The 69,433-nt window shown below is 36.3% G+C and overlaps 6 protein-coding genes across 7 annotated transcripts; 3 read left to right on the forward strand and 3 right to left on the reverse strand.

The window, feature by feature from the left end:
• The first annotated feature begins 8,978 nt into the window (after nt 1–8,978).
• Nucleotides 8,979–10,091, forward strand: LOC122586154. The gene has a single exon (XM_043758263.1). The coding sequence runs from the start codon at nt 8,979–8,981 to the stop codon at nt 10,089–10,091; it is 1,113 nt and encodes a 370-aa protein (XP_043614198.1).
• Nucleotides 10,092–10,194: 103 nt separating this feature from the next.
• Nucleotides 10,195–10,611, forward strand: LOC122586162. Its single transcript, XM_043758273.1, has one exon. It carries the CDS (start codon nt 10,195–10,197, stop codon nt 10,609–10,611), a length of 417 nt encoding a protein of 138 aa, XP_043614208.1.
• A 22,057-nt stretch (nt 10,612–32,668) lies between these two features.
• On the reverse strand, nt 32,669–33,888 carry LOC122584971. Its single transcript, XM_043757064.1, has one exon. It carries the CDS (start codon nt 33,858–33,860, stop codon nt 32,850–32,852), a length of 1,011 nt encoding a protein of 336 aa, XP_043612999.1. The 5' UTR covers nt 33,861–33,888; the 3' UTR covers nt 32,669–32,849.
• A 1,736-nt stretch (nt 33,889–35,624) lies between these two features.
• Nucleotides 35,625–36,798, reverse strand: LOC122603785 (peptidyl-prolyl cis-trans isomerase FKBP17-2, chloroplastic). The gene is made up of 3 exons (XM_043776596.1): nt 36,384–36,798; nt 36,235–36,279; nt 35,625–36,092 (listed from the first exon to the last, which is right to left on the reverse strand). The coding sequence occupies exons 1-3, from the start codon at nt 36,740–36,742 to the stop codon at nt 35,741–35,743; spliced, it is 756 nt and encodes a 251-aa protein (XP_043632531.1). The 5' UTR covers nt 36,743–36,798; the 3' UTR covers nt 35,625–35,740.
• A 117-nt stretch (nt 36,799–36,915) lies between these two features.
• LOC122603773 (probable serine/threonine-protein kinase SIS8) lies at nt 36,916–47,791 on the reverse strand. 2 transcript variants are annotated; one of them, XM_043776575.1, is made up of 13 exons: nt 47,137–47,749; nt 45,476–45,913; nt 44,572–44,675; nt 43,420–44,486; nt 43,302–43,342; nt 42,710–42,778; nt 42,158–42,258; nt 41,145–41,223; nt 40,941–41,039; nt 40,790–40,858; nt 37,603–37,652; nt 37,313–37,489; nt 36,916–37,206 (listed from the first exon to the last, which is right to left on the reverse strand). In XM_043776575.1, the coding sequence occupies exons 1-13, from the start codon at nt 47,545–47,547 to the stop codon at nt 37,113–37,115; spliced, it is 2,799 nt and encodes a 932-aa protein (XP_043632510.1). In that variant the 5' UTR covers nt 47,548–47,749; the 3' UTR covers nt 36,916–37,112. The 2 variants fall into 2 exon arrangements, with proteins under 2 accessions (XP_043632510.1, XP_043632519.1); XM_043776584.1 differs by lacking the exons at nt 36,916–37,206; nt 37,313–37,489; nt 37,603–37,652 and adding an exon at nt 37,774–40,353 and having other exon boundaries at nt 47,137–47,791.
• A 17,935-nt stretch (nt 47,792–65,726) lies between these two features.
• Nucleotides 65,727–68,857, forward strand: LOC122584557 (probable pectinesterase/pectinesterase inhibitor 51). The gene is made up of 2 exons (XM_043756647.1): nt 65,727–66,806; nt 68,017–68,857. The coding sequence occupies exons 1-2, from the start codon at nt 65,840–65,842 to the stop codon at nt 68,691–68,693; spliced, it is 1,644 nt and encodes a 547-aa protein (XP_043612582.1). The 5' UTR covers nt 65,727–65,839; the 3' UTR covers nt 68,694–68,857.
• The last annotated feature ends 576 nt before the right edge of the window (nt 68,858–69,433 follow it).

The raw sequence follows: 69,433 nt of genomic DNA on the forward strand, positions 1-69,433 counted from the left end.
TTTGTATAGGTTATTTGGATTAACCCAAATGAAAAAACATCACATATCTATATCTATACTATCTATATAAACAAACTATCCCCTCCAAAATTTAACACCCTACCTTTAAAATTTCTAATTTACCCTTTTAATATATACTCCCATCAATCTATACTTTATTACTAAAACTCCAAAAATACCCTTAAAAGAAAAAACTTATGCGTGTCCCTTCTCTTCTCTGAAGTTGCTCACATAGTATACCCAAAAAAAACACATGCGGTCATGCGTTACTAAATAATCAATCAACATAAAAACCGTTCACTCTAAAACAACAACGGCGGTTTGCACTTTCAACCGGAATAAAAAATACTTGAGTTGAATCATACATTCATATAATAACACGGTACCGCTACTTAACCAACGTTTTTTTCCTATGCCCCGCTGCATCGCGCGGGTACAAGACTAGTAAGTATAACCAAGACCAATTAAAATAATTTAGGTTTGGTTAACGAATAACAAACCCAAAACCTGAATAACCCAATCCATACAACTCGAATCCATCCAGGTTAGCTCGTGTATTTGAGTTTTTTTTTTTTTTTCCAACATCCTTACTAGCTGAGATACTTATGAAAAAAACTATAGTTTAGGTGTCAAAATATCATATATATATATATATTAGTGTTTTTATGATACTTATAGATTTTTCTTATCTAATTTTTATTTTGTATGTAAGTCGCCACATATTATTTTATCAGGTTGGACCCATTACACTTTTTCAAAAAAAATTAAGGTTGGTTTGTTTTTTTAAACATTAAATGACTGAATTGATAAAGTGGATGAATTGATAAAATGACTTAATAGATAAATAATGTATATATTAACTCAATATGGTTATTTTTTCGTTTATTATTTAAGTTAAAAAATACAAACACATTTCATGACTTAATATATTTAGTATTTTTTTTTATTAAGTTACCATTTTTGTATTAACTCTTTAAATAAATAACACCTTAGATATCTTTACAAACCATTAATCCTAATTTTACACATTTGAAGATTCTTTCTTATTCAAGGTCTTTAGAATTTTAATTTTATATAGTGAGTCTGTTAATTATTTTTCACATTAATTTGACTAGCTACAATCTTATATTAAACTTTTGTTTACATATTCTACATATATTTTGTGTATTATGAGATTTGAACAATTTATTTCAAGTAGCAATTTTTTTTCAGTAGAAATGAACATTAACGGTAAAGAATAATTTTCACTATTGTGACAACGTGGTATTGTCTTATTTCAACATTCGATTAATATTTAAATTTCACTCTAATATGATTACATTCTTATGTACCTTTTATGTTATCTAATATATGCATTTCAATTAGGTGTTTTACTTTTTATACAAAAAATGAGATAATTTGATTTTTAGAACCGATAAGATAAGGTTTTTTTTTCTTTTTGGTGGGGGGCGTAGGTGGGGTGTGGAACAACATAAATCTTTCATATAAAATTTTTAAATCTTAACACAGATTTGAACAAATCAAATCATCTATTTTCTGGCAAATATCAAATCATATTTTTTCCAATAGGGGCAATATACTTTCATATATACCATTTCTATATAAACAACACCATTGATGCAATGTTATTCACACAACACCTTCTGAATCATATTACATTCTATCTCACATATTACTAAGTTTAGATAGCTTTTAATAACAATGTTTCTTTTGTATAAATGCCGAGAGGGAGAAAATGCATAATAAAGATCAATGTAATCCAATTTTGGAGACAAACTTACTCTAACAACCTCAGAACTGTTGCTAGCATTGAGCTGATCTAATGAATGAGTAAGTTTTAATTGTTTTCATTCAAACTTGGTCATCAATCATAATCATTTCAATGATAGTAGTAGTTGAGGGGTTGTTATAGTAAGTTTGTTTCCAAAGTCGAATTATTAGCCTTTATCGTGCATGCCTCAGTTTCGGCATTGATAGTATCAAGAAAAGAAACATTGTTATTGCTGGGTGTTCTGGAAAACTTGAAACAAGTGCATCAAACAACATCTTTTTGTTTCGCTGCAAAGAAGATTAAAAGCACCGCCTTTCTCTGCAGTTTTAATATTTTTAAGATGTAATCTTCTAGTTTTTCATGTAAAGTATCATTATTGGTACCTTTTGTATGCATATCCTAGTTTCTTGCTAGTTGTACGTCATATATCAATAATATATATCTTTTTGTTGAACGGTGTTGTTTATATCGAGATGAAAGTATATTAGAAAAGATATGACTTGATATGTTTGTTTAAGCATAAATTTACACGGACATTAATGTGTTATGTTTATACTTAATTTCAGGGGTTTTTATCTTGCTTAGAATGTGGTTGAATTTATTAGAGCCTTGCTAGCGGTTCCTAGTTGGTGTGGAGGTATGATCAACTTCCACGCTACCAAGTATATGAATAGGTGTGTGTATAGTACATGAATTGAATTTGATCTGAGGCAAAGGCCTGCTATTTATAGGCACCAATGAGGGGTAGTCCTTGGTGTATGATGTCTTGATGGCAGGAGGCCGTTATTCGGGGTGTCGTCTAGTGTAACAAACTTTGTCTCTTTAGTTAACCTTCAGTACGTTTTTACAGTGTACGAGCATAGACGTCACTAGGTCTAGGTACAATTAACTCCGGATTAATGAGTAATGACGCAGCTAATGGTGATGTCCATAACGTGTGTTGGAGGGCATACGTCATCAAGCCCCCCCAGCCTAGTGTTGCGAGCTTGAATGTAAGGCTAGGCTTGGTTGCGTTCTTGCGTTGCTTTTTCTCTGCCGTATACGTTCCGGATATCAGGTGTTATTTCGAAATTGCAAGTGTTGTTTGTCCACGTGTCCTTCCCCTCTAAATTTTTTTTTTTTTGAAAATACATGGTATTTAATGCCTTGCCATGTGTCGGCCACACTGGTAAAGTGCGATTACACGTGGCGTTGATCCACCTCACCCGTCGCTTCGGTTGTTGCTACAGTGCCGCTACAGTAGCCCTTTATCTCACCGATAAATACCCCCTCATTTTTCACTTTTCTTTCACTTTTTCTCCCTTTTTTGCTCTTATCTGTGCCCCACTGGTCCGTAGGTGTTCTGGCTAATTCTCAGGTAGGTTTTAGCTTCCGTAGCATTTTTTTTGCATAGATCCGTAGGCGTATATATTTTGTCATTGTAAATGGGTAATAGAAGGGATCTCAAAATCACTACGTGGGGTATATGTCGTGATGATCTGGTCTGGTTTTTGGATAAATACAGGTTTCCATTAGGGTTAGGATATATTGTCCCTCTTCCATCCGATACACCCGCAAACCCTCCGGCTGGAAAAATTACATAATATTTTCATACTTTTTCATTAGGTAATATTTGTTTGCCCTTTACTAACTTCTTCTTAGCCGTCTTGAACTACCTCGGTTGTCATGTGTCTCAACTCACTCCTTTCGGTGCTGCTCGTATTGCCATGTTTGAGGCCTTGTGTCGTGCCCAACGTGGGGAGCCTTCAGTTAAATTATTCCGTAGGTCTTACAAATTAGGTTTTACTGGTTCACCATTGAAAAGAAGTTTGGTTGTGCCGAGATTGTGAAGGGTGTGAAAGATTCTTAGAAAGGGTGGAAGTCCCAATTTTTTTATGTGGATTCCTCCGTGGTACATCCCGATTATCCTAATGCTTTAACTTTTCGTGATACTCTTTTGACTAAGGGTGCACTGAATGATTTGATTCCCCCCGATGGCTTTGATGTTGCCTTGTATAAATGTTTGCTTCTTGCTCCCGTGCTTTGGAGGCCGTTGCCGGAGTCCATCTTGTTCCTTGGTAATTGAGAGAAGTCTGGCTGCATTTTCCGGCCGCTCCAATAATCAAGGGTTTAGATGGGGAGGGTACGGAATCATAGGTCTTTACTTGTACTATGTAGTGTTTGTTTGTTGATGTTCTTATCTTGTATTACTTTTGCAATGATGGACTTTACTCAGTTTCTTAATGCTGGCTATGAGATAGCGGACTTCCCTCCGGATGTACCCGAAGGTCAGAAGGTAGAGATTCAGAAGGCTCCGGCATATGGTCCGGAAGTGATTGTACTTGAAGAACATGATGCCTCTGCTGCTGCTGAGGAAACCGACGGGTCTTCGGCCAGGGTTATGGGTGACTACAAGAGAAAAAACAAGCGTGTTGTTGAAGAAGGAGAAATTGTTATAAAATCAAAAAAAGGTTACGGTGATGGGAACAAAAAATCCAAGAGTTCTGGTGTTGTTTTTAAGAATGCTTCGAGAACTAAGGGACGCTCCTGAAAGGACTATGACAATGGCTCCTGACTATATTTCGACTATGTTCCGGGTAAAGGTAAATCTCTTGCTAGCCTTCGTAAGATTCCGGGCTTTTCTATTGATGTCGAGAAGAAATTTCTTGGGTCTTCATATAGTGAGACCGAAAGTGTCTCCGGGGGTTATTATGCTCCTGACCCAGATCCCTCTCTTTACCGTATAGATACTGTGGGACCCGATTTTTCTATTCCTGATCTGCTAGAAGATAATGGTCCGCTGACTTTCACCATTGACCGTATACCGGCCCAGGGCCTTCTTCGGAAAGAGGAGAAGCGCTTGGATTATGTGACTGGCATTGTTGTCCCAGCTAGGATGAAAAAGTTGTCAGAGTTTTCGTGTGAAACATTTCAAGATTATGCAAATGATGCTGAAGTGTGGGGGATGCATGTTCAGGTATGTCTCCGTCTTGACTTACTGTTTTTATCTCTTATGCTTTGTATTTATTTTTGTTTTGTCTTTAGGCCGAATATGTGCGAAGGATCAAGGTCATGGAGGAACACTCAAAGGTCCTCATGAAAGAAAATGGCATCTTCAAACGTCAGTTAAGGAAGTTGGATGAGAAGAAGTGCAAGCTAAGATTTCTGAGTTGAGGATCGATGTAAAGTTTGAGAAGGAGAAGACTGAAACTGCTGAGAAGGAGTTGGAGACACTTTGTGAGAGATTTTCTGCCTTGGATGTTGAAAAGAGGAGTTGGGAAAATCGGTGTAAGGATGGGTAAGGATGCTACAAGACGCTGGGAAGAAGCTTGTTGACACGTCCTTCCTTTACTTGGAGAATCTGGCTGCTGGCTTTGAGCTAAAGTTTGCAGAATTGGTAGCACTCGAACCTACTCCCTGGCCTATCAAGACCGTTGCCCCTGCTGCTGAAGCCACTCCTGCTGCGTCTACTGCTGCCGCTACCTCTGTCGTGGTCTCCTCTTGAATGTGTTTCCTTTGTTCCCTCTACTTTGAATCGTGATATTGATGGTGCCTTACTGGCAAAAACACTTGGTATTTGTAAACCTTTGTTGGTATAAAACAATTTCTCTTTCCGTCTGTAAGCCTTTGTTGGCGTCGCACACTTTCTTATCGTTGTTTATATATCTATGTCGGCCGTAGGCTGCATTATCATTATTGTCTTGCAGGTGAATCATGTCTTTTTTGCATGGCGTGTAGGTACTTTTGATTGCAATCAATGTCTGGTACTCCGTTGGCCGGGGCGTATGTTTAGGCTAAAAGATTAGATTTTACTTTATTTATGCATAATGTCTTTTGTTCCGTTAGCCGGAGCGTGTGCGGAAGACAAAATATTTTGAATCTCAATTAAATAACACATTTTGTTCTGCTAGCCGGAGCGTGTGCGGAAGGCAAAATACTTTGATTTTTTCTAAATGTATAACATATTTTGTCCCGTTAGCCGGAGCGTGTGCGGAAGGCAAAATACTTTGAATTTTTCTAAATATATAACATATTTTGTTCGATTAGCTGGTGTGTCTGTGGAAGGTGAAACGACTCGATCCAAAAACATAATTAAATTTTTTTTTTTTTTACTTGATCAAATTACTTTAAACCAAATATTGGATAACTTAAGTCTTGTTTTATCATTAAAAGACATTACCAATGGAAAGTAGACTCTAACACGTTTCCGTGGATAATTTGAACATTAAAAACGGAGTTACAGTTTAAAAGTTATAGTCGTTTCAAAATTTGGGTTTTGTGCTGAACGAGAAAAAAGTTGCAGTGAACCCCTTCAAAGTTGCGGCGAACCTAAGAGGTCAGAAAAATGGACAGGACCAAAGTTGCGGTGAACCTACTAAGAGTTGCGGCGCAACTTTTAATCAGATAGCAAAATCTTTATTTTTGACACTCCAAATGACTTGCAACTCATTCCATTTATTTCTAACTTTTAAAACAGTTTACTAACATCCAAAATGACCCAAAAACACTTGATACAACATCAAATGAGTTACCAACCTTTACTTGAACATATTCATAGTTTACCAAACCAAATGGGTCACTTGCCCGAATTACCCAAGTTGTCAAAGCACCCATTTCACACAATGTCAACTACAAACCTACCCATTCAGGATTACAAGACTCAAAATGATGACATTACAACTCTTTCATACAAAAGGACACAAAATGTATCAAGAGCCATATGAGGTGGGATGAACTAGGTTTCTAACAAGCACCATTCTTCCAAGAATGGTCAAAATACCTTCAAAGTCCTAGCAACTTTAATATGTCAACAACTTCAAATCACAAGAACTAGTTCCTTCTTCCGGAAACACCTATCAAAATGGTAAACCACTAAAAAGTAAGCGAATGCTTAGTGAATAAACTTGCATACAAATATATATATATATATATATAAAATATATATATACGAAGGAGGGCAAAAACAAAAAAGACTATCGCATGTGGACAATGGTACCGTCATACCATCACTTGCATACTCACTTTTGCGCTAACAAACACATACATGGATCCATATACGCTAACAATAATCAAAGAGTTTCTTAGGCCTCATCTCAATACAACTATGGGATTCTTAGGGCCCCAACCTCAAAATTAGGCTCTAACGCCGAATCGATTACCACACACGGAATCCACCATCGTATGGTAATCGACCCAACGCACATATAAGAGTATGCAAATTTACTCACCTCCTTCACAACTAACAACAATAAAGATTGCCACAACAATTGCAAAGCTTTCAACCTAACAAATCAACACAATATGCATATAAGACTTTATTCACAAACTTGGCTAACTCACTTAGCCATACTATCAGTTCACTAGCATTCCTATTCACCCAAACTCATTCTCTTTGAGTTGGCTCAATTCCAAATCTCATTTAACAAAATTCAATCTTTCAAAATCATCAATCTCAACTATCTATCATTTTGCTAAAATCTCTTTCGTCATCACCATATGGCCATTTCATATCATAGTTACCAAATTCTCATTTTTGCCATAATGGTCACTAGCAAACTCAAATCAACATATTCATGCAACACTATGTTCATATATTAAGATGTATTTAAAATTTGGGAAAATAATAACAAAATTATCTTGCAACCCAAAAATCCCCAAATTGGATTTCCCATGAACCCTAATTCTTAATAAAAATCAAAACTAGGTTATGAGAGCTTTACCTTAAGGAAATGGAAGAATAAAAGTAAGGATTCAAGTCACAATTTCTTCCTGATGACATATCCCTCTATCGGTACGAAGGGCTGAACATGAAGGTCGCGATACAAAGGGACATTCGTTACGAAGGCTCCCGCGGTAAAATAAGATATGAATATATCTCCTATAAAATCGGGATTTGATCTTATTATTTCCAGCCAATAATCAGGGAAATTATATCCCTAGCCTAAGACTTAGGAAACCCTGAGCAATCTACTTGTTCTCCAAGAACACTTCCTCTATAAAAGGAGAAGGAAAAAAGACCTCTCGGTATTCGGAAAATATACAAAGGAGATCACAATAAATCTGGCGTAAAGAGACTCAATCTCTACCATAAGGGAATCGCCAACAAACAATCTCAAACATCCTCTACCCCTATCACTTAAACCTCGGTTCGGTGCACAAACATTTGGCGCTATCCGTGGGACCAATCACTCAGATCCTATAACCATTACAAGCATTGTTTCTTGTATCGAATCAAGAAATATGGCTGATGTACCGCCAGGGTTGGCGGGTCCACAATAGAAACACTAGTCGATGGTGGCCGACCTAGTCAGGAAACCGATCCCAACGCCAATCATCCCGGACAAACACCAGGGGGCGCGGGGAGTTCGTACAGGGGTCCCCATCGGGACCCCCACAACTGTTTAACCCAGACTACATCATTCGAAATTATGGCCATATTAGCCATACTATTAGGTACCTTAGGAGCATGGGGGAACTAGACGGTGTCGCCAGGGCGTTGAACTTCGACAATGAAACAGATGATGACTATGATGCCGATACCCCTCCAAGGGGACTCTGGCGATACCCCCGGATACCGAGATCTCGAGTCAGAACGGACTACGGGTTCGGACTGGGAAGTGAAGGCCTTAGGCCCCGGACACCTTTGCATCGAACGCAGCCATGGGAAACCGAAGCCAACGCTTAGAACGACGTTTCAAGACTAGAAAATATAGCCTCTGGAGCCAATGCTCAGACCAATGCTCCGCCAGAATCTGCCGGAGCGGGGAACCTCCCACTCAATACCCCTCAAGTCGGGACAGTCCCAGGAAGAGCCGACGCGGTGAACAATGCACCTGGAGGTCATCAAAGACCGTCGGGCACAACAAATCAAGGCCCGAGTCAAGTCTTTTATGGGTCTTCGGGGTCGACCATCCCAGGACCATCAGCCATAACGCACCAAGGTCCTAGTCAGACATCCCAAGGACCTTTGGGTCAGATCTTCCAAGGACCTTCGGGTCACATCTTCCAAGGACCTTCGGGTGAGACCTTCTGAGGCCCTTCGGCCCAGGCCTACTTGGGACCCATGGGTCAGAATCAATTAGGACTTTGGGGCCAAACCTTTCAAGGTCCCGTAGGGTAAATACCTCCGAACCAAGGTCATGGAGGTGTAAATGGTTCGGGGGCACAACAATATGCATCACAACAATATGGTACATTACCCTACCAGTATGATGCACCACAATACAACATGCCTATTCCCGCTCCAGGACCCTATGGACCGCAAAACTGGGGGGCTCCGGTCTACCAAAACGCCTTGGAATTGCAAATAGTCGGAGGGAATGTTGAAAATTCACCATTCGTCGCTTGGATACAGAACTATCCCCTTCCAAAAGATTTGAAATACCCTTCCCACCTTGGAACGTACAAAGGGAAAAGCGATCCGGATAATTTCTTGGAAGCATTCGAGAGCGTAGCAGAAATGAAGGTCTGGAACGTACCCGTCGCGTGCCGAATATTCAGGTATGCACTTGAAGAAGATGCTAGAGAATGGCTGAAAAATGTTGCAAAGGGGTCCATCATTAGTTTTGAAGACCTCAAGGAGAAATTTAGAGCCCGCTTTAGCCAACAGAAAAAACATAAGAAAATCCACGTGGCTGCCCACGGGGTAAAACAAAAAAAGACAGAACCCTGTAGGACGTTTCTTGACAAATTTACCACTGAGACGGAAGATATTATAGATCTTCCTGAATCGCAAAGAATATCTGCATTATTGCATGGCCTTCGGAGCAGAGAACTAGTTGAATTATTGTATAGAGATCTCCCGAAGACATACGAAGTCGTCCAAAAAAGAGCACATGTGTACCTAGATGCAAGAGATACTGCGCCAAAGGGAGACATTAGCCCATCGCGTGATAAGGAGGCCCAGACACATAGAAAGGGGAAATGGAATAACGAAAGGGAAAGGCCAAGGTACAGCCCGTACAATAAAGATGACAAAGGATACCTAAAGGTCAATCTCCCGGAACTACACAAAAGCCCGAAAGAAATATTACTCATTGAAAGCGTCGCGAAAACCTTCCCAACACCGCCCAGGCTAAGTGGGAAAAACAGGAAGGACCCAGAAAAATATTGCGAGTTTCACAGAGACCATGGCCATGATACGAATGCATGCTGGCAACTCAGAAAAGCCATTGAAGAAGCAATCAACGAAGGAAAATTGTCACACTTGGTGAAAAGCGTCGAGCAACAACAATATCCTAAGAAGGAAGATGATACAGATGACAAGAAGAAAGGCCCCAATAAAAACTATTTACACCATTGTAAAGAAGAAGACAGGATATGCGCCCCGGAGAGCCTATAGGGGGAACATGCCAAGCATTACATTTCCACCTATATATAATGGCAAAATCTTCAGAGACCCCCTAGTAATTTCGGCATTATTTGAGGTCTCAAAGGTAAAAGAAATGGTCGTGGATACCGGGAGCGAGTGTAATGTCCTATACGAGGAAGTATTCTGGAAACTAAACCCTTTGTCACGAATGAACTTCAGAAAGGCAGGAACTTCGGTCCAAGGATACTCCGGCGACTCAGCTGAACCATTAGGAAAGCTGTCTCTGCAAACAACGATTGGAAAGGGACATTGGAAACGAAAAGAGAAAATCACGTTCACAGTAGTAAGTGGAACTTCACCTTTTCAAGCGATCCTAGGCAGACCGGGACTCCAGAAGTTCGGAATAATCCCATCTGTGATGCATGGCCTGATCAAATATGAAACGAATGGAAGAATAGCAACCTTGGTGGGAAAGGCTAAAAAGCTCTCTGACGAAGGCCGAGACGGTTGTCACGAGATATCCATGAATGATAGGCCGTATTATGGATGATATTGAATAAATAGCCCACTTAGCGAGGCCCGTTATCCTTTTGTTATGCCAAAGCCTAGAGGATATGGTATGTAACCTCACCTTTTATGAAATAAAGGCTTTTCAGTTTTCACTTTTTATTTTTTCCTTTTACAAACATATAAGACGCAAAATACAAATGCGCAGAAAATATTGAACATTAAAAATGGGCACGCCCATGAACTTAAAACTCCGGAGATCAACAAGACCATTAGTCCTAACAAACACCCACAGATATATCCATATAAAATAAACATGCAAAACAAATGGGTGCAAAAATAAGACAGCATTCAAGTTGCACAATAACACAACCTTTGGGCTGCAAAAATAAGACAGCATTCAAGCTGCACAAAAGACGGATCCCAAGCTACAAGCATAGTTAATATTAAACAGGTGATAAGTTTAAAAATATCTACAAGCATAGAAAATAAAATTGTTCAAGATATCATAAGCTGTTATCAAAAGAAGATTGTTTAAAGGCACATTCGCCATAATAAAGGCACACAGGCCATCACTGGGGGTCAACAACGAATTCAGGTTGGATCACATCAGGGGTAATCTTGAGCAGGTCCTCCACAGTAGCATTAGGGTCAGCAATAATTTTCTCCAAGAATGGGAAAGAAGCTTCTTTTCATTTTTGGTCAGCAATCTCAAGGTCAAGAGAGGCAGTTACAACAAAATCACCCCTGCAACGCATGTCGCACTTCCTTTGCCCTCTCAGCAGAAGTCAACTCTCCCAACAACTGCCCCACATCATCACTATAAAGAAGAGACCTGCTTACATACGGAATCACTTCTGTCACCAATCTGACCCTATCTTCCTTCAGCAACCTCATCTGATCACGCAACAACTTACCACTCTCACGCTCTGAAGCAAACTCTTCCTGTAATTTCAACACTTCTTCATCATGAACAACCGCATCTGCCTTCAACAAATGAATTTGTCGCCTTAAATCTTGAACAATATCCAATATCTCCACAGTGGTAACAAATCGAGCCTCTCTGGCCTTCAAATCTTCAATAGTTGTTGACAAAGAATGAACCTCCAAATTCCTGGACCTAAGATCAATGGACATCCTAGAAAAACGCATCTTTAAGCATGGAACTGTCAATCTTTTTTGAAAACACGAAGGAATGTCTCGTTATCCATATTGTCAATTTTCTTGACATCTTTTGCATTCATGTCTTCACCATTCAACCATTCTAGAATCTCTTGGTCATGAAGGTCTGTAAGGACAAAATTTCTCTTATCTATAAGCAAAAAATGTATAATTACAAAATGTTAGAAATCTAAAATAGTGATACATTGTAATTTAAGTTATAGGACTTACTTGTTGTTAAGTCATGAGATTGTGATTTCTAAGGTTGAGGGACTAATTGTGATAATTAGCATAGTTGTTTAGATTAGCCTATAAATAGCCCTCATCAACTTAGAAATCATAACCTTTCATAACATACACATAACATTTTCATACTTTTACACCTTAATCACACACTTAATCCCAATTCTCTCTCAACACACACACAAACACCAAGAACACACACATTAACCAAACACCATTGTTGATGTGAATTCGGTGATGAAAATCGTGTTGTTACATGTGGTATCAGAGCAAATATCATTTTGATCTCGATTCATAACTGAATTCAATCACAAATCATCAGAAAATCAAAATTTAATTCTGTTTTAATTCTGTTTTTTAGTTCGTCATTTTATTCACTGAAAATTCAAAAATTAACCTCTCAAATCACATAAAATCACAAATGTTTGTTCACCAATCGATTCCTGATAGTTGATAACATAATCCTCTCAAGTTTCACGTTCTAATTCAATCTGGATCATGATTTCAGATTTTGAGTTTTTGGCGCTAAAATTTGGGTTTTGATTCCATTATGTTTTGAGTTGAATTGTGTTAATCGGATCGTTGCTGAGGTGATTTCAAACAGTTTGCAATTGGTTTCATGTTCTAATTCCCAGAAAATCAAAAGTTATTGAAGTTTTAAGGTTCATCAATGGAGTTTTTCACGTTCTGAGGTTGAAGACGACTGAAGTTAAAACTATCTCTTTTAGATCGTTTTAGTTTTTATACATCATTTCAGTGTTTGTGGCTTGTAAGACGATCTCTTTTAGATCGTTTTGACAAGTGTGGTTGTGTTGTGAAGAGTTGATTGTGGCTAATTGATCCTTTGGATTGGTTTGGTCAATTCAATTTCTTGAAAATTAATCAAGTTGTTGAGAAATTCTGATAAGAAACCAAAACGATCTCTTTTTAGATCGTTTCAGCCTTTGAAAACCAAAATGATCTCTTTTAGATCGTTTCAGTTTTTGTGAAACCAAAACGATCCCTTTTAGATCGTTTTCAAGTTTTACTTGAACTTTCTCTGGTTTGAGTAATTCGTGAAGAGTTGTGTTTGGGAATCATAATATTCTTGGGTAACTGATCTTCGTGATTGGTTTTGCTCAGTTCATTTCATTCCAATTCATACCAAAACTCTGCCCAAATCATTTCAGAATACTTAGAATTTTTTCTTCAAAATTCTCAAGATCGTTTCATTTTAGATCGTTTCATTCCTGGTTCAATTTAGATCGTTTCAATTTAGATCGTTTCAATGTAGATCGTTTCATTCCTGCCCATTTAGATCGTTTCATTTTCACTTCTTCTAAATCTTTTCATTTCACTTTCTTAAAACGATTTCAATTTAGATCGTTTCATTTCATTCCAATTTAGATCGTTTCATTCTTTCTTCAAAAATCAATTCAATTCTCAATTCAAATCAATTTCTAATGGCTACTCGTGAAGCGTTGGCTTTGGGTACTGACACAAGACCTCCAGTTCTTTATCGTGGTAACTATGGACTTTGGAAGAAAAGGTTCATGGATTATGTGGAACATCAGATTAATGGTCACATGATTAAGGATTAAATCATGAATGGACTTGCAGTGCATCGTCATCCTACTACCGGTGCTATCTTGACTCCTGATCTTTTAAATGCCGAACAAAAAGATCGAACTGCTGCTGACAACAGAGCTAGGTCATGCTTATATCAAGCACTTCCGGATGAGATCTATGGCTCAGTTGATTCCTATGACACAGCAAAGGAGATTTGGGATGAAGTTGCTAGGCAAATGGAAGGAGCTGATGTAACTTCAACAATCCGACTGACAAATATCTTAACTGAGTTTGACAACTTTCAGAAAGCACCAAATGAATCTCTCGAGTCCGTGTACTACAGATTTTGCAATGTAATCAATGAACTGAGAAAGAACAAGGTCAAGAAAACTGAAATTGAGTTGAATATCAAATTCATCAAAGCTCTTGGTCCCGAGTGGGAAGATTTTGGAACTCAAATCAAGCAACATCATAATTTAACCAAGTTTACCATTCATACCCTTTATGAATCTTTCAAGTTGAATGAGCATCAAGTTCTTAGCAAGTACTCATCCAACAAACTGCCAGAAGTTGTATCTGCTGATCCTTTGGCATTAATTGTTAAAAGAAAGATTTCTGAGGCACTCAAGAAACAAATGACTGTTGTTTCGTCGTCTGATGAGGAGGGAGATGATTTTTTGCCTCCAAGAGATGGTGTTCATGATGAATTTTACCAAGCTCTTGCCGCTGTGACTAAGCATTTCAAAAGAAAGTACTACAAAGCGAGGTCAACTAATAACAATCTCCGTACCTCATCAACAAGTGCATTTCCAAAGAAAGAGCAATATCATCACAAGAATTTTGAACAAGGAGAATCGAGTGGATCTAAGAATGTGGATAAGAAGGAAGGTAAGAAGGAAGGAAGTGAGAAACAAATGGTGGAGAAAGGAAAAGCATTTGAAAAAAAGTGTTACAACTGCGGTGTTCCTGGTCATTTTGCTGTGGATTGCAAGCTGCCTCACAAGAAGAACTATGATTACTACAAGCAGAAGATGCTACTGGCAAAGCAAGTGGAAGCCCGTCAAGCCTTGATTGCTGAGGACGACAAGTGGCTTTTGCTGTCGGATGATGAAGATGAAGATCTGTCTGCGAATGTATGTTTCATGGCAAGGTTGAGCAAAGACAAAGCATTGGAGGCTGAAAGCATTGACGAGGAATATCCTAATGAAGAGGTAAATCTCGACTCTACTTTTTCATTAATTAAGGATAAAGAGTCTTGTAGAATTGCCTTATCCAACTTGATAAATCAATTCACTTCTCTAGCCAGCAAGAACAAGAAATTGAAAAATAGCATTTTATTTTCTAAAAGTGAGTACACAAAACTTCTTGAAGAAAATTCAAAACTACTTTTTGAATATGATGCTATGAAACAAGAATTTCAAAATTATAAAGAGCAAATGTTGGTGAAAGAATGTGAGATGAATGCCTCTCCAGATTTTAAGTTATTAGAAAAGTGTCATAATTTAGAAAAGAACATTCTTGATCTTGAAAAAGCCAATCAAGATCTTGAAATTCAAAACACCAATGAGTGGCTTTGTGCGAATGCGAGACAAATGGATGTTGATATTCTGAATAAGAAGCTTCAAGAAGCTACACCAAAAACAATTGAACTCGAAAGAAAAGTTTCTGATTTAAATCACAATTGTTTTCTAAAAGGCATTGAGATTGAAGACCTTGAAAATCAAGTTGAGGAACTTAAAAAGAATATACTTTTCTATCTAGAAAAGTTGTACAAAGTTGAACAAAATCCTCTCTTGGATTTCACTGCCTATTTCAATAAATCAAAAATTGATAGATCGGAACTTCTTCTTGGGTTGGGATTTGAGAATATCACTCCATTGCAAAAAGCCAAAGACAAGATTGAACCCTTGTATGATGAAAAGTTTCTGAGACTTGGTATGGTTCAACAATTCATTCGTCCATTGGATGACGAATTTGAGACTGATGAAGTTGAGAAAATTCAAAACAATAAATTTTTGGTTAATTATGATGTCATCAATACTTCTGACGAAATGAAAAAGTCATCAATTTTTGAATTAGATGAGATTGCGTCTAATTTTCAAAACCAAGAATCTGTCGTTTTCCCACCTAAACCAACTAAATTGTATGTTCCATCCATAATTTTGGAAAAACAAATAGAAGGTTTACAACAAAAGGTGGAATCTCAACAAAACCTTATCAATAATCTACAGTCTCAAAGTCCGAATTCGAAGAATGAATCAGTTGTTGTGGATATCAAGAAAGTTTGTGTGAATGTTTCTACTCAAACTGAACTAAATCCCTTAGTAGACCATTTCACTTAAACTATCTGTGATTCATCTACAAATTCATCCACCCAGACCGTGACTGATTGTTTTGCATGTACTTGTCAAACTACTGCTACTTCCATAGCTGCAAATTATGTGCAATCTGATTTATCTGATGAAGATCTTGCGCGTAACTTAGTTTTGATATGGTACTTTTATCAGTTTTTCACATGCGAAAATGTTGATGAGCTAGTTGTTCACCCTAAGCCTAGTGCTAGTATAGGTGTTGAAACTTCTACTCAATTCTCTTGTGAAACCAAAGATGCGTCAATCCAAGTTGATCTTATTTCTGAGACTAACTGTAATGTAATGTTGGACAACAAGATTCCTGATTTTTCTAAAAATTCTCAAAAGATGATTTTGATAAATTCATGGAGGGAGAATATGTTTTTGACTTAGAAACTGAGAAAAAGATTGAATCTATCAAAATCAAAACTGAAATAAAAAACGAATCTCAAAAAACAAAATCATTGTCCAAAGCTCCAATGTCATATTACTTCAAGGAACGAGTTAAACCCAAACTCGTCAAGATTGACCAAAAGACCCCTACCCCTCCAAATTCTGTCAAACATGTCAAGAAGAAACAAGTTGAGACCTCACCAAGACCAAGGTATCACAAAGTGAAACTTCCAAAAGACAATACCAATGCTTCTTCGTCTAACTCTCAATCTAGTTCATTACCTAAGGTGTCTAAGTCTAGCTCAGTATTGCTAAATAAGGACACATCGAATGGTTCAACTAGATATAGGGATAGATATGGATGGTTTTCACATGACAAACCTAAGAAGCAAGAAGTTTCCTCAACCCCAAAAGAGACCAAAAAGATGAAAATGTTTAAAACCCCTCATTCTAGTCTTCTTAGTGTCAATTCAACAGGTGGAAAGACCAATTGGGTTCCTAAGTCATTAGAACTTAAGATCAGTATTAAGCAAGTGTCTATTGAAAAAAGAAAAAGAAAAGGAGGAGGAGAAAGAATGGTTGGAAAAGAAAGAAAAAAGTTTCTGTTGGTTTAAACAATTCATCTTTAGTAAACAATGATAATAATTCCAAGGCTATGCCTTGTGAGGCTGTAAACAATATTAATTCTCGTGCTTGTTTGAATGCTGTTAAACATGTTACTTTTAATTCAAATGTGAATGTGCGTACCTTTTATACGAATGTGCTTATTGATGGTGTGCTTGTTAATGCTCATATTGATTCTAAAGCATGTTTGTATGCAATTCCTAAGTTATCCCCCCCTGCCTGTATTAACTAACCACAAAGGACCCGTCTTTAAGTGGGTACCTAAAGTCGGCTAAACTCTTTGATTGCAGGAAATAACCATCTGTGTATGGATACTCGATTCCGGGTGTTCAAAGCACATGACTGGCAATAAATCATTGCTCAAGAACTTTGTTGAAAGGTTCATGGGAACTGTTCGTTTTGGAAACAACAACTTCGCTCCTATTCTAGGTTATGGAGATATTGAAAGAAACGGAATTGTCATTAAGAAAGTTCATTATGTTGAAGGTTTGAGTCATAATCTGTTCAGTGTTGGACAATTCTATGACAACAATCTTCAAGTTCTTTTTCGACAGTCCCTTTGCAAAGTCTAAACTCTAGATGGAGTTGATATCCTCTACGGAGATCGTGGTGATAACCTTTTTACGGTTAATCTTGATGATAACCAACCAACTGATAACATCTGTCTTGTTTCAAAAGCTACTTCGAAGAATTTTTGGTTGTGGCATAGAAGTTTTTCTCACTTGAATTATCAAACCATCAATGCTTTAGTCAACAAGCAGCTTGTTGAAGGCTTGCCTGACTACAAGTATGAAAGTGAGCATGTCTGTCCTTCTTGTGCAGTTGGGAAGATCAAAAGAACTTCTCATAAACCAAAGAAAATTCCACACACTTTGGCACCTCTTCATTTGCTTCACATGGATCTTTGTGGACCTATGAAAGTACAAAGTCGAAACGGGAAGAGATAAATTCTGGTTATCGTTGATGATTTTTCAAGATATACTTGGGTAAAGTTTCTTACATCAAAAGATGAAACTACTCAAATTTTGATCGATTTCATCACCTCCACCCAAGTAAATCTTCAACTTCCAGTCCGTTACATCCGTTCGGATAACGGTACTGAGTTCAAAAATGCCGTCTTCGATGAATTTTGCAAATCAAAAGGCATTACTCACCAATTCTCTGCTGCCCGCACCCCACAACAAAATGGTGTCGTTGAAAGGAGAAACCGAACGCTGGTGGAAGCAGCAAGGACAATGCTTGCTTATTCCAAGTTACCATCGAACATGTGGGCTGAAGCTGTTGACATTGCCTGTCACACTCAGAATCGGTCCATTATCAATCAGCGTCATGAGAAGACTCCTTATAAGGTTATTAACAAACGCAAACCCAACATCAATTACTTCCATATTTTTGGGTGTGTCTGTTATACCTTGAATGATCGGGAAAATGTTGGAAAGTTTGAAAAGAAAGGTGACGAAGGTTACTTTGTTGGTTACTCAAAGACATCGATTGCCTATTGTTAGGTCCTGATTTACTGGACTCACTCCAGACGTAACTACTGGAGCCCTCTGAAGATTTGTCCAGAAATTATGTGAAGACCAGTGAACCATTTACTTGTACAGAAATCTGGATTCCACCAGATTGGTTTACTGGACTTCACTCCAGTCAAGATCTTTCCACTGAAGAACATTCTCACTGAAGTCTGAAGAAAGAAGTCCGACAAATAGCGGAGCTCACTGAAAGACTTAACAGATCTCCTGACTGGAGTCCTTGTCTCTAGACCTTACAAGTCTGAACACTGATTATGTGGAATTGACTTTATGCCTTTACATGCCTTTAACCGGACAATCCATTTGTCTTTTATTAAAAGCCTTACATGCATGTAAAGGTGGTTGGTTAATTAGAAAACAAGTCACTGTCATGTGACTTTATTCTTGTACTTTAATCAATGTTTTTAAGGAATTAATGTAATTTCCTTAAATGCATGTAACCATATTTGTACGGCAAAAAGAATATTATATTTATTCTTTTTGCCTATAAATACCAAGTCACTTCCTCGTCCAAATTACATACTTTTGCAATTTGGTGTCTTTGCTCAAATACTCTCGATCTAAACAGTTATACTTCACAACTTTAAGTATTTCGATCAAAGAGTTTATTTAGCAAAGATTAGATCACTTGTAATTCATAGGTTGTTTAGATACTTACTTTGTAATATCTTGTTCTACAACAACCTTGTATTTTATTTAACATCAATAAATAAAATACACTTGAAAATTACATTGTGTCTCACCATTTACTTATATGCTTATCTTTATATTGCTTAAGTACGTATTACGTTATATATTTTCTTGCATTTATATTAATCATAATACTAGTCCAATCTAGTGCTTACTTGACTTTTAATACTAGTCATCTCTAGTGATTACTTGACTTGTTATTCTATACTTGTGGGTTAAACCATCGAGTGAGGGACTTCACACCTATCGCATCTTCAATCGCTGAACAAACACAATTCAAGAAACCATGAATGTTTGGTTTGATGAGATGTCTGGCATGATTTTTGAACAAGAAAGTTTGCTACCAACAATTAGTGATCCAAGTACTTCAAGTACTTCCTCAAGGACGTCTACCTTAGCTTCCAAGTTCAAGAAGTATCCTACTCCAACAAGTGAAGAACTAGATATTCTTTTTGAAGAGTTCTACAATTCAAAACCGATTCAAGCAAAGGAACCTCAAGTCATCAATGAACCAATTTCGAATAATGATTACTTTCAAACAAATGAATCAGTTCCTGACAACAATCATGAACCATCTTCAAATTCTTCAGAGCAAGAAGAATCATCTTCAAGTGATATTTATTCTCAAAAGAATGATCAAGAACAACCTTCTCAGATTACCCAGACAACAAACCCATCAAATACTCCAACTGTGTATGTGCCACTGGATTTTGATCATCCAGATTTTGAGGAAAGAGTTCTTCCGAGTTATGATTCCATTTCTCAACAGAACTCAGGCTTTAATGATGATGATGTTGATATTCATCAACAAGATATTCTTCCTCATGACAACAAATGGTCACGTATGCGCAGAGATCATCCTACAGAGCAGATAATTGGAGATCCACAAGCTGGTGTTACTACCCGTACTTCAGTCAATGAGTGTCTTGTTGCACTTTCACTGAGTAACATCGAACCTAAAACAGTCTCTGAAGCTCTTAGTGATCCAGAGTGGGTTAAAGCGATGCAAGATGAACTAGCTCAGTTTGAAAGGCTGAAGGTATGGAGGTTGGTTCCAAATCCGAGGAAAGAAGAACCAATTGGCACCAAATGGATTTTCAAGAATAAGAAGGATGAAAATGGAGTTGTAGTAAGGAACAAAGCTCGATTAGTCGCGAAGGGTTATTGCCAACAACCTGGTGTAGACTTCGACGAAACTTTCGCTCCTGTTGCAAGAATGGAGGCCATTCGCATATTCTTAGCTTATGCTGCATTCAGAAATTTCACAGTGTTTCAAATGGATGTAAAGACAGCGTTCTTGAATGGTGAGCTCAAAGAAGAGGTTTTCGTAGAGCAACCTGAAGGTTTTGTTGATTCTCAGAAACCAAATCATGTCTACAGGTTAGACAAGGCTCTCTATGGTTTGAAGCAAGCACCCCGAGCATGGTATGATTCCTTAACTACTTTCTTACTTAAAGGAGGCTTTACCAAAGGCACTATTGACCCTACCTTGTTTATTCGTAAGCAAGGTAAGCATGTTTTACTTGTCCAAGTATATGTTGATGACATTATTTTTGGGTCAACCAGTCAAACTTTTTGCCAAAACTTTTCATCTCTAATGGTCAATCATTTTGAAATGAGCATGATTGGGGAAATGAACTACTTTTTGGGTCTACAAATCAAACAATTACCAACTTGTATTTTTATATCACAAGGTAAGTACATTAAAGATATGTTGAAAAAGTTTGATATGACTTCATGTTCTTCAATTTCAACCCCAATGGCTGCTCGTACAAACATTAATGCTGATAAAAATGGGAAACCATTTGACCAGAAGAGATATAGAAGTATGATTGGTTCATTGTTGTACCTTACAGCATCTCGCCCAGATATAATGTTTGCAACATGTATGTGTGCTAGGTATCAAGCTGCTCCGACTGATTTACATTACCAAGCAGTGAAACGAATTTTTCGTTATCTGAAGGGTACAACCAATCTTGGTCTCTGGTATCCAAGGGATACTGGATTCAATTTAACTGCCTATTCAGATACAGATTATGCAGGTTGTAAGCTTGATCGCAAGAGCACATCTGGTACTTTACAATTCTTAGGTGATAAGATTGTAACTGTGTGTCACTGTCAACTGCTGAAGCTGAATATGTGGCTGCAGCTAGCTGTTGTGCTCAAGTGTTATGGATGAAAACACAACTTACCGATTATGGTCTGAATTATGATCGCGTCCCTATCTATTGTGATTCGCAAAGTGCCATTGCAATTGCTGTCAACTCAGTAAACCACTCCCGTTCAAATCACATTGATGTTAGATATCATTTTCTCAAAGATCACATTGAGAAAGGTAACATTGAGCTCTACTTCGTGGGAACTGACTACCAACTCACTGATTTGTTCAATAAACCACTGGATGAAAAGAGGTTTAACTTTCTAATGTCTAAACTTGGTATGTTGAATTTTGATCCTGGAATCACTTTACCATTGAAAGAATTCTTGATACATTTTTCAGAAAATTAAAAATTGAAAAGATAAAGTCAAATACAAAAGTAAAAAAAAAATTTCAAAAAGAAACGAAAAGTTTTTTTTTATGGCTTGCATATATTCTGTATGCAACTCGTTCTTCATTGAGCTATTTAATTTCAAAATGGCTTATGCATACTCTGTGCATAACCCGTTCTTATTTGAAATTATTTATATTTCAAAGTTGGTATAAATTCGTGTTGTTATACATATAGATTGATATAAGATAACGCGGAATTGAACGCCTTTGTGTACTTCCAAGTGGTCTTATATGAATATGTATGTGTAATGGCAATTTTTCATTTGATTAAAATTGCAAACAATTCTCTTCAAGAGTCTTGATTTTGTTGCAAACATCTTCAAATTTTTCAAATGAATTTCATGTTTCAAAAACTCTCAATTGTTGATATGAGAAGCAAAGGATTGAACGCCTTTGTGTACTCCTGAGTTGTCTCATCTTGAACAATTGATTGAGTCAAATCATTATGGTTTTTGTGAAATTCATTTTTGCTCCACCTTTCTATGAAAACTTTGCATAGATTAAGGGGGAGTTTGTGATTTCAAATCTCCGTCAAACTTCAAATGTGTTTTTAAATCATTTTTTTCACATTTGATGATTTTCAAAAGATTTTCTCCAAAGGAAGTTCGGTGTTTAGTTTGCACATGAGCGACTAGGTTTTCTCAAAATTTACTCCATGGACTGCATCATCGCCGATGAGTTCTAACCCCGGAGTATTCACTTCTTTCATTAGATAGTGAGGGTATTTTGAGTGATGATGATTTCGTGCAACTAGGATGGAGGGAGTAAAGTCGAAAAGTGAGAGGTTATGGTGATATGTTGTGAGAAAAGGGTTAAAAGAATTGATACCCTTCTCTAAAATTCTCAAATCGCCGGGTAAAACACATTTCTATCGGATGTTATTTGTTGATATCTCGATATTGAAGAAGCCTTCATGGACCCAGTGAAGCGATGCACATCTTTACCTAACCACTCAAGTGTTTCTTAACAAATGCTTGTTTTATTTCTCACGGAGATTTTCTCATTTCTATTGACTCTTCATTTGGAAGATGTTGATATTGAAAAAGGGTGACACTCTGCTCCAGTCCCCGACTTCATTTGATCACTTTGTGTCTAGAGCTATCTTGATTGATCATTGATTTGATCATTTTTCATTCTTTAGGACACATTTGCGTCATATCTTTGTGATATAAATGCTTATCTTTGTGATATAGCTGGAACATTTGTAGTGATATCTTAATTGATATTTCACGATGATCAAATGGAAATCCTACCATTGCTAACATCACTTCCAGCTTTGAAAGTAGGTTTCATAATTACCTTTGTGTGATTATTGAATTACCAAGAAGTCTATTATGACCTTGGATTTTTCAGAAAAAGTCTTTAAGGATAGTAGAACATAGTTATCGAACGCTTAGGTGACACTGACCATGGTTTACATTCTTTGAAGCATTCTTGAGGTTGAAAAGCCAAAAGACCGAACTATGTTAGAGTTGTGCTTTGTGCATTTCTCAATGATACATAGGAAATCCGATAAATGGTATACATTTCTTTCGGTCATTTCATTAATCTTTTTGATTTTTGCAAATGTAAACGGATCATGCTTATCCGGTTTTCATTTCTCATCACCCCAACACAGAAAACACCAACACCATGTTAAAATGTTTATCCCAACAACTTCAATCTTACATTTTAGTCACCCATAGGAACAATTGGGTTGGTTTATTTGGTTAGATTGATGTTTTGATGGTTGACAATTCTCCATATGCATAATGTCTAGATTTTAGTCATGATTATTTCTTTTAACATTCAAATCAATCAATGTTTGCATAATGACATTGGTTCCCAACTTTGTCATTATGAGGGGGAGAAAATAGTATGATTGATTATTGATTAGGAGAAGAAATTAGAATGATTGATAAGGACAAGGAGAAAGTTTGTGTTTAGTTGTTTCAAGTTTTCTTGATTTGCTTTCCGAGATACTATCATTCAGCTTCTTGTTGGAAGTTTTCAAGTTTATTTAGAGTTCTTTTATCTCAAATTTCATTTGTGACATCAACTCATCATTCTTCTTCAAAGTTTGTTTGTCAATTTCATTCCAAACTGGAAGGGTTCCAAATTCAACTTGAAGATTATTCATCTCGAAAGAAAAGGATATACATTCAAGAATGTAACAAGAGACTTTTCAAAAATCGAAGAAACTGTGATTACTCATGAATTGAGGGGGAGCATGATTACTTCATAAGAGACTTTTCAAAACCTCATTCAAATGTTTACTCTCAAAAGTGCTTAAGATGATGTGACAAAGATCAAAGCTTCGAGGACAAAAGATTGAAGATTCAAGACAAAGAAGAAAAGCTTCAAAAGAGTCTTCATCAATTCAATTTATACAAGATCTTCAAAGTCATACAACAACACTTTACCAAAAGCTACAATGCATAAATCAAGGGGGAGAGTACATATTTCTGAAGATTCATTCCAAGACATCAAAAATTCAAGAATCAAAGATTGAAGAATCCAAAACCAATTCATACCTTCCGCATTTCAAAAGACAACTCTGATTCCTGATTCAACAATTCTCGAAGATTTAATACACACACACATTTATCATTCTCTGTTCAAAAAGAACATTAAGAATCAACAAATGATTTAACATCAAGAAGTCCAAGACCAAGACTGAATCAAGTTTTCCAAAGACAATGAGAAAGCTTTGAAGACTTGTTTCAACACACCAATTGTTTTCACCACCAGGCTCATCAAATTCATTCCTACAAGACAAAATAACACGTACTTCATTCCTTACAATATATCACTAAGGGGGGGAATGTTAGAAATCCAAAATAGTGATACATTGTAATTTAAGTTATAGGACTTACTTGTTGTTAAGTCATGAGATTGTGATTTCTAAGGTTGAGGGGCTAATTGCGATAATTAGCATAGTTGTTTAGATTAGCCTATAAATAGCCCTCATCAACTTAGAAATCATAACCTTTCATAACACACACATAACATTTTCATACTTTTACACCTTAATCACACACAATTAATCCCAATTCTCTCTCAACACACACACAAACACCAAGAACACACACACTAACCAAACACCATTGTTGATGTGAATTCGGTGATGAAAATCGTGTTATTACACACACACAAAAAAAAAAAAAGAGCAAGAAGAGATACATACCTGTCATTGGGGTAGCAGGCTTGCGAAACACAGCATCTGTGTCTCCATCACCAACTTTTTTCCTCTTCAAAAGTCACCCTGCAACAGAATGAGTAACACTAGATTCAAGAATCTCCATTTCTTCTTTCCTCTGCTGGAAGTAGGGGTAGGCACAACCTCCACAACTTGGATTTCGACATCAGACATATCAACATTCAGGATAGGAGGATTCACAGCACTTGAAACTTCAGGATTCTCTTTTTGAACACCCGATGAACCTGCATCAGCAACAAGACTTCCTTGTCCTTCATCAAGAGGCACAATGGTCAGTTCTTTCACACCCTTCTTTACAAATTTCCTAAATGTCATATCTGCAAAAAATTAAATTGTCATAAGTTATGACTACATGACAGTACAAACAAATAATTGAAATCAACCCTTACCATCTATCTCCACACTCCTGGGTGGCAAGACACTTATCAAATTAGCTTTATACAACACAACATCAGGATATGGAGCAACCTTTATGGGATTCAGTCGAATCTCACGACATAGATCATCCACCACATATTCAGGAAAAGGATTTTCATAATCTTTATGGATACATAACAACTTCCTATTAGTCACAGCCTCAAAACTAGCAGGGATCAAGGACGCTTTCATAAACACAAAATCGATTTTCCAGTCACGAATATCTAAACCACCTTTCTTAAAACAACCAGCTTTTGAACGATTACCTACATTAACCCAATCACCATATGGGTGTGTTTTTACAAAATACCTAAAGAGTTCTAGCGATGGTTCACCACCATACGCCCTACACATAACCTCGAATGCGACTATCCTGGATAATCCAAAAGGTGTAATAGTAGAGATATGGATGTTGAAAAAGTCAAGAACATTAAGCATAAAAGGAGAAAAGGGGTATCTAACATTACCCTCGGTCGTCGATTTGATGTAAAATCCAACATACCCATCTCGGGGGTAAGCACTGCATCACCATCGGAAGATATTTCAAACGATGATACTTTCCCGGGAAAATACTTGTCAACAAACTTACCTAATTTGGACCAAATCACAGTGGATTCAGTTGATTCAATACTACCCTTCGACATCGGAGTAGTACGAGTTGAAAGACAATAAGAAGAAAATAACAAAAGAAGGTGGTTGCGTACCTAGTGATTGAATGACACGAAGTGCAGAAACCCTAGGATGAGGAAGGGGATATTTTTCTTTTGAGAAATAATAAAGAAAAATGTGGAGAAACGAGTATTTATATGATCTTCTGCATGAAGTTTACATCCGTCGATCGTCTGCCTAGGCGGTTTACACAATTTCCATAAATATCCCTTAAAGATGGAAGAATGGTCAAAATTAGTCTAAGGTAATATCTGTCTCGAGAAAAATATTACCTCGGACTGGGGGGCTTGATGACATACCCCTCTATCGGTACGAAGGGCTTAACATGAAGGTCGCGATACGAAGGGACATTCGTTACGAAGGCTCCTGCGGTAAAATAAGATATGAATATATCTCCTATAAAATCAGGATTTGATCTTATCATTTCCAGCCAATAATCAGGGAAATTATATCCCTAGCCTAAGACTTAGGAAACCCTAAGTAATCTACTTGTTCTCCAAGAACACTTCCCCTATAAAAGAATAAGGAAAAAAGACCTCTCGGTATTCGGAAAAAATACAAAGGAGATCACAATAAATCTGGCGTAAAGAGACTCAATCTCTACCATAAGGGAATCACCAACAAACGATCTTAAACATCCTCTACCCCTATCACTTAAACCTCGGTTCGGTGCACAAACATTTCCCCTTCTCCTTCCTAATTTTCAGCCACCACCACTACAATCAAACCCACACTTTTCAATTTCTTAGATGATGGGGATTATTATTATGATTAATCTTTCAAGAATTTCTTGAATTGTTTAAAGATTTAGATATTAGTTAGAATGGAGTGAAGAAGCTTGAAGAAGATTTGAGAAAGAATAAGAAGTAGTAGTGGAAGAATGACTAAGGGGAAAAATAGGAGGCTGGCACTCTCCTGAGATGCCACGCCCATATCACCTTTTATTGGTAATTTTTACCCGTTATCCGCTAAAGTTCCAACTAAATTAACCCCATGTCCAAAAATAAAATACTAGGAAATTAATTTAATGTCAAAACTACAAAAAAAGTTAATTTATTTATCTTAAAAAAAATCTTGGGGTGTTACAAAAGGCAAAATATTTTGAATCTCAAATAAATAACGTATTTTGTTCCGCTAGCCGGAGCGTATGCGGAAGGCAAAATACTTTGATTTTTTCTAAATGTATAACATATTTTGTTCCGTTAGTCGGAGCGTGTGCGGAAGGCAAAATACTTTAAATTTTTCTAAATATATAACATATTTTGTTCCGTTAGCCGGAGCGTGTGCGGAAGGCAAAATATTTTGAATCTCAAATAAATAACGTATTTTGTTCCGTTAGCCTGAGCGTTTGCAGAAGGTAAAATACTTTGACAAGCTAACAATCATAAGTGGGAAAATGCTATTCATTAATTCGACCATTGGGTGGCGTTTACAAGGAATTGGGTCAACATTACATCGATTAGAATTTGCAACAATTTATACATAGCACTTCCTTAGTTGATTTGCATTCCAGGTTCTTGGGATCTCATCCCCATTAAGTGTGGCCAACTTGTATGCTCCATTTCCGCAAGCTTCTATGACCACATAAGGTCCTTCCCATTGGGCATTGAGCTTTCCTAGCTTCTCTGCTTTGCTGGCTTCATTATTCCGGAACACTTGGTCTCCGGGTTCGAAAATTTCTTTGCGAAAGTATTTTTCCATTTGTTTCTTGTAAATGGCTTCTTTGATGAACGCCACTTCTCTTCTTTCGTCAAGGAAGTCCAAGTTGTTCCTCAATTATTCTTCATTTGTGGCTGTGCTGATGCTTTTCCGGAGGGTCGGCACACTGATTTCGGCTGGGATCATAGCTTCTATCCCGTAGACCAGGCTGAACGGTGTCTCTCCGTTGCTAGTTTTTGGGGTGGTTCGGTGTGCCCATAGTACATGATGCACTTCGTCCAACCATCCGGTTTGGCACCTTCCCAATCTGGTCTTGATTCCTTTCACAATGCTTTTGTTTGTTGCTTCCACCTGACCGTTAGCCTACGGGTGGGCTACGGAAGTGAAAGATTGCTCAATCTCTAGGCCTTCATAGAAATCATTAAAAACTTCATCCCAAAATTGTTTGCCATTATCACTGACGATAGTCTTTGGTAGTCAAAACCTTGTAAGAATCTGCTCCCACACGAAATTCTCCATTTGCTTGTCCGATATGGTGGCCAATGGCTTAGCTTCGACCCACTTGGTAAAGTAATCAATCGCTGCTACCAAGAATTTCACCTTCCCGGGGGCTTTTGAGAATGGTCCTACAATGTCGATTCCCCACTTCATGAACAACCATGCTGCCGTTACTGGTATCAAATCATTTTTTGGAGCTTTGGAAGTGTGGGAATGCATTTGACAGGAGTCACATGAGCGGAGCTCTTCGGCAGTATCCCTATGCATTGATGGCCAGTAATACCCCATTGTCATCATTTTTCTTACTACCGTCCTTGGTCCGGAGTGCAAACCACGGGATCCCAAGTGTAGTTCTCGTATAAGTTCCTTTGCTTGTCTGGGGCCGATGCATCGCACCATGGGGCCTAGGTATGACTTCTTGTACAAATATCCATCACGGATTACAAACTGTGGTGCCTATACTCTTATTTTTTTGCCTCGTCCCTATCTATCGGAAGCTCTCCGGTAGACAGGTAGGTCATGATTGGAGTCATCCAACTTGTTCCTTCTTCTTCGATCGGGGCCACTACCTCCTCCTCTTCGATCGAACTTCTTTCCAATGTTTCCACCAATAATTTTTTAGTAAAGTGTGCGAAAGAGGTTGAGGCTAGCTTGCTCAGAGCATCAGCTATCTTGTTTTTGTTCCTGTTTATGTTCTGTATCTTGAAGTATTTAAACTGCTGCTTTATTTCTAAAATCTTTCCCAGGTATTTTTTTCATTGCTGGTTATGTCTGGCAATTCTGAGTCCTGCCAAAAGTGCCTCGTATTCTAATGCATTGTTGGAGGCTTTGAAGTTAAAACGTAAAGCATATGTAAACTCTTGTTCTTCCAGGCTTATCAATATCAGGCCAGCGCCAGAGCCATCAGCGCTTGATGCTCCATCTGTAAATAGCTTCCATTCGGCTTCCGGTACGTTCTGACCCGTAACGTGGTCTTCATCCGGAGGCGACTTCCTTTTTGTTGCTTTCTTTTCGTGATGAGATTCAGCAAAAAAATCGGCAATTGCTTGTCCTTTGATTGCGTTTCGAGGGCGGAACTCAATTTCGTGCTCACCTAGTTCAATGGCCCATTTTGCAAGTCTCCCAGACATTTCCGGCTTGCTAAACACTTGTTTGATTGGTTTTTCGGTCAACACCTGTATCGGGTGGGCCTGGAAGTAGCGTTGTAGCCTTCTGGCAGCGTGCACAAGTGCTAACACTAGCTTCTCTATCTTCTGGTGTCGGGTCTCCGGGCCTTGGAGGACTCGGCTGACATGATAGACTGGAACTTGCCCTTCGGCTCTTTTTGCGACCAGAGCTGCACTGATCGTCTCTTCTGCAGCTGCCAAATATACTTGTAGTGTTTCTCCTTTGATCGGTGCTGTTATCATTGGTAACTGGCATAGGTATTCTTTGATTTTCTCGAATGCATCTTGTGCTTCTGCTGTCCATACAAAGTCTTTCTTTTCTAAACACCCTTTAAGAGTTTTGAAAAATGGTAAAGATCTATCTGCTGACTTGGACAAGAAACGATGGAGGCCGCAAGCTTTCCGTTGAGGCTCTGGACTTCTTTTATGCTTCTTGGAGCTTGCATGTCTTGTATATCACGGATCTTGTCCGGATCAGCTTAGAACCCGTCTTTGGTGACTACATGACCTAGGAACTGTCCTTGTTCCGCTCCGAACAGGCATTTCTTTGGTTTAACTTCATGTTTATGCTCTTGAGATTCTGGAGTGTTTCTTCTATATCCTCCAACATTTCTTCTCCACTCTTTCTTTTTATCACCATGTCATCTACATATGCCTCCAAGTTTCTCCCTATTTGTTTTCCAAATGCTTTATCTATCAACCTTTGGTAGGTTGCTCCTGCATTCTTCAGGCCAAATGGCATTTTTTTGTAACAGAATATCCCTTCATTGGTATTAAAAGTTGTTTCGTCTTCATCTGGTGGGAACATTTGGATTTGGTGGTACCCCTTGTAGGCATCTAGGAAGCACTTTAGCTTAAATCTGACTAAGGATTCGACTTTCCAGACGATTTCTGGTAAAGGGTAGCAATCTTTGAGGCACGCTTTGTTAATGTCTGTGAAGTCCACGCACATTCTCCATCCACCATCATGTTTCATGACCATGACTGGGTTTGCCACCCAACTTTGGTACTTTACTTCTCCGAGTAATCCTGCTTACACCAAATTTGACACCTGTTCTTTCGCTGCCTTGCTTTTGTCCGGAGCTAGGCTCCGTTTCTTTTGCTTTATCGGCTCAACATGCGGCATTGCGTTTAGCTTGTGCTGGGTATCAAGATTTTCACCTCCAATCTCTAACTGTCGTGGAACTCCTGTCATGTCTGCTGGAGTCCAGGCGAACACATCGCTGTTATGTTTCAACAATTCTTTTAATTTATCCTTTGTTTCTTCCGACAAATTTCTTCCGACCAAGACGTGTTGTTCCGGATACTTATTATTGATAAAGATTTTCTCTTCTGCCCCTTCAACACTGCTCACTTGCTTACTTGTTTCATTTTCCCTCTCCGGAGCTTGCATTGTTGTTGCGTTACTAGTCGGAGGTGCTCCTCCGGTCACTGTATCACTTAACCGTACCCGGCCACCTGCTTCCTGCTCTGGGTTTCGCTAAAGTGGTGTTTCTGCCTCGATTTCTTCATCTACGTCTTCACTCCGGTCATCATAATCTAGCCGAGTTTGCACACTACGCATATTCATGCACCGTAGGCATTCTCTAAGTAATGGCTCGATTGTTTCGGACTGTCTTTCATTAATTCTTGAAAATCCCGGAGGTGACCTAGGGTTCTCCTCCGTCATTTGTTTCTCGCAAGATCAGCTAGTAGAGTGCGGATGGCGCCACTTGTTTAAGCATAAATTTACACGAGCATTAATGAATTATACTTATACTTAATTTCAGGGGTTTTAATCTTGCTTAGAACGTGGTTGTATTTATTAGAGACTTGCTAGCGGTTCCCAGTTGGTGTAGAGATATCATCAACTTCCACGCTACCAAGTATATGAATATGTGTGTGTATAGTTCATGAATTGAATTTGATCTGAGGCAAAGGCCTGCTATTTATAGGCACCAAGGAGGGGGGGTGGTCCTTGGTGTATTACGTCTTGATGGCAGGAGGCCGTTATTCGGTGTGTCGTCTAGTGTAACAAACTTTGTCTCTTTAGTTGACGTTCAGTACGTTTCTGCAGTGTACGAGCATAGACGTCATTGGGTCTAGGTACAATTAACTCCGGATTAATGAGTAATGCCGCAGCTAATGGTGATATCCGTAACGTGTGCCGGAGGGCATACATCATCAATGTTCAAATCTGCGTTAGAATTATATATATATGAATGATTTAAATAGTTACCAAAATAGATGTTCTAAATTAGATTGTTTCCAAAAAATATTAGATAAATTAATTTTAAATAATTTTAAAAAATAACGACGTTAACTATATGTATGACAATCAAATCAGAAAAATCAGCCAATGAATTGCTTGGCAGTCACTGTAGAGAAATTAGTTTGGTGGGAACAGAATTTGTAGGGATTGGAAGATTTTGGTTTGTTTGGGCTAATTTGTCCTCAATCGAGCTAGGCGACACGACTCATGTAATGGTGTGGGTTTAATTAAGGACTGTCATTTTTGATTTAAGTTCCAGTTCTGGGCCTGATATAGAACAATTGCGAAGGGTGTGCTGTGATAAGCCGACGACACGATTACTTATTTGAATTCAGTCTAAAAGGCTGCCACAATGGACGTTTGTTGGAGTTTGAATAAGGTCGCCTCGTGGTTTTCATATGTGGGTGGACCGAAATGAAGCTACACTTTGCATTAACGTAAAATCTATCCATGTGCCCAGGAGATCGTTATTGACTTGATGTTAATACCACTTGGGGGCGTCACCCACAAAGTCAAATGCATATAAGGATACCCGTTCGCCCTGTGGAATGTAATCAATATGATAGCATCACAAAATTTAATCCAAAACCAACTGATACACCTGACCAGCAACTATTTATCCCAAGTTGAGCCCTCTGCGCAAAGATATGAGCTAACCGGGCTGTTCTGTGACACAACCTAGTTAAAATGTCATCTTTTAAGCGTTTTTAGATCCGGCACTCAAAACTTCACACCTTTATCTCTTGACAAACCATTTCCGAAACTATAATTCTCTTTGTGAAAATTCTATTATTTCTGCTCTTCTGAACAAAGTACAATACAGTCCACACTAGAAATCGCCACAACTTTTTGTTAACCTGCCCCTCCCTGGCTCCTTATTCAACATTTTACTCACATAATATAGAATGTGGGTCAATCTTAACACCTTAATCAATATCAAGTTTGAAAACTAATTACATGTCATGACTCATGAACAATAGTTACACATGAAAGATCGACAAAACAATAGTAAAAGAGGATTTCAATAATATATTTTTTGAAACAAAATGATACATAGGCCATTTATATATTAAAAGTATAATTTGTGTGATTTTTGATATTAGATATAAAACATGTCAAGAAATTGATAACACACAAAAAAAATTGAGTTTCATAATCCAAATTAACAATTGCCACTTCAAATTCATATATAATCACTCATTCACTCATATATATAGCTTAAGGATTGTGAAAGCTTACAGAAATGCGAGCATATATAAGCAGGCAAAATATTACATAAACATTCGAAAACAAATTATATATCAACCATCCATTCACAAGCTACTAGTATTAGTACTCATCATTCGTACTAGCAGTGCCGTCATAGTTATTATTATTTCCACCGTCATTCCCGCCACCCGTAAGACTTTGGACTAAATCCTGGCCAAGCTGCTGTGCCATACCTTCCACAAACCCGGTGACTATCACATCCGCAAGTCCATTATTTTGATTATTATTATTATTGTTCATTGCAGGCCCAGAAGTCTGCATTGGCATATTGTAATTACTTTGTATACCAACTTGTTGGGGTGGCTGCTGGAAACTACTTGGTTGTGGTTGAGGGTTATTTTGCATTGGTTGCGGTTGTGGTTGCCAGTAATTCGGTTGAATATGTCCCGTGCTCATACTATGTGGAAGTGGTTGGCCCGCCGCCGCCATGGAATGATTTGGTTGCGCTGCACCTGGAAACGAATAAGTGTGTTGGAGAGGCGGAGGTTGTGGATGTGGTTGTGGTTGTTGATGGGGTTGTACTTTGACTAATGCACAATGTAAATGAACATCAAATTCACAAGAATTGCATCGGTAAAGCCATTGATCACATGATCCTACACTCTGACAGACGTCGCAAGAAAAGCCTAATTTTTCACCATAAGGAGACGAAAACGTTAGAACAAGCGGGTGAGGATGAAAAGGATGGTTGGTAGAAAGTGGTTTTGATGCACAAAGAACATGCAAATCATAATCACAAAAATGACAATGATAGCTAAATTTGGTTCCATGCTGTGTGCATGCATCACAACGGAAAAAACCGCCAGGGTATATAGGGGTGGGAAGGAGAGAAAGGGAATGTTCACGGTGTGATGGATGTGTGATTAGTTGTGGAAACTTTGTGCATGATTGATGCAAGAAAAAACCACACGGGGCGCAAGTGTAGACTTGTTCGGTGTGATCATGAGAAGAAATTTGAAGGTTGCAACCAGCACAATTTTGTTGGTTTTGAAGATGAAGAGTTGGTGATAATTGTAGAAGATGGGGATGACTTGAGTGCTTGATTTGTGTGTTGTGCATTAACTTTCCCATCTCTTGATATGATCTCTGGCTAGCATATGTTTACATATAGAATTAGATACAATATATATTGCTATTGCTATGGGTATTATTATTGTCAGGCTGGACGAGTTGACTTTTGAAATATTTGACATTGTCAAAGTCAACATGTAATTACTTAGTAATGAATGGCCAATAGGAGACGTCGACTATATCAACTTTTCCTAAAACACGGAGTATCTCAGTATAGTCTTCAATTACAATATTGCTACTTGGTGTTTTTTTTCCCTTTCTTTCTTATCAGAATATATGTTGGGTTAGTTTTTGGATAGTCACAAATGTGTCAATTTTAGATATATTAATGAAAATGATAGTACATTTTAGTTAAATAATATGCGATCTTAAAATCTGGATTGAAGTACATTATTAGTGGTACATGTACTAAGATATTTGTCGATAACAAAATTCACCCCTCATTTGGGACGACGTCTGGAAGAAATTGAGGTGACTTTTTTTATTTTTTTTAACGTTTGAATGGCCAGAGTCTGCTCGTCCCACTTATCGGCTCCTATGTCCTTTGGGCAAGATGCCATTCGAATTTCAGGAAACCACGAACGGAGAAAAATCTCATATTAATCCGTCAAATTGCACGACGATAAATAGGAATAAACATTGTCTCTTCAAGATTCGAACCTGGGTCTCTACAGACCCTCATGGGAGGACTGGGATACCACTGAGGATTTACCTGCGACTCTATTTCCACCCTAAATGACAAGGAACTAGCAAAATCTAATTATTATTTTTACACGTATCATAATAATTGGAAACTGGAATTGTGATCTTGTACTCTTGTATATTATCTTTGTGTTGAATTGTGAATGGCTATTTGTGTCATAAATTTGGAACTTTTATTATATAAGATCTCAACGTACGGTGTAACTTTGATATGTGTAAAAAAAATCGTTTGAGTTAGGATGCCTTTGGGTTTTTTTTTTCTTACGTTAGGTGTAGATTTTATGATAACGACTTTGTGCTAAATTAATGTTTGAATATGCTCGTATGCGTATGGTCTTTAGTTGTAATGTTGACTTTGTCAAAGGCAATTGCTATCTCAAATTCTCAACATTCTAAATTCTTATCCATGATGTAATTGACTTATTATATAGTTATAATATATAAAATAAATGTTGCATCGACTTAAATTGGATGGTAATATATACATTACGAAGCAAAAAACTACTAAAACTGGGTGGAAATTACCAACGAATACCCAAATGAAAATTAATAAGAGTGGTTCTGGAGAAAGGGCTCGTTGTAGTGAAATAGTTATTGCTAGTACTGTACTGACTTATTCTATACTATTCTTAGTGGACTATCATAGTGAGTTAGAATGGGGCGTCTTTCCGAAAAAATTTACTCAAGAGAGCTAGCTAGCTTGGAAAAAGGAACGATTTCATCTATGTACATTACCAAGCCATAGACTACTAAAATTGGGTGGTGTGCACTACATGCTGATTTAACACAAAATTGGTGATGTATAACAAAACATGTACATCCCAAAGAAAGCTCAATTAAGTCTGGACCAAAAATGCCTAGTGTGTACAATGACATCTCTTTCAAAAGTTAACCTTTTCTTACCTGTTGTACACACCCCCTCACTTCCAACAACTATACTCACTCCCGTCGTAAAGAAATCACTCCCGGCATAAGGATATGGGAATGTAAACAGTCTTAATTTGACCATTTTGACTGACTTTGATGATCATGGCTACTTGGGTCGCGTTTTATTCAACTTGCTTGTATAAATAACTGAGATTTATTCTTATTTGCCACTGATGGAAGTAATATTTGTTAAAACATAGAAAAGGAAAAAAACACCTCATTGTTTTTTTCAATCAGAAAGACATGAAAAATTATGAAGGTGCAATTGAAACCTTTTCGACCTCAACAATGTACTCAAGTGTTGCAGAAGGAGGAATCTTGAAGCCGGAACCAAAATCTGCACCCTCGTCTCCAAATCCGAGCTCAGGAGGAACTATTACTCTTCGTTTTCCACCATTTTTCATTGATCTTAATACCATCTCAATCCCTTCACACATTCCTTTGCTATAAGGCCTTGATCCAACTACAAGAGCCAACGGTTTTTTGTCACGATCAAAAGTGTCCACAAAGACACCATCTCCTTGTACAGTTCCCTTGATATCTATAACCACTAAATCGCCCTTCCTTGGTGTAGCACCACCACCGACTCTTAACTCGTAGTACCTACATAACCCAAACCAACGCTTATTTACTCAATAATCACTCGTCATTTGATATAATGTTGATACATAGATACATCTTTATGAACACCAAACAACTTGTATCATCATAAATATAAGTAAAATGTTGGATAAGATATTTGTACCTTATGCCATTAGGTAACACCACCTCAACTTCCTTCTCTACATCCCTGTGCCAAATCCAACAATTCTATTAGCAAAGACATATCCAAAGAACATTTCAAACCGGTATTTGACATTTTTGTTATAAAATTATTTACAATGCAAAACAAACCTTGTATTGGCTTCTTGTTGATTGACTTCGAAACGGGTCTTAATTTGTTCTGAAACAACACCAAATGTTAAAAAACCTGCCCAAGCCAACCCAGCACCAAGACCAAATCTCCTGGTCAAGCTCGATGCAATCCAATCAGTTGAATCAGCACTTGTACCCCTGGCGCTTTGTCGTGCCTTATCTGAAGGCACCACTGATGGCTGCTTCAGCTCCTGTGAACTCTTACTAATGGATATTGGTTGAGACGAGTCTTGTGGCGGCGGCGGCGTTGGCGGTGGTGGTTGTGATGACGAAGATAACTGTTGTGTTCTTACTATAGGATGTGACACAAAGGGAGGAGAACCAAAGAAAGTTGCCATTTATCAAACTGGATACACCAAAGAAAGATGTTCTGATGCAATATGTATACTAATGGTCCCTACTTTATCACACCAATTGTGATAAGATATTTAGGGCTCTTAAAGATCCTATATATATATCTTATAATAACTTTATGTACAATATACAATCATATATGCATAGGGTACAAGTCTGCTCAAATCTTCAATTCACATATCACCTAAATTAATATTTTTTTAACAGTGATTTTAATTTACAAAGAGCAGTAACATGAGCAAGCCGAATGCAAATAAAATTACATAGGGAAAGAAAATCGTTTCAAATTTCATCTGATCTCTTTTAGCCAGAGAAATAAATGATCGCGGCTAAATTCGCCACAACAGAATTGGTCTAGTCCCGTGCGGTTTTTGAAACAGTGATTGGCTTTTGAAGCGGCTTCAATGCCGCCATGATGTCAGCAAATGTAGGCCGTAATCTTGGATCGCTGTGGAAGATTATAAACAATATAGTTAGCCTCCTTTTTACATCCCCACATTTGCACTAAGAAAGTATATGAGCACTCATTGCAAACGTTATGGACGAGTACTCACGTTTGCCAACATTTTATTATTATATCAGCAATGGCAGGGTCCACATCATCAGGAATATCAAGACGTCGATGCTGAAACCCAACAGCACCAACAACTTGCATCGGGTTCATTCCACCCCATGGCTGTTGCAATGTACATAACTCCCATAAAATTACACCAAAGCTGTAAACGTCACACCTGCATTGCATTTACTCGATCATCAAAAATCAGAGAACAGAAAATTCAATACCTTGAAACTATAATTCTTATATGAAACTATTTTTGCTACATAGGAGAATATAAAGACCAACTTTTCATCTGAAGGTTCATTCCGTAGGACCTCCGGAGCCATCCATTCTGCCTGAAAACCAGATGTACCACATTAAATTGTCGCATGTAATCATCAACTGTAAAATGACTTGCCAGGGCCTAAACAAAATTAAACTGATAACAAAGCAACAAATAGAACAAACTAGAAGATATATACATAATGATGAGACGGCCTATATTCCTTGTAGATAACACCCTACTGTCAAAAGGTAAAGAAACGCTCGATACAATGGTCAACTGAATATAGAATTTGTATCCACTAAAGCATACCATATATAATCTACTAATCTCCTAGATATAAATAGGTATTTCATTGAGGTAATGACAATAGTTCTGCAATATGATCAGGATATAGATAATATGGTGATAATACACACACAGGCACACACACACACACATCTAACCACCAATTAGTTTTTGTTATAGGGTTTGTGATGTGTATGAAAACCGAAACGGGTATGATTAGGATGAAATAATCAAAACAGAAATAGGAACCAAAACAAGTGGTATCACGTGGATGAAGTTTCCGCCACCAAGCCTAGCAATCTGATTGAATCAAGGATAAGGTACTTAAGCACCACTGGGATTAATCAAAGTGGTGAAAAATTAAATGATCAGTGACAAAACAGCAACATCACACTAATAACAAACGGCTCTGTGAATTTAGAAACACCCAAATCAACTTCACAAGCTGATCATTGTTCAGAACCTAGATGCACATCTTCTACAACAGCTAGGAAGCTTTATACAATGGCTGGAAAGCTAACTCTTAACTCTTGAAAGATTAAAAGTCTGAGATCAAGAAATATCCGCTTTGTAGGAGTCATGTAGCTTGAGCAGTTTCATATGTTTTCTTTTATTTTTATCATTTCATTCTCCTCTGGTTATCACGTTCTTCCACCATAAAAGAGTATATTTCTGAAGTTTCAAAACAACTTCTTTGTAGCTTTGACATCAAAAAGTTTATCTCTATTAACATCTCTAACATCATCTTTGCCATTTGACATCAAAAAGATCATCCCGATCATTCAAAAACTCAGTAAAATCATCCAAAAATTTTATTTTTATTTTTTTAAATCATCCAGATTAAATCCCCCATGGAACTTTGGTGCTTCTGCCGTGACATCTCTAGCATCATCTTTGGCCCTTTTTTGTAATTTCAACTACCAGTCAAAAATCTGAGAGCTAAATTCACTTGTAGGTTATATTATCTTCACTTGTAGGTCAAATCTATAAGATCATTTTGATTCTTTGAATTGAACATTTGTGATTGTGCACCAAGTAGCCTAGAAAGTTATTAAGCAATGACCTCATCTATTTCATTCTTGACAGTCTGTCTATCACACCACACATCAGTTGTTAAGCAACACCATCACACTAACAACAATCAGTAAAGCTGACTGGTAATGAAAAACAAACATGCATGTGTTCTACTTAAGTTAACACAATCACTAGACTCTTGAAAGATCAAAAACATTGAGAGATCAAGAAGTGCAAAGACAATAAAAAATTAATATGGAACTGAGTATGGTAGAGATGAAATTAAATACATTAAGTTATATTATTCAAGTAATTAAGTTCTTAAAGGGCTTCAATCTGGAGTGTGGAGTGTGGACTAGGTAACAGGCTCGGGCATCAATGGGCATCATAAAAAGCATAAATTCACCACAAGGTAGACTAAATTCAACTATAGAATGGCTCGCCTACAGTAGTAGGTTTTCATTAAAACAGCCATAATTATAATTACAAATTTAACGAATGACAAGACTCTGATGCCCCTGTATTAATCTGTCTCATTTTACAATACCAAAAGTGTCATTTTAAGATGCAATGAATGTGGATTACCTTAAAGAGGAAACCATTTTTATTTTGATAAATGTCTAACATGTGCGATATGGGCAGATGATAGAATAACCCAGCATTATATTATACATAATCTCTTGAAGCAGTTTTTATATTAGTGTAACAATCTTGAAATTGTCATCACATGATAAAGTTGACAATTCGCGTCACACATGTCATATTAATGCTAGTATCTAAGAGCCTCCGATGGTAAAACTTTTACATCAAAAGATTTCAATAAGCTATTACAAAGAGCCCAATGCTCGACTCTCCACAATATCAACAATTAGTGGTAAAACTGTTTATCGCTCACACATTCATCCCAAAATTGTTTTTGCACTAAAGCTAAAAAAGAGCATCTTCAAGCAGCTAATAGAGTTTTCAAGTATTTAAAGGGCCTTGCTCACGCACAAGAGGCCTGTTGTGAAGTATATAAATATGGATACATAATGGCTGTGCAATAATTATTTAAAAAAGAAAACACCCTTCTGGGTTTAAAAGAAGTTTGTAAATTCTGCCTTATCAAAACACAAGACCCTACCGCCATAACCTCTCATTTATGTCTCCACATCCTATCTTATTCCTAAATAAATCCTTTCTTACACCAATTTAACATCATGATAATGCATGTGTTAATATAAAAGTGATCAGGTTTCAAATTATCCAACTGCAACTTCATTTTGGGTCGAACAGAAAAATGCATTGATTGTATAACAGCAAACATTCCTCATTATAATGGGCTATCGATAGCCACAATTAAAGAACTTTCTTATGTGTATAATTATAATCTTACATAATAAAAAGAAGGCCATTCATTATAAAGCAGACTAGCAGAGTCCTCGACTCCTCGTCAATAGTGTTTGGAATATCTGCCCCTAAATTAGCCTTTCCTATATATCCATTTAACAAGACAATGAGCTAGGGTACTCTATAAGATATACAATTATTAAAAATGTGTACTTACTCTATGTTGACACTAGACCTGACAACGTGTCATGGCCAAAGGGTTGTGAAATGGGTTATGGGTCAGGCTGGGTTGACTGAAAAACTTTTTGTCCAGCTTTTAAATTTTAAGGTAATTTACTATGCCAAATTTAATTTAAAATTTTACATCATTTTAATTCTAAAACTAATCGATTTAAAAGTTTTTAGCATTAAAATACACTTGGGTGACTTTTAACCCAATTAAGCTAGTTATTTTTACTGTACCTGCTTTGACCTACTACAGATTAAACATTTATGAGTTGAACCATTTAAAGTGGATGGCTCAGAATTAGGCCATCTCTGTTCATAGTAAGAAAGTGGTATGGGTTGGCAAGAACATACCGTCCCTGCTGTAGACCTTGACGAAAGGAAAGTGCTGTGCTTCATTCTTGACAGCCCAAAATCACAAACCTGTTAACAAAATAATATCATATTCTAATATGATATCTCATGTCAATTCAAAACTATTAGGGTCATAAAATTGGTAAGGTACCTTCACAACCCAATTTTTATCGACAAGGAGATTTGGGGACTTCAAATCACGGTGAACTATAACTGGCGTGCAGTTGTGCAAATAATTCATACCACGAGCCTGAAAGTTGAGTTAAAAAGATATAACACAAAGCATTGTTACAAAATAATTAAAGAGAAACATCAAAGTCAAACAAAGATCAGAAGGTTGCAGAAAATATCATACAGCATCAAAGGCTATCCTCAAACGTCGTCTAATATCAAGTAGATTGTTGGGTCGGTGGATTAATCTATACAAACTACCTCTGCAAAGGATGAGAAATTTTCATTACCAATGGGAAAACAATAAATCATGATGGAAGAAGACAAATTCTTTATGCACTCCACACAGTGAAGAAACTTCGCAGATGAAGGTTACGGATCTAACTAATACCTTTTTATTAAAAATATAGAAGATAGGGATGAAATTCAATATTAGGCTTGCTTTTGAATTTTAAGATGCGACATCTCTCCCAGTGAGACACGATTCAACCCTAATTTAAGATCAGATCAAGCATACTACGCCATATATCATACTCCCTATTTACAGAGTTGTCTAACTATGGATATATAGTGTAATTGTCATGATATTCTATCATTGCCACAGTATCAAGCAAAACAATCTATGATAAAATGTCATGATAAAAATCAGCAGTTTCCAAGTACTAGAAACACCCTATTGGGAATTATTTGTCAACGTCTTGGTACTATTTACATTACAAGGATAACTTCCTCCACATACCACTTCCCTAAGATTTTATTACAAGGAGCTCATCCATTTTCTTCTTTTGCGAAGATTAAATCACTATTTTGGACGAAAGGAATGTTATTGTTCTTATCTGAACTAATGTAACGCATAGAAGACGGATCAAAATCAAATTGATATCTTTGCTAGGGGTGGTTCCATTCAAAAAAAAAAAAGTTAGGGCTGGATAGATTCTATAGAGCTTGAAAACCTATCCCAATTATAATCAATCAATACACCAAAATCAATAAAGAATAAAAACTACAACCCTAAATCCCTATTATATAAATTAAAATGAATCTCTACCTTAATATATGTCTATAACCCTGAAATTTAACTAAACCTATACATATCTAATGAAACCCTTGTTAAGAATAATATTTACCTCAATTTACAAAACTTTAAGTGCAACTGCATCTAAGTTGAGAATATATGCATTAAGTTATGGGACATACCTAGGCAGAAATTCAGTAATGATTGAAAGATGTGGAGCACGTGTTACAGCCCCCATGAAGAGAACCACATTGGGATGTCGAACTCTTTTCATAATACCCACCTTGAATCCAAACAAGAAACGGTAAGGACACAAATTTAAAAACAATACAATTTTACTATAGGAATTGCTCCCTCCCATCCTTAACAATATAAAGTATACTGCTTAAATTACAGTCCAGTGATCTGCGCTGGCGGAGGCAAAACAGGGTGGGTCATACGGGTTGAGTTAAACGTCTAAAAAGCCTCAGGTCACTATGTTTAATCATCAAAAAAATATTTAAATAAATAGTTTGCTAGGATTAACTAAAGAAGTATCATTTCAATACTGATGAAAATGTTTTGGGCCACTTTCACAAGCTGTTCAAGCCACTTGACACATTTCCTGTTATGGCTTTTTCTGTATCCTGTCTGTTTAACCCCGTTACAGACAAAGCATCATCTAAATTTTCTCCAATATCTACTTTCCTATTGCAGTAAGTAGGTTGACTTGACTAGAAAAGAGCATGCTATACCTCACGTTTGAATTCCTCAAGGGATTCAATGGTTATTTCCTGGTCTAGAAACTTCTTAACAGCAACTTCCTGAAAAGTTAAATGACAGAAAAGGAGATTAGCATATATCTTTAACATATTAGACCAATGCATGCATAAAGCTATCTGAAACTATAATACAGATGTAGCAACACTACTTCACATTTCCGAGGCCATAAAGGGATGAGTCCATTAAAGAATAACCCTATGATACTATGGTTTCATTCAACGTAGGTAATTTGCATTTGTATTGTTACTTGTTATATAGAAATGCTAAAAACATACAATATAAATTAATTAAGCTTGAAGAATGAGAGAGATACATATTGCCATATAGGCAAATCCATATATACTGATACGAGACCCTAATGCACAACAATATTTAGATGACCTACATATTGCACTTATAAACACTCCTTTCAAGTGTAAAATAAGGTTATTTTACTTATTAAGAGTCAAGGACCTTCATGAATTCTAAACAATAATTAGTTGACTTATCAAAAGATCATAAGCATAGAATAGGACAAGTAGCGGAAATAAAAGACAATAGAAGCCATCATGAAGGTTAACTTACAGTTCCATGCCAATCACCACGATAAACCTCCCCATATGATCCTACAATAAAAGATGGTTGTTACTAACTACTGAAACTAGAGCAAAAAGAATTTCAATTTAGCCAGATAGCTCATTACCCAATCCGATACGTTCACCTAAGGTTATATCTTCCCACGCTATCTCACAATCTGCTACATCCTCAAGGGAGACTTCAGATATTGTGCTATCGTTACCTGCAGACCTATCTGATACCCTCTCTCCTTCTTGTGCCACATCATTCTCTCTGGCTAGTAGATTACCAAATTCTCCCTCTCCATCCCTTCTTGGACAATCCACTAAACTAGGCAAACCAGTTGCCACAACTGCTGCAGCTGTTACTGTTGCTGCAGCTGCTACGGGTAGTTCTATGTTTGAATCTGTTGTACTTCTTGTTGCGGCAACCATCATTGATGATGCAACGACTGCAGCAGCTGCCGCTGCCGCAGCAGCCGCCGGGACTTTTGTCGCGTAGTGCGCTGGATTGACTTCAGATGGTGATGAGGCAGGCTTAGCGTGTGCATTAGTGGAAGGCAAACTAGGTAAAAATCGAGGATGATCCAAATGACTTTGACCCTCAGTAGTCTTTGACCTATCCCACTTACCGCTTTCTTCATTATTTTGGTTAGGAACACGTGTATCGTCTTGTTCATCATAAACTTCGGTAAACAAATTAGCAGGAGCAACTACACCACTTTCAAGTAATACGTCATGCAACTTCTGGGCTAGTTGAGGGTTTTCTTTAGCAGCATCAATCATGTATTGTGAAACATCCTTTACCTTCATTTTTCGTACTGCAGGGGAGCTCACACCTTCAGTCCAAGAAGGGGATCTTGCATGGCTGTGATGAGAGGGTCTTAAAGGAATTTCACCAATGATGTCCTCCGTCTGTATTTTGGTGGAAATTAAAGAGGAAGATTTTTCAGGTTCTTGATCAGGTCGTTCTTGAGTGGGATCTAGGTGTGTAATCCAGGCCCTTTTCTCGTGGGACCCAAATTCCGAGCATTCTTCAGATGAAGTAGTAAGACCACTTCTAAAAGTTAAACGAGAAGGATCATCATCTGGGGACCATGGACTAGATGAGAATGAAGATTCATCATGATCAACATGGGCAGTATCAGATAAAATAAGTGTTCCAGGGTCTGCCATTAGATCAACAATGTATTCCCTGGCATTCACAAATGTTAATAGTAATAAGCATTAAGGAGCTAACACATCTAGTATTATAATAAAGTTGAAGTGAAGGGCACAACCTTCCATCATCAAGCTTAATAAAGCTCATTGCAATATCAGCAGAGCCAGTATAGTGTTTCCCTTTCACCAAGCGGCAAGGAATACCGACACTATCAGCCAAAACCTATATCAAAGAGAATATTTAAAAAGAATGAGTCCACTCACAACAAAAAAGATGTAAATGATCATGATATATCATATGACGCAGTGCAAAATACTAGAGGTTTTAACTTCCCCAGTTACGTATAAATGGGTCAATGCAGGGTCATGTTTTATTGCAAATGGGTAATATAGATGAATTTCGAAAATAGTTCAAATTCTGGGAGGTATCTTCTACCTTATCTTCTTAGAAAATTTCCATTTTAGTACCGGGTGCCATTTGAAAAAAATACAGTCCATCAAGGTCTAGCGAAACATAATACCATTCCCTTGGAATAAGTAATAACTTTAAAGTAGCATTTGAGATAGGTTCTGCTTAAGAGATCAGGGTATGTATAAAAGGCTTGAAAACAGACATATAAACAATGAGGATGGCGAGTTGGCAAGTCAGAACAAATAGGTTTTGTTATGGTTCTAAACAGGATGCACTGAGCTGACCCAAAACACTTCTTCTATAAGTTATTTAACCTTTCATAAACAACTAGTGTGCCAATTTTTATTAGTAAATTTAATAATAATCTACTAATACTCTGGCAAGAAATGGTTAGGTGGGTGTATAGATTAAAACTGCAATCAAATGACTTTCAACCTGTTTGACACATTACCTAAACTATTTTTTTGTATTTAACCAGTTAAAGATAGAACAAAACCCTAATGGACACATGCTGACTTGCATAATCAAACGGGTCAAAGTTAAAAACTCAGTACACTAAAAAAGGAGGACGAGAGAGAGAGAGAGAGAGAGAGAGAGAGAGGGAGGTATACCTTAAAAAGCAATGCACGATGGCGTGCCATCCCAATTTTTAGTGAGCCAAGAGGCAACACATTGCTTCCAATAGTTGCCTTAAGGTTATAGATGAAATTTCTACATGCAAGCAACATCTTGTCTGGATCCCCCACCAGCCCACCCATGTGATTAGAAGCTATGATAGCAAGTTTATGCACCATATTTTGACCTACCGAACTAAAAGAATCTGATGTTAACTTGACTGTTGCTTCCAATGCACTTTTCTCTAGTTTTAACAGCTCGGCATCTGCAGCTTTGTTGACCACAATCGCTTCCCAAGTGGTACTATCTGACACAGGAGTTCCATGTAAATCCAATAGGGATGGCATCTTTGACAATACAACTCCCGTTGACGTCTCATACAAATCATAGAACCCATCCAGGATCTTATCATCATAACTAAGAGCACTGTAATTCTGTGAAGTATGAACGAGTCTAGGACATGAGAAAGGTTAGAACCCAATATACATATTCTAAATGATACTCTACAAATGTCACAACTTGAACTGTAGAAACTGCATCAAGTCGAGGGTATCAATTGGATATGGGTGCTAGTCAATCATATTTTATGACACTTTCAGAACCCCCAACAAAAATATAAATAGATATTAAATATGATGCGCAAAAACAAACAAACTAGCGATTTAAGTAAACAAAAAGCATAACACCTATCTTTAAGAGATAGAGAAGCTCTCCTAGATAATGGTCTGCTTTCCTTGGTTTTAAAAAGCGATAAGCGCACAAAAGCGATAGGGTCCATTTCTGAAGCGCAAAAGCGGCGAGCTTTTCATACGCAAGGCGCACACTTATGAAGAAATTTTATAAATTATTTATATAGTATTTATAACACAGAAAATACCAAAACAACATCAGTAAGATACTCGTTTAAGTCTGGCTTTGATCAAATTTGGTATTTGAAAAGAAATTCTCAAAAGATTGTTGTTCTCGTTGAAGAAAAAAAAAAGAGATCAATCTTGTTGAGAAAGAAGAGGTAAGAAAAAAAAATTACTTATTTCTACAAAAAAAATCCTCTTGGACAAAAAGCTCACACTTTCTAGCGTTTTTTGGCGCCTAGGCTCACAAAAAAGCCCCAAAAGCGCGCGCTTTCTTTACACCCTGCGCCTTGAGTACCAAAAAGCTCCAAGGCTTGCGCCTAGCGCTTAAGCGCGCCTGAGGCGCGCTTTTTAAAACCAAGCTGCTTTCTAGAAGAAAATTGACTGTCTATGTACTGTATTAAAATCAAGCATACGACACGTCAAAACCATATATCAAGATCTCTATACTAGAGGTATCTATTTATTGGGTAAATATATTGCAATATATTCTGTGTGTGGTCAATTCTCTCATTGAGCAACACACGATAATGTAAATGACAAACCAATGAGGGTATGGCAATGTGTGTGCGTATATGTGTTCAGAGTTTGTAAATTCCCTGCTCCATATTACGGCACTGTGACTGCCTCACATAAATAACTAAACCCTGAGAGCATTACTATGGCAAAACAAATTTCCCCGGGCAGTCTAATCTTAAGCTGTACTACTATAAGACACTATCATCACTGAAACAAGTAAATAAATAATGACAGTGACCAAAATTCGCAGAATGTTAAAAGATACTATAACCGAGAAGTAAACTTACCCAATATCGATACGATAGGGTTTGAGCAGGCGAATTAGTTTCTGGAGGACATAATGACCCACCCAAACTAATCTGCTTAACAGCTTCAATTTGGGCAGCTTCAGGATCCTCCCTTGCACTCAACTCCAATGCCATTTGTATTTGGTATTCTTCTTCTACTTCCGGGTCCCTCGACCCGCCTTTATCATCATCATCATCACAACTCATTATTGAATCAAACCCCACTTCATTCTTATCCTCATTTCTCGCATTCGGACGATTCGTCACCACGGAATTAAGCCACCCTGAAATACCAGACTTATCAACTGATTGACCCACCTTTGAGTCATTCACAGCATCTGATGATGATGATGATGACGATGAAGTTTGATTATTAGGCATCATATGTAACTTTCTTAACAAATTCTTCATATTATATATCAACTTTTTATTATTATTATAGTTATATATGATATGATATGATATCTCCAAATAAATGTGTGTGTGTGTATATATAAATCAAATTATCAACTGAAAAAGTCAACGCTAAAAAAGACTAGAAATAGCATCACATGATAACAATGCCATAAACGTCTCCATTTTCTTAATCCAAGCATTAATTTTTTACTTTCTATTCTTTTAACAACACCCCATTAATCTTCTATATCTATACATCTATTCTTTACTTTACTATATATAAATAAGGAAAACTATATGTATACCACTATACATATGTATATATCTATACATACATCTATTACTATCTGGAGTATTATATATATAACAGATTAACAGCAACAATCCTGTGTTTTTCAGCAAAACAGTAATATCCTAGATGCTTAAATGAGCAAAGTATTTTGTACACAAATATATAAATATAATATGATAGATATATACAGGAGGAAAAAGATAGATAATTGAAGTATGGGTTTTATATATAGCCTAGTTGAATCAGTGAATTGAAATATTAAAAATAGAAAAGGGGGAAAGAAAGAAAGAAAGAAGGAAAGAAGATGGAAAAAAGGGAGAGATGAATGGCAAAAAAGACAGCAAAGAAAGAAAGAAAAGAAACAAGTGGTGTGTGCCCCACTTACTTCCACTTCCACTTAATTTCCCACTTGATGTTTTTGTTTGAGCTACGTACAAACGTTTTCCACATACTTTCTTTTTTTTCTTTTTAATTTTAATATTTTTAGTGAGAAATTAAATGAAATTATAAATAGAAAAATCAGAAAACATAGAGGTGCGCATAGCCGCATACCCAATTATCACGGCCCAACCTAATTGGGTTTCGATTAATGGTCATTTTGTTTGACTTTTGATGGGTTATTTAGGTTCACTAGAACTTAAATGGTCTGTATGGTTCGGTAGATGGTTCAAATTGAAATATTTAAATATCGACTGACTTGAATAACCCGTTTATATATTATTTGATTTGTATCGTAAATAATTATATCATTATATATGGATGTTTATAGAGATTTGGTTTCCTATTTTACTTTTCTTACTTGGAGTCTACTCCAACTTATTGTGTATATATACCTCTTGTTTATCGTTAATAAAGTGAACAATTCCTTCTCTTTATATTCTATTTTCTTCTACTTGATAACACGTTTATCAGCACGAATGGCTCAAAAACCTTAAAAATAAAATTTACGGCCGACCACTTTCTTTAGCTACCCATTCGATCAAGCTATGTAATTTTTTAAATGTTTCTCCAGAATCCTTTGTTTTCCGAGTAAAAAGAAAAAAAAAACAAAGACACCGTGTGTGCAAAGTTCGAAAGTTAATATGAAGACAGAATACACTTGGTTGTTGTAAGGTAATTTATTTGGATTTTCATTCATGGTTTATATAATATATAATATAATATATATATATATATAGGGTAGAGATCCAAAGAGAAGGTTGTTAAAAAGAGAAGGGAGAGAATGTCCGTTTTTTTTAGCTTGTTTTCTTGATTTTTTTTATTTTCACTTTTTTCATTTTTTTTTTAATTAACTTCATCCATAAAAAAATAAAATTTTTAAAAAAAAAATTCTAACCTGAGTTAGTGAGTTATACATGTAAGGGTACGGTACGGGCTTCGCCCTTAAGGATATTAATAAAGGGTAGCTAGTGGGAGTGATAGGTCATAGATGGTGATAAGTCACAGGGGGTAATCGGTGATAGGGTGATCTACCTAACGGGCTTCGCCCTTAGCTATCATGGCTCCGCCATAGACTGAGAGGCTTCGCCTATAGCTTATGGGCTACGCCTTTTAAAAAAACGAACCTTCTTTGCCTTCTCTCCTTAAGGTACCTTCTCATTTGATCTCTATCCTATATATATATATATATATATATATGGCAAAGCTATAATAAAATATTATAATAAATTATAGTCATCGATTGAAACAAAGTTTTTTCTTTTGAATTATGATGGTCCGAATTTGCTACTAACGGTACTTGAACTTGGTTACGGCCTTGTTTATCTCGACAAGTAGTTGAATTTGGGTGACTCTCATTCCTAAAAGGAAAAAATATTTTTTTTGTTCATGATTCTATTATTTGTGTTATACATATGTATATTTAAAAGATTTATCTGAATTGACCGTTAACCGTAGCTAAACTTGATTATGATCATATTTAGCTTGACAAATGGTTCGATTTGGATAAGTATATTTGAAGTACAAATTAATTGATGACAAAGAAACAATCCGCCGGCTTCATGCTTGTGTTGTTTTTACAATATGTTATATGCACACTTTAAATCAGCTAAAATTTCATGGTCAATTTTAAAATTTTTACACCTTGAATTTAGGATTGTATGCACTTGCATTGAGTAAAGTTGAAAGACACTAATATTAGCATATCAAATTTAACGATCTACAATATAAACATTATTTAGTTGTTTATATGAAGTGTGTTGCATGTCTGAATATGAAGTTAAATATGTTTGTATAGAATAATTGATCTTTTGTAGATAATCAAAACATGTCTAAAAAGATTATTCATGTTATATATGAGAGCCACTGTCATAATTATATCTTGATGCTTATTGATTTAAATTATTTTAAAAATTTCTGAATTTAAAGCTGGTACATATTCTCTACCATATATGCATCATAACTTTTGTTCCCCTAAAATTTCCTTGTGGCTATTGTTCAATACAATATAGCTCGTTAGCATGGTGATAAAATTTAGATGTGGATGTTATTTATGTACTTGCTTAAAATTCTTTAAGGGTTAATTAATTGGTTAAGTAGATTATTTTCCCGCGTAATACGCGAGTTAAATATATTAAGTTTTCATAATAACATATTGATAGTTACAAATAAGACATTTAAAAAATGATGATCTTATTATTCAAAAACATATTTGTTGAGTTTTAGTGTAATTGATTAAATTTATTGATAACAAACAATATAAAACAATATTTAAGTCTTTAGTTTTAAGTTGAGTCAGCTTATACTCACTTAAGTTAGGTCAATTTGGATGTCTATGTTGGCCCAATATTCACATGTATTAATGTAATAAGTTAAATAAATGGTTCTTCGATCCGCATTAATGTATATTATAGCATTTGATCCAAGTCAAAGATTAACCACAAAGATAGAAGACAAAATTGGGTGTAAAAGTCAACTTGAACTTACAGTCTTCTAAGATAAACAACCTTGGCACTTAGCGATCCTACAAATGTTTTAAGCTGCCTTATTTACTTATTGTTATTGAAATTAACCTTGGGTTGAATAAACATGAAAGATAAAAGGTACATGGTACATAACCAATCCTCAAGCATTGATAGTTGTCGTTTATGTAAGTTGTTCTGTTTGTCTGACCACGTAATACGCTTATCTAGCTGATAAAGAAACATAAAACTTCAATTGCAAAAGTCACTAAATATTAAGTCATATGTCTCAAAGTAATGGTTCATAATAAAAATAACACACAACTAACAAAATATATAATCATAATATACATGTTCATTGGATAATAATTTTATCATTAATTATTACAAAGAGTTGATAAATATATCTTTTGAAAAGATGTGTTTCGGAGTACACTGAAACTAACCATATAATTGTGATTTCACTAAGGATAAACTATGTTGTCTTAAACCAGGTTTGCGGCTACCGGGGTAGTGGCATCTCCAAATGACAACCCCACAGATTGAATAGGCATATTTTGAATTATACTTTAGCTAACCATATGATGGTGATTTCACCAAGAATAGACTATACATTAATTGGTTTAAACTGGGTTTGCGCTATCGGAAAATGCCATCTTCAAAGAACAACTCCATAGACAAATCAACCTGAAGATTGAACTCATGACATGTAACAGCTGTGCTAATTCTATTAGTTTTTTAATAATGTATATGTGGGTAAAAAATATTAAAGGTATTATAATTCAAAAAAATAAAAATACTATAAATATAAATAACTTAACATGCTATTCTTAAATCTAAAACTACTCAAAGAAAATGTAACATTTATCTTATGATGGATAGAATAATATATATATATTTTTTGATATAAGAACACTAATATTTTTGTATTATTAATGCTTAATAATAATAAAAAAAAATTTATTCAATACTAATAAAGATTTAAAATCAGTATTATATTTTTTAAATAACTATTCACTAGCCATATTTTTTCTGATGGATAGAATAATATATATATTTTTTCTGATATAAGAACACTAATATTTTTGTATTATTAATGCTTAATAATAATAAAAAAAATTTATTCAATACTAATAAAGATTTAAAATCAGTATTATATTTTTTAAATAACTATTCACTAGCCATATTTTTTCTTTTATATTAATCAATTAAATTGTTATATATATATATATATATATTTAAATTCCCTTTATATCTCCCAATAATTATAAAAGATCCTTTTAAATTTACTCTTGCCCGCGCGTTGCATCAACAAAAATAGACAACGTTCGAGGTATTGTGACAATGTTAATTTCAAAACATATACTTAGTTAAAAGAATGAAAATCCTAAATTTTTCTATAACTCTTGTAAAGTATTTGATATAACAAAGAGAATTTTAATAAAGTCTGGAGCTCTTGTAAGGGTGATTACGTTTAAGGTTTCGTCATAACGTGTACTTCTATTGGAGTACTTTTTATAATTTTCATGTGTTCTTCCGCATATTATGCGGGTTAATAATCTATCTAGTATGTAAATAAATCTTTTGTTTCAAGTTATTAGTAAATATAAATCGCATATAGGAATTAAACATATTTTCTTCTTAATAAAAAAAGTCCAACACTAAATAAGTTCCAATAAATGTTCTAAAAAAAGTAAGTTACAATAGCATGAAAAAGTGATAGCGATTATCATCACAGCAACATGTTACGCTAGTTGTTATATTAGGAATAAATTAATCTTAATTATGTAAATTTATCAAAATTAAAAATATATACGTAAGAGGGGTATATTTTGTCTAAACATATAAAACACAAAACACAAGTATTAATATCGTCATTTTACAAATATGAAATAATTAAATTTGATATAATAGTTGTACATCAAAGTTGAACCTCATCCAAAGATTCTTAATTATTTATAAATGAATTTAGGACCTTATTATATATATATTTATATATTTATTTTGGTAGATGTTCAGTTCAAACGTTAATAGTTTCCAAAAAATTGTAAAAGCTACAACAGAAATTAGTTTAACACTTCATAGCATTCTTGGTGAAATAATATACAAATCTTATATATTTATGTACAAAGCAAATTAATTATTAAATATATTTTGTTTAGTAATTATGTGACAAAATTGGTCATTGTATTAAGACTCTTATCTACGTGGATGTAAATGGACGTTGCTTTATTACGATCACTTTGATAGTTAATTTTAGCATGACTAAGAATGAGGGACTATATATATTAGTATGATATATCAATATAGATTTGTCATGGTATAGAATTTTTTTTAAAATTTATTTATTATGTTCATGGAGATATGTAAAAACATTTAAGAACATTACAATATAAATAATAAATTTTGTATCTCAAATATTGGATACATTATGTTTTGCATATGATTATATATATAGTCTATACATAATGTTGTAACATTTAAATTGGTTAATAACATTATATCGTTTCAGTCATCCTTAAAGGATAAAAAGAAAAAATGATAGAGCTAATAGCTCAGATGGAGTTTTGTCTACGGTTTGTGTTAGTATTATCATGGATTCACGTTTATTTGTTTATGTTGAGACATTTTAATAATTGATCAATGATATATATGCAATTTGGATTGTATGCTTATTTTATATGACAATAAGCCAATGGAATATTATGCTTGAGTTTATTGAATGATGTGAAATCTCTTGAGGAGTTGCTATAAATTTATCATGAGAAAAACAATTTGGTTATGCAATAAAAGAACTAATTCTTCTTTCGTTATTCACTAAGGTGGATCATAAACATTAGGGAAAAATGTAAAACATTAGGGAAAAATGTAAAGCAACTGTTGAAATGAGTAAAAATGAATTATCAAAGATCCTCACATCAATAAATATAAACTTAAGTTTGTGGGATAATTCATTCACATGATTTAGTAATTGCCAGCAATATAAACTGACCAAAAAGCTGCTAATGCTCCTGTTGGTAATGAGTCTATGCACATTTGAAAGTGGTAGAAAAATCGATTTCAAATAAAATTCCTCGAATGAAAAGGAGCATAAAGTTAAGAAGGTCAAAGTCGAGGTATAAAAGACCCCATAAGAGATTGATGACGAGAAACAGACATGAAGGTTTTGAGAAACCCCGGGTACTTGAAATAATGAAATCTCAATGAATTGTGACATGTCTCGATACTTGTGGAATCGAAAATAGATAAAATGACGTCGAGATTGAACGGATATGATAGCGCTAAGGGTATATATGGTGAGGATCTTGAAAAAGCATGCATGCACATAAGTGATAAGATATGGATGATTAGCCAAAGATGAAAAGATGCTAGTTTTTTTTAGGACATGAAGTCCAAGCGATTGAAAGTGCGTAAATTATATGATGATGATCTGTGTTCGGATATTGAATGAGAAAAATTGAAAATATGGCACATAGATTGTTGAACAGATCTTGTATTGATTATGGATAAGAAATGTCATATGGTGGAAGCAACTATTGATCTATTGAAAGTCTGGCAAAATAAGATATTTGATTTAAAGAATACGAAAAGAGATCATTTGGCATTAAGATTTAATGCATGAAGCATGTTTCGTGGTTTGAAAAGCTTAAAAACCTATGTGAAATTGGAATGTGATAGAATCGCCTTAATGCTTATTTATTGAAATGTGTCATAGAAATTACTATGTTTGCTCATGAAACTCCATAAAGAAATTTGGATTTATATATGATATGAGTTTTAATGGAACTCCAAGAGAGTGTCCAATACAAATGAATGTGAGATAAAAGACAAAGAATGTCTTCATTTACGAATTTACCATGTTAAGGACAATATCATTGAACATCATAATAGCTAAAAGAGGAAGCTATATTTTTTGTGGAACAAGTGACGCTCATGGCTATGAGGTCACGTGATGTTGAAAGAACCCCCTCGGTTTTCAAAGATAATGATCACAATGTTTGTTTAAAAGTTTTGTTAAAACATTGATAGTTATCTATTGTTCATGTATGAAATCATGCATCATTTAAATTGAAGTTATTGATAGATTTTAGCTTATGAAGTATGCGTATGTACTTACATGAAATGTACGATGCATTGGATACATGAGCCATATGTGAAAAATCAATATATAGCATGTTGGTTCATGAGATAATCAAATTTGTTTAGCGAGAGACTTATTATGATAAAATTTGATGTTGGTTTGTGATATTGATTTTGTCAACCAGCTAATTTAAACGATGTGATTATGAGGGGGAGAAAATACGCATTGCACTATTTTTCCATTAGCCATGGTTTTATCCCAATGGGTTTTCTAGGTAAGGTTTTTAATGAGGCAATATCTCTAAGCGTATCTAAAGAATTATGTACTCTTTTTCCTTCATTAGATCTTTGTCCCATTTTATCTAATAAGGTTTTAACGAGGCATAATATTTTCAAGTGAACATCCAAAGGGGAACTTCATACACCATGTTCGTGGATCTTGTTCAGGGAACATGTAACAATTGTGATTCTTGACTCTTTGACTATGTGTATATTTGACTAAGTATTAGTTAATCAATATATGTTCTAGTGCAATATGAGGTCCAATTGGGTGCAATGTGTTCATATGGGTCAACTTATTGTTCGATTCGAGAGTTATGTACTAGTCGAGGTCATTAGTTGGTGCTAATCGATTTCATTTAGATAACCTTTAACTTTAACTAGTAAATGAATATGGATCCTATCCATGGGTTGTACCCAACCCATGACCCGTCCAAGATAACCCAACCCTATCCCCACCCATTCATCTCTTCATCCATTCATTCATCTCTTATCATTTCTCTCCCACCTCACTCAATACACTCAAACTCACTCCCTCTCTAATTTAATTCACCATCTATGGTTGCACAAGGCAATTTAATGTAAGAATAATTTACTTCTTCCTCATCTAAACATCATATCAAAAATTTAAAGTTTCAAAGTGCAAGACTAAGTTTCAATTAGGTCAAATTCGGATTTGAGCTATTGTAGAGGTTTTGGTAAGTGAAACTCATCTCATAATCATCATTTTATGTTTATTAACTTGTCTCTAGTTGATTTCTAGTAAATTTGGGTCTCAAATTGAGCCAAGGGTCGAATTAGGGTTTGTAATGGGTTAAAACTAATTTGGAACTAGATTTGATGTTTTGAAATGAAATCTTGGAATGGGTTGTGTTCATTTGAGTTTGTTTATGTCCAAATGTGTGGATTCAAGATTGAAATCGAGTCCTAGATCCTCCTTGGTTGACTATGGGGTCTAAATGGGTGTTTTGGGGGTGTTTGGCTCGTAAATCTGATGCTGATGCTGATCTGGGTTGACTGCGACGCAGTTTAATGAAGCTGCGAAGCAGCAGAATCCTCGACATCAAGACTGCGACGCAGTCCACTTGATGCGACGCAGTGGGCCCAGTTTCACCTAGTTGATTCCTAGCTTCCTTTCTAATGTCCTAGGATCGTCCCGACCTTTCCGGAATGTACTCTTAAGACTTTATTGGTGCCCTGTACATCACAAACGAGTCGTTTAAAGTCGAGCATCATTTTTGGAACCTAATTCGAGGCATTAACATAAACTACATAACCGTATAACTTTTGTTTGAGGACAAGGCAACCTTGGGACGACTTCAACTTGATTCTAAACTATTATATAACCCCCCTAGTGACCTTGTCGAGTCCCAGAAGCCTTTCCAAGCCATGAGACCTAGCTAAGAACCTAGTTAAAGCTTCGTTTTGGCTAATAATGCATATATTGAATATGTTCTTAGGTTGTGGGTGCGTGGAGCAAGTTGATCACTTATAATCTCATCTTAACTTGATATTAGCCTCTTTTGCCGAGCAAGGTGAGTTTTCGTAGCTTTCCCTTACTCTTTTAAGAGTCGGGCTGAAAAGTGTACTTCGTGTATGATGACATTTGTGATGTACATGTTGTGTGATGGTTTTGTAGACATGCAAATAGGTGATTCGTTGTATGGTTACTTGTGTATGTATGATGAGTTTGTTTAGGATCGTTGGGTATATATGAAGGATGATAATTCCTTTGAAAGGTTGGAGATGTGGTAGGAAGGCTGCGGGTGACCCTATATATAAACATCAAGGGTCTTTCAAAAGTAGTATCATACGAAGTATATACACACGGCGTTTGGTTATGTGTGGACAATCATGGTCATGGATGATCAATTTATGTGCAATGAATACAAGGAGGGGCATGATGACAATACAAACGGGCATTTTAGTGCTTGATGACATTAAACGGGTACGATACGTACTTGATGACAATTATGGATGACATGAGAACAATTGAGGGATATTGTGTGCAAGTGTTTGATCATTGATCACGTTAGATACTTAATTGAAGTCTAAATTCTTGTTCTTTATGTTTGTTTATGTGATGGGTGGCATTGGTACGTGTTCTTGTTCCTTCATTTCTATGAACTCACCAACCTAGTGTTGACATTGTTTAGTACACTTTTCAGGTAACCAAGAGAATCCAAGAGCTTGATTTCATTGCTAGGAGTTGGACTATGACCATGGATCCGTGATTCATTACCCGTTGATGGGACCTCGCTTAGGATCATGAGCCATCTTTTGATATTGTTTTGTAAACTCTTGATGGTTGTATGCTCCTTATGCTTTTGTGACATTGAAAACTAATTGTTGGGTTCACGGAATCCTTTTATATTCATATAGTCTCGTTCTACGATAATTCCATCTTGTGTCATGCTTTTCAGTGCACTTCGAGCCTAGCTCGGGGTGTTACAGAATGGTGGCCTACGCTTGGTCGTAGAGAATTAGGCGATTGACCTAGACTACGGCTTAAGTAAAACTCTTCATATAGCATGCATGATTAGGAATCTTGTATGCAACATGAACTATATGCGCATTATAAGTGTACATTTGAAATTCGTAGGAAGGTTCGTTATATGTGATAACATGAGTACAATTGGCTTGCGTGATTATTGTGTTCTTGTGTGGTGGTCAAGTGCATGAGTTTAATGTGATTACATGAGGTCATGTGCATATTGTTGGATTGAAATGATTAAATTGATATTGTTGATGGCTTAGAGCAAAATGAAGTTATGGCATTAACATGATATAATATTGTGGCAACCCTAAAAGAGTCTGATCAACTATTTTATGGTTACCCGGTATTATAACAAGTTAATGACATCACAGATTGCACACATTTGGTTTGGAGTATAGTAAGGAACCGATATACTTAATGGGAGTTGTTGGGTGGAGGGTTAGCCGCTGGTACACCCTGTATACAAACCCGAACGGTAACTAGAGAGTATATTGGATTTGGACTATACTTTGAACCGCTTGGTTAGTTGCTTGGTTGTATGATGTAAATGAACATGAGTATGTGGTTGATGATGGACAATTATGATGAACATGGTATGATGGCATGATACATAACGATTTCCCCTAGAGCACTAGTACTTTTGCCTTAGTGTAAAGATATGATTTATGTGTGATATGTCGACATGAGAGTATTGACTACTTGTGGGACTAACATGTGAGCATTTTGAGACTAACAATCGGGTGAACGTGTTACTTGTCTTATAGAAATGGTGAGGCCAAGGAGAGCCGGAGCTAACTATAGGGCTAACTCTCAAGAACCACAACCGGAAGCTCAACCGGAAGCACAAGGAGGCCGTGGAAGAGGCCGGGGAGGTAAAGGCCGTGGTGGAGGCCGAGGTAGAGGTAGGGTAGGGGTCGTGGTGAAGCACCAACACCCGACTTGGCAACCGTGATCGCTCAAGCGGTCACAAACATCATGCCTAATATAGTTGCCCAAGTCACGGCATCTCTCCAAGCACCCAATAATCCGGTGCCAAATGTTGAAGCTCAAGCAAATGTGAATAATGAAAATGTTCAACCGGTAGTGGTGGAAGAAGAGGAGGCACCGGTGATGCAAGACAACTACATTCCCATGTACAATCAACATGGAGTGTATCGTCAAGGGTGTTCTTTCAAGGATTTCAAGAGTTGTGGAGCCCCGGAGTTTCATGGGGATGGGGGTCCCACGGCTTGTATAAGGTGGCTTGAAGAGATTGAAGCGGTGATTGCTAGGAGCCATTGTACTTATGATGATCAAGTTACTTATTCAATCGGCATGTTTAAGGGTGATGCATTGAAGTGGTGGAACAAGGAAATAGGGGCGGGTAACGCTATACCTTGGGATCAATTCAAGATTTTGGTGAAGGAAAGGTTTTGTCCTCCTTATGAAGTTCAAACTTTAACACTAGAGTTCGTGCAACTTCAAATGAATGGAGCGGACTATAAAGGGTACATTCGGCGATTCCAAGAGTTGTCAACACTCATCCCACACTTGGTGTCTCCCGAGGCCCAAGCTATTCAAAAGTTTGTTATGGGCTTAACTCCAAAAGTCCGACACTTGGTAAATAATATCATGCCTACCTCCTTGACGGAAGCCATAAACCGAGTCGGTAGTGTTACCGAAGATCTACTTAGAAGTGGCGAATTGAGCAAACCATCGTCATCAAAAAGGAAGGATGCACCCGAGTCAAGTGGGGTGAAGAAAATAGGTAGGTTTGACCCCACATGCCCTAACAAAGGAAAAGTGTATGCGGCAATTGAACCGGCAAAGAAAGCTTATGTGGGTCCTCAACCACTTTGCAACAAGTGCTCCCGACATCATGCTCCAACCACTCGTTATGGAACTTGTTTCAATTGCCATCAAATTGGTCATCTTGCTAGAGATTGTAGGGCCCCGAGAGTGGCTCCTACTCATACGGTTCCTCTCCAAACCTTTCCTCCTCAAGCTCCCAACCAAAGGGGTCAACGGGGGGCTTGTTATGAATGTGGAAGCACCGATCATTACCGTAATACTTGTCCTCAATGGGTGGGACAAAACGTTCAAGTGGCGGTTCATCCAAATCAACTTCAAATCGTCGGTCCCAACCAAAACCGTGGCCAACAAGGCCATCAAGTGCAACCTAGAGGGAGAGCCTTTGCGGTGAATGCAAATGAAGCCCGCAATGATCCTAATGTGGTGGCAGGTACATTGACTCAAAGTTCTGAAGTAATGTCATCATCAGGGGGAGAGACAATACGCGTTGCACTCTTTTTCCCTTGACCATGGTTTTGACCCATTGGGTCTTTTCCTGGTAAGGTTTTTAACGAGGCAACGATTCTAAGAGCGTATTGTATAACAAACATCCAATGGGGAGTATTGTAAATAATTATTTTGTTGTATGTGGATGTTTATAAAGATTTGGTTTCTTATTTTACTTCTCTTACTTGGAGCCTACTCCAACTCATTGTGCATATATACCCCTTGTTTATTGTTAATAAAGTGAACAATTCCTTCTCTCTATATTCTATTTTCTTCTACTATATAACAATTTGAAATTTTTATGGGTTTGTATTCTTGATCTTTAGCATTGAGTTTACAACTTATATAATAAGTTTTTATTAGTATCAATATTTGTTCGTATTGGATCCTAATAATTCTTTTTAAAGATCCTTAAAAAGAAAGGGTTGATCATTGTAATACAATATTATTGTAAAACAAATATGATAGGTTTCTTGACTCATTATAAAATCGATACACAAAGATTCATAAAGCAAAAATATATACACTCATGCATGAAAATTTTCACGATTAAAAAAGTATTATTAAAATCGATATGTTAACCTCCTAACTAAGTAATGGAGTAGAAGTATAATTCAAATTCTAAATGACAAATGAAATGAAAACAAAAGAGTTTTAATCTAAATTCATGAGTTGCTTATTCAATCTTGTAAATCATATAAAAAAATATTTAATGAATATAGATATACTTCTTAAGGTGAACGGTGTAGTTGTCAAAAACAACTTTTAACCAAAAAAATATATAGACCAATGATATTATGACACATGTACTTATGAAAACTTGCTAAACAATAGGGTGTGACTGCCAAAACTTGCCAAAATACATAAGCGCATGCGAGCAGGTATAAAACAATAGCACATATTGAGTATCTTTCCACCGCCAAAGCACGCAAATAATAGGGGCTACAAAGTCACCTGACATATACGTATTACATTAATCCTAAAATATCTCAACAGATAGAGACCTATTAATATTGACACAATCTTACTATAAATGGCCTATTATGTCTTTGTTATAAAGTTTTGAGACAATTGAAGTGAAATCATTACGTTTCGTTCCTTAACGACTAAGCAGGACTTGACCAATGCACTTTGAACCCACTTTTGGACAACTCAATTTTTAATTCACCTTAAAGGGTTGTTACCGTGATAAAGTAGACATGTTTCGTGGATAGATTGAACATCAAAAACATAGTTACGGTTTAAAAGTATAATCGTTTCAAAATCGAGTTTTCTGCTGAACGGGGAAAAGTTGTGGCGTAACTTGAAAAGTTGCAACACAACTTCTAGTCCAGAAAAAAGGAACAACAAAAGTTGCAAAGCAACTTTTAAAGTTGCGGCGCAACTTTGCCGGTTACGGGAAAAAAACTCATTTTCGACACAAATTGACCATCCAAACGTAAAGATTAAAGCTTCAAACTTTGACGCAACCCAACAAAAGTATAAACAAGTGTCAAAGTCAACTTTTTTCACAAACTCACTTCCTAAATAAAAAACCCTGTTTCTGAAGCCCTAAGTATCTAAATTCGACAAAACACAAAGATTTGACCAAGTGATGTATCTACGACATACAACAACATGATTTAAGAATGTAGGAAGTAAATTTACATACCAAATGTTTCCTTGATGTTAAAATTCGAATTTGAGAGAATGAGGAGGATGAACACTTGTTCTTAAACTTGAGTTGGAAGAAATCTTGAACACTTGAAGATTATTATTGTTAGTATACCACTTGCTAGTTAACTTCCGTACCAAGAAGATTAAAATCGGATTGATGGATTTGTTCTTGGATTTCTAAAGAGAATGAGGATAGAAAGAGAGTTAGAGAGAGAGGATAATGTAGAAATGGAAAGACAAAGGGAGTGATGGGAGGTTTTGTTCACCCATCATACTCTTGCGACGAGTCCCGGATTCTCCCGAAAAATGATACATTTAGTTCAAACGGTTAACTCGAGTATTGTTTGAATATTTTTGCTAACACCATATTATCTATTGTTGAATTACTTTTCTAATGACTATTCACATACCTACATTTTCTTTACAAAAGTTGACTTAAATTTGACTCATTCTAATTTTTACTAGACCCGTAAAGTTGACCAGTCCAAATAACGGATGTTATATCTAGATTGGGGTTTTTAAGTCTGCGGTTAGTATTGTGTTTTTTTGGATTTTTATTGCTGGAATTGAAATTGCAAACTAATGCTCCCCAATGTTCACCATTATTCCAGCGAGATTTGAAACCCTTTGACTTTCCCAGTGAGTCTTTTATTCTCTATTTGGGTTTTTCAAGGTCATTGCGTTCGGGAGTTTTCATGTCTTCTCCCTTTGTGGGGGTTTGCATGTGTCCTCTACTAGTCTACTTTTTGGGGGTTTCCTTCATCACCGACAACTTTCTTCATGTTTTCTGGCGAAACCCCTTATTGGGGTTTTTGGTTACACCTCTTAGCGTTGCTGAAATTTGTATTCTGTTGTAGTGTTGCCGTTTTTGTTTCATTTAAAGCAACTAGTAACTATATGATCATGTTGTTCTAAAAAACGAAGTAACTATATAATCAATTTTATTTCCTAAAGAATAAGAATCTCTTGGTAAAATAGCAAGATATGCACGTTCTAAATATCAATAAAAAAAACTTCAATGAAATTTATTTAGGTTAAATTTGGATATCCGAACCCAAATAGCCCAATTTTTTATTTGTTTAAGGTTATGAGTTAAGTTATAATTTTCATACTGCCAATACTTTTTATTATTTTTTAATAATATTGTAACATCCGAGACTTTTGGCCGCTTGACTTTACGCGCAATTTGACTAACGAGCTTAATTGATGACGCATGAAGTACTCGGTGGGTCGAGTGATCACTTTTTGGACGGTACGATATTAAACGATTTGAGATAGTGTTGATTTAAACTAGGATTTGAGATGGGCAACCCGTGGATCTTACCCACACCCATGACCCATCTCCAAGACCCAACCTTATCCCCAAACCAAATCCTTCCACTTTCCAACCATTCATTCACTCACTCTTATCTCTCATTCTCTCTCTCTTGAATACTTGAAAGAACACCCACTCAATGCCCCCCCCCCCTCTCTCTCATTAAATTCTAATATCATTTAATGTTCTTGGGTAAAAATTTTGGTAGAAACAACATCTTCATCATCATTTATTTCTCATATCAAAAGTTGGGTTCATTAAGTGCAAGAATTCTTCCTTTCGGGTCAAATTTTGGGTTTGAGCTTTGGTGGTGATTTTGGTAAGCAAACTTCACTCATATTAATTATTTGACACTTATCAACATGTTCTTAAGTCAAATTCTTGGGTTTTTGAGTCAAAATCAGGTCAAGACAAATTTAGGGTTTGTGATGAACAAGATTAGGTCAAAACCGGTTATGAGCAAAGATTTATGAAATTTTGTGATGTGTTAGGTCAACACAAGTTTGGTCTCACCCCAAAAAGAGTTTGGGACGAGTTTGGAGTCCAAGAACACCATTAAGGTCAAGTTAGGGTTTATAAGTTTTTTTAAATGGGTCAAAAATGATTTTAATGATTAATTAGTGTTTGAAATTGGATTTAAGGAGTTGGTTAAGTGCAAATGTGTTTGTTGATGAGTAATTATGCTTCTAAAACAAGCCCATAAGCTTTGCAAGTCATTTTGAAGTCAAAAATTAGGTTTAGTGGGGTTTTGGGCCGTGTTCTTGACCATTTAGCTGCTGCTGCTCGCTGGTACTGATCTGGGCTGACTGCGACGCAGTCATGGGACTATGGCGCAGTAGAAACCTGGCTGGGTTGGGCTGCGACGCAGCAGAACATACTGCGAAGCAGTTAGAATCTCGTCGTAGTGACTGCGACGTAGTCTTATTGATGCGGCGTAGTGTGACCCCCTTCAGCCCAACTACTTTCCTAACTTCTCTTCTAATGCCCTAGGATCGTCCCGAGCTTTCCAGAATGTCCTCTTAAGACCTTATTGGTGCCCTGAGCAAGACAAACGAGTCGTCCAAAGTCACGAGTCCTTTTTGGAACCTAATACAAAACATTTTTATAAACTATATAAACGTATAACTTTTGTTTGAGAACAAGGAGACCTTGGGGCGACTTCATTTTGGTTACAAACTATTACATGACCTCTCTAACGACCATGTTGGGTCCCGAAAGTCTTTCAAAGCCATAAACCAAAGCCAAAACCTAGTTAGAGAATCGTCTTTGGTGAATAATGCATGTCTTGTATACATTACTAGGTTGTGGACGCGTGGAGCATGATAATCACTTATAATCTCATCCTAATTTGATATTAACCCCTTTTGCCAATCAAGGTGAGTTTCATAGCTCCCTACTCGCTTGAGATTCGGGTTGAAAATTGTACAGGTACTTGTTTGATTGATTGTTGGTTTGATTGTCGGATATACTTATAATTTGGATATTATGCTTTCGTTGGTGTTATTTATGCATTGTTTAGGATAGTAGTGCATATATAGAACACGACGCTACCCTTAAAGAGTCTAAAATGTGGTGGGAAGGCTGCGGATGACCCTATATATAAACATCGAGGATTCCTTAAGTGTAGAGTCGTAGGAAGTGTATCCGCTTGTGTTATGGTTGTTTGGTTATGCTTGTACTTGATGATTGGTTCGATGTACTTCCAAGTATTCTTACTTGATGATTTGTACTACGTACTCCCAAGTGTCATACACTTGAGGACATGCTTTCGTACGACGTACTCCCAAGCATTTCATGATTGTGGTTGTTTTATGCTATTGTCATAGTACATGTATGATTCGTCGTTGATGTTTGTTGTTGGACTCACTTACTACGCTTTCTCTAACTATCATGGTTAGACGCTTGTACATGTATTAATATGTGGCTAGGTTACGCCATGAGTAACCCTCCTTGCTTTCATGTGTGATGCGATGATTTGCCGTAAGTTATGATTTACTCACACATTTTACATATCATGACTCGTTCATTCTTTACGCATATTGTGACTTGAATGGCTCCTTGTGAACCATTACTACGAACTCGTCAACCTAGTGTTGACCTTGTTTAGTATACTTTTCAGGTAATCCAGCAAATCAAGGACAAGAAGTATGATTGATGATTACATTAGTACCCGGGCTTGGACTTACTTGGATCACGGATTCATTTGCCCTACTTTTGGTCTTTACGCTTAGGATCGTTTGCCATCTTTTGATATTATCTTGTAAACGTTTGATGGCTACTTGCTCCTTGTGCATTTTGTACCTGTTGTAACTTGGTTGGATTCTCCGAATCCTTTATATTCATTTAGTTTGTCCTACGATAATTCCATGCATACGTTATATCTTTTCGGTAGCACTTTGAGCCTAGCTTAGGGTGTTACAAATATCTTGATTAGATCGTTTATCAACATAACACTAAATTAAGTAGAGATAGGAATCTTTCTTATTTATTATTACATATAAAGATATTAGTGAGTAGTCATGTATCATATTAAGTTATATATAGATGAACCTCCCGAATATTCAAATTTGAAATCTTTTAGTATCATTAAAAACCAAGTCTTTATCATAAGTCTACCACTCTTGGATTCTGAACCATCAGTTTTATAAAATGTTGTATATGTGCAAGATCCAAAAATAATACTCTATCTTCTTTTGGTTTATATCAGGTAATTAAGTTGACACAGTACACGGTCATATACTTATGTCCAAACAAAATGTATCATCAATTGTATTGTATCGCATTTAATTCTTCCATGTGATGTTTGCAGCCGTCGGCACCAACCAAACAAACAAAACATCAAATGTATATATATATATATATATATAATACTAACACTAACTCTATTATTATAGTACATCTTTAAATCAAACCCATGCATATATCCCGTGAGATCGATCCCCACAAAATTATATTCTTGATCAAAACAATAATGTACCTCATCTCCTAGCTAGTTCTAAATCCTCTTGTAAATGGTCTCATATATGGCCACTCATCATCACCACCATATCCTAATCTACTTATTAGTCCTCATTATCGTAGTCTCCCATGTCCAATCTTCAAATCCATGGTCATCTTCCGCGGTTATCAAAGAGGCTTGCAAGTCCACAAGGTTCCCGACATCATGTCAACTTTCACTCATCAAATCCGGTCTCGTTTCACCAGATCATTCCACCCCTTTTCAAGTACTACAATCCGCCTTGTCCGTCTCTTCTAATAACCTTGAAAAAACTAGATTCATGATTCACAATATTTTAAATTATTCAAAAAATAAAGAAAAAAACCACACTACTATTACTACAACTCAACTTTGCCTAGATGTACTTAGTTACTCTGCATATCGTCTAAAAACAGCCGAAAAATTATTCCAACATGTTGTTCGTATAAAAGATGCACGTGCTTGGACTAGTGCAGCCTTGAGTTACCAATTCGATTGTTTGTCTGGACTAAAGAAAGTTCACCAGACACAAATGGTGTCAAAAACATGTTCGTTTATGAACAACACATTGTTGTCATCCACGAGTAATGCATTGAGCATGATGATGTCATACCAAGAATTTGGGAACATTACTGAATTATGGAGAAGTCCTAAGACGGAGAGGGAAGGGTTTTGGGAGAGTCTGGGTGATGGATCTGGAACCTCGGGTCATAAACCCGGGGTTCCTGGAGGTTTAAAGGCAAATGTGACTGTTTGCAAAGGTCGTGGTGTTTGTACTTATGAGAAAGTACAAACTGCCATAAATGCGGCCCCGGATAACCTTGCTCGGGGCGAGCATTTTGTGATTGGTATCAGGGAAGGTGTTTACGAAGAAATTGTACGTGTTGGGTTTGCAAAAAGGAATGTGGTCTTGATTGGGGATGGAATGGGTAAAACGGTAATTACGGGTTCCTTGAGTGTCGGTAAGCTTGGAATAACTACTTACGACACAGCCACTGTAGGTGAGTAATTACAAATGTCTTTTTTTTTTTGGCATAAGTTTTCTTTTTCTATAATATTTAATTTATCAGATTCTTTAGATATTACTACAAACGTAACTCAAGAAGTTCAATGCATTGTGTATTTGTCTTGGAAAAAAACAATATTTTCTAGTTTGGCTTTTCCCTTATACTCGATGCATTTCTTTTTATTGTAGATGGGCAAATAAAAACACATCTGTTTTGTTTTGTCCAATATTATAAAAATATTATTTATCCACATCAATTTGTTCACCTTTTAAAAATATATATGTAATCTTTACATTTACATGTTTGAAGAAAAATCATGTAATTAAACATAACAATTTTTACATTTACACATGTATACAAAAAACTCAAACATACAAATGTAAAGATGTAAATTAAATTTGTCTAAATTTAAAAGTAAATAAATAGTGTTTTTGTTGTCGATGTCGTTTAAAGAAGAACTTCCAAAAAACTACTCTTAGGTGTTTTTGTTTCGACGTACTTAAAGTGATTCTTTACGCATGTGTTAATGATACTGTTTTTTCTATTTTTTTCATTTTTTAAAATTAGTTGTCGACATACGTAGTATAAAAGAGAATTTAATTTGGGCCAAAAGAAAGCATAATCCTCTAAAGACCTATGCAACAAAAATTGTAAGGCCTAGTTTAGTTGTAAGAAATACATTTTATTTTGTAAACTCTTTTTTTAAGAAAACATTTAAAACCAAAATGTGATTAAATTAAAGTGTACCAAAAAAGTTTTTCATAAACACTATTTTCCATTTATAACATGAACTCGGAAAACAACATTTTGTTATTTTTCATTTTATATTTTCCATTTTTTACCTTCCTCTCATCCCCTCTTCTCACATTTCCAATATGTATTTTAGTTATCTAATATGAAAAATAAAAATAACATATTATATGTTTGAATGTGTTTTCTGAATTTTTCTTTGTATCTAGAGATCAAAAACTACTTTTACGTTTTAGAAAATTAAAAATGAAAAGTTAGAAAACATTTTTTACAACTAAACGTGGACTATTGTATGGTAACTTTCTATTTTTCTATTATTTTATATATGATCTCGAATACTTGTTGCGTTCACTTTAAAGATCAAGTCTAGCAAGGATGTGCACCAAACTAGTGATTAATGCCCACCAGTATACGTGACTAATTAACAATATATATTGTTACATCAATTGTGCAGGAGTTGTTGGTGATGGTTTTATGGCAAGACATCTAACCATTCAAAACACAGCCGGCCCGGATGCTCATCAAGCAGTAGCTTTCCGGTCAGACAGTGATTTATCCGTGATTGAAAATTGCGAATTCATTGGTAACCAAGATACTCTTTACGCTCATTCGCTTCGTCAGCTTTACAAATTTTGCGTCATTCAAGGAAATGTTGACTTCATTTTTGGCAACTCTGCATCTATCTTTCATAAATGCACCATTCTCATTCGCCCACGCCAGCTTGACCCGGAGAAAGGTGACAATAGTGTCATATCTGCACATGGGCGGTCTGACCCGGCCCAAACCACTGGGTTCGTGTTCCAGGAATGTATTCTCAGTGGCACGAATGAATACATTGAAATGTATAGGAAAAATCCTCAGGCTCATCAGACGTTTCTTGGGAGGCCATGGAAAGAGTATTCGAGGAGTGTTTTTATCAAGTGTGAAATGGATGCAATTGTTTCGCCACTTGGGTGGATGCGTTGGGATGGTGATTTTGCGTTGAAAACGCTTTACTTTGGAGAGTTTGGTAACTTTGGGTTGGGGTCTAATACGTCCGCAAGAGTGTGGTGGAGTAGCAGGACTCCACCCGCTCATGTTTATGCATACTCGATGCATAATTTTATTCAAGCTGACGAATGGGTATGCTAACTTAGAAATTGATAACTACTGCACTTCGGTAATAAAACCATATATTTCCTGTTAAAGTTAGAAGAAAAAAAACTCAAAAAAACAAAATAGAAAATTTAAATTAAAATTGTATCAATACATACAACTTTTGATAGTATCATAGTATCCAAGCTCGAGTTGACCAATTATTGTGTCAAATGCTTTCGTTGGGAATGTTGTGAAGGTTCCCCCAAGACTTGAAGAGTTCCCAAATTCTTATAGCAGTGATACAATAGATGAAAAGACAGTCCACGGTCTCGATATTAATACCACAAATCGGGCAACAAGGAGTGGATGTCAACATAGAACCAAATTTAATAGGGTTGGAAGACGATCAAGAGCGAACTAACATTGATTTTGAGTGGTGCTATGTTGTTCCATCTTAGCTGTTTAATCGATCATAATTAACGACTATATACTAATTAAATACTCAAATAGTTAGAATTTGGTAAAACATAGATTCACATCCATAATTTTTTATCCAAAAAGAGTTAGAGAACAAGAAAGATCTAAATGTCATGGGCAAACATTCACTAGGTCCACCACAAAGTATCATGGCATAAAACAACAATACCCAATCTTGTCACAAACATCATATACATGACAAACTCTTTGTGTATTTAGTTTAAACCTCTTGTGTATTTAGTTTATTATTCTGTCATGATCTAACGATACAAACTTGATCAGATGAATTGCCATGATCTAATCAAAAGATCTAGAAA

Source organism: Erigeron canadensis, chromosome 1 (assembly GCF_010389155.1).
Source record: "Erigeron canadensis isolate Cc75 chromosome 1, C_canadensis_v1, whole genome shotgun sequence".
NCBI lineage: Eukaryota > Viridiplantae > Streptophyta > Magnoliopsida > Asterales > Asteraceae > Erigeron > Erigeron canadensis.

What these genes read in the sequence shown, in the direction of transcription:
- LOC122586154 (XM_043758263.1), top strand. Translation starts at nt 8,979, where the DNA reads ATGCCTATTCCCGCTCCAGGACCCTATGGACCGCAAAACTGGGGGGCT.
- LOC122586162 (XM_043758273.1), top strand. Translation starts at nt 10,195, where the DNA reads ATGGTCGTGGATACCGGGAGCGAGTGTAATGTCCTATACGAGGAAGTA.
- LOC122584971 (XM_043757064.1), bottom strand. Translation starts at nt 33,860, where the DNA reads ATGGGAAAGTTAATGCACAACACACAAATCAAGCACTCAAGTCATCCC.
- LOC122603785 (XM_043776596.1), bottom strand. Translation starts at nt 36,742, where the DNA reads ATGGCAACTTTCTTTGGTTCTCCTCCCTTTGTGTCACATCCTATAGTA. An exon ending in CAACAAGAAGCCAATACAAG is followed by an intron (nt 36,280 to 36,383) that starts GTTTGTTTTGCA and finishes GATTTGGCACAG; the next exon opens with GGATGTAGAGAAGGAAGTTG. An exon ending in GTGTTACCTAATGGCATAAG is followed by an intron (nt 36,093 to 36,234) that starts GTACAAATATCT and finishes TGGGTTATGTAG; the next exon opens with GTACTACGAGTTAAGAGTCG.
- LOC122603773 (XM_043776575.1), bottom strand. Translation starts at nt 47,547, where the DNA reads ATGAAGAATTTGTTAAGAAAGTTACATATGATGCCTAATAATCAAACT. An exon ending in ATAAAAATTGGGTTGTGAAG is followed by an intron (nt 40,859 to 40,940) that starts GTACCTTACCAA and finishes TTTTGTTAACAG; the next exon opens with GTTTGTGATTTTGGGCTGTC. An exon ending in AATGAACCTTCAGATGAAAA is followed by an intron (nt 37,490 to 37,602) that starts GTTGGTCTTTAT and finishes AATGCAATGCAG; the next exon opens with GTGTGACGTTTACAGCTTTG.
- LOC122584557 (XM_043756647.1), top strand. Translation starts at nt 65,840, where the DNA reads ATGGTCTCATATATGGCCACTCATCATCACCACCATATCCTAATCTAC. An exon ending in TTACGACACAGCCACTGTAG is followed by an intron (nt 66,807 to 68,016) that starts GTGAGTAATTAC and finishes TCAATTGTGCAG; the next exon opens with GAGTTGTTGGTGATGGTTTT.